We start from the raw sequence: 66234 nt of genomic DNA on the forward strand, positions 1-66234 counted from the left end.
GTGAGTGTGTGTGTGTGTGTGTGTGTGTGTTTGTATATGTGTGTGTTTGTGTGAGTAGGTGTGAGAAAGTGTATTTAAGTGCATCATACACATATTCATTAAGTAGCCTACACATGCTGAGATTATTTCTTAGTGTTTTGACAGTGCCTTTTATTTATCTAATTTTTGTTGAAGAACAAGTCACAAGAAATACAAAACTTTTAAAAATATAAATTCTTAAATCTTATTTCAATCTGTCATTTATCCATTTTAAAAACGAATGTTCATAAAGACAAAATGGCAAGAAAAATTCATAATGCTTATACAGTACAATCAATTCAATGGAAAGTTGCATATTAATTAGTATTTGTTGTGTGAAAGTTCAGTGTTTCTAAAAATAAGTTTATGTCTTCACTTGTTGATGTTTCAAGTGACTAAAGATTTCACATGTTTTAAGACCAAATTTAAGTCCATCTTGCTTTGAATCTTAAATGTAAAAAACAGCATTAAGATATTTCTTCAATTCTCAGGTGATGATAGTCCAACAGTTGACAAACAATAAATCCCCCAGTAACTTATCCTTCCTCACATGGCAAGAATGGTGAAAATACTCATAAAGCTCACAACTGAATAACCAGTAGAGTTATTGATGTGATCAGTACAATTAGTCCAATGACAAGTCCAACTATATTGCAAATCTTTGCTTGCCGAGACGCCTCCTTTGCCCTGTCAATGTCCCCAGCGCCGTTTGCTGAGCTGACCTAAAATGTACCAGGATAAAATAATGTTAACAGGCATGTCCATCTGCCAACACACAAACACAGTGACTCTTTTTGAGAAAAATATTGTTAGTGTAAACCAAAGATCTTTGGTGTAAACCTACCTGACTGGAGTAAACAATGGCACCTATTCCAATCGGTAAACAGCAAAAAATTGTGGTGATGATGGACCAGGCCAAGTAAGTTGGTTGAGGATTGGAGCCTGTGGATTGCATGGTTGTTGTTTTGTTTTTTTCCCTAAATCTGTGCAACCTGAATACAGAAGCCTTGGTGATGCTTATGCGATGAAGGAGATCATGTTGCATTTATACAGTCAGGAAATGGACCAAAAGGTGTGACGTCTTCTTATCTGGACCATTAACAGGATTACTTCACTTCTTGACAGTGGCCAAGGGGTTGGGGGGTATCTCTGGGATATGTCTCATGTCATATGGATTTATGGAGCAGTAAACTGGTACACTATTACGACAGAGCAAATCCGGAAACTATATCAGCACATACAGTGCCTATAGAAAATCATCATACCCCTTTGATATAGGAGTTATTTATTTGTATTTTAAAAAAAATGGTTTTATTTACATATTTAGCTGTACAACATCAAAATAATGAAAAAAAACAACAGTTCTAATGAATTAAAAATGAAAAACTAGAATAACAGGGTTGGAAAAGTCATCATACCCCTGATTTAGGCTAATACTTTGTAGAACATCCTTTTGCTTTAATTACAACCATCAGTCTGTTTGGATACGTCTAGCTTTGCACACCTAGATATTATATTTGCCCAATTTTCCTTGCAGAATTGTTCAAATGCTGTCAAATTCTGTGGGGAACGGCAATCGACTGCTCTCTATAAGTCAATACACAGATTTTAGGATTTAAGGCAGGGCTCTGACTTGGCCACTCAAGCCTTCCTATCCTTAAGCCACTGCTTTGTTTACTGTATGTTTAGGATCATTGTCGTGTTGGAAGGTGAATGACCTGCCCATCTTCAGCTGTCTAGCACAGGGATGCAGGTTTTCCTGAAGAATTTGGGTGCACTTGGCAGCATCCATTTTCCCTTCTATCCTGACTAATTGCTCAGTCCCTGCTGAAAAGAAACATCCCCACAACATAATGTTGCCCCCACCATGCTTCACAGGTATGGTGTGTTATGTTTTTGCCAAACATAGCCCTTACAAACCCATAGTTCAGTTCAAAAAGTTCATTCTTAGTCTCATCTGACCATAAAACCTTTTTCCATGGTGGCAGAATATTCCAGATGTGTTTTTGCACTGAACTCCAAGCGCCATGTTTGGCGAATATTAACAAATAGGCTATTAACAAAGTCAATTAATATGAATACGTTAGTAACACATCATAATTCTTGATTATTCTTGATCAGCTTCATTATTTACGAGCAATACACTGTCTCTTCAGACACAGTGATTACACAAAGTTATGTCTCCCTCTGTTTAAGGCACATTTTATCCCCACCCCTTGCATCAAGGCGAATAGAGAATTATTTACTCCTTGAAGACCGTTCATGGATTGGAGAAGCAATTTCTACTGTATAATGAGACCCCTGGAGCCTGAAACTGTCACAGATAATAAAATGGTTGCCTAATGTATTGCCCAACTTTCACTGGATGTTATATTCCTGGAATTCATGTGCACTTCCTGGTTCCCTAAATGTGTGTTGAGTGAGTAGTTTCAACCGCTGGCTAACAAGTAGGCTATATATGTCAAATTATAAATAACATAAATGCTACTCTTTCTTTGAATCGGTTGTGGAATCATCCCATAAATTCCATGCATAAATCTTTTATCGAACAGAATGTTATATATAAACATAAATAGCTATTATCACCCTACCAGTTCCATTAAATGCATTATATTTTTCATGGGCCAAGTAATATACAGTGTATATATATATATATATATATATTGGGGGGGACAAGGGTGAGACATGAAATGAGTGGGAGAGAGAGATGGGGTGGGATCGGGAAATGACCACAGGCCGGACTTGAACCTGGGTCCCTGGGGGCATTCGGACCAGTATGTGTTGAGCACTGTAGCCTGTTGCACCACAGCGTCCCCGCCCCGGGCCAAGTGATATTTTGACTGTGGTACAACTGAATTACATTATACAAGTATTCTCACTGACGTATAACATATGCTGATATGGTTTCTGCTTGCTCTGTCGTAATAGTGTACTACAATAGTTTACTGCTCCAAGTCCATATGACGTGAGACATTTCCTGGAGGCACCCCCAACCCCTTGGCCACTATCAAGAATTGAGAGAATGCCGGATGTCTGTGTTGTAATCCTACTCACGGTCAAGATAAGAAGAAGGCGTCACACCTTTTGGTCCTTTTCCTGACTGTATAAATACAACATGATCTCCTTCATCTCATAAGCATCACCAGGTTGCACAGATCCAGAAAAAAAAAAACAATCATGCAATCTACAGGCTCCAATCTTCAACCAACTTACTTGGTTGTTTTTTGCTGTTTTTTTAGGTGCCATTGTTTACTCCAGTCAGGTATGTTTACATTAACATCTTTTCTCAAATTTAGTGTTTGAGTGTTGGCAGATGGTCATGCCTGTTAATACATTATTGTTTTACCTTGAGAAAGGTGGACTTGTCTGTGGACTAATTCATCACATCAGCAACTTAGGTAATTCAAATGAGAGCTTTATGAGTATTTTCACTGAATGTCGCCATTCTTGCCCAGTGAGGAAAGATGAGTTACCGGGAGATTGTTTGTTGTCTACTGTATGGACTATCACCTGAGAATCAAATACATATATGAATGCAGGTACTTGCTGGTGTTTGCTTTTATAATTCAAATAAAGATGGACTAAAATTTGGTCTTAATACATGTGAAATCTTTGGTGCAATATACCTTTCAGTGCTTTCTGTCTACATCACTGGCAACCATCTTTAGAGTTAGATATACTGTAGCCAGATTTATGTGAATGGAGTTTTTTTGTGCTGATCATTTATCTGTACAGATCATGCAAAGCAATCAGCTTAGGTTCATTTAGCCTATAGAAGTTAAAGTATGAGGAGAGAATGTAAATCTGCAAAAGTAACAAAACCCTTCATTAAAATAATGCCCACCATGACCCTTCATAGGCTATGTTGGAGACTGAAGAAGCAATTAGGGTATGTTTCTGCAGTGGGGCACCTGGAGCCTAGTCTGTTGTCTAATGTAAACTGACATATAGATAATAAAATGGTTGCCTAATTCCCAGTTTTCACTGGGTGATACAGTATAGGTTGGGTAAACCCGGCCTGATCTGCCGGCGATTTGGATTTCTCCCGGCAGCTGCACCTGCACCTCAAACTCTTATGCTTCCTGTCCACATCTTCTGGGTCCAATCACAGGCTAGCCTATCCAAAAGGAACACCCGGATCTTTGGCTTGATTGGTTGAAGAACTATCCAAAAGCTTACAGAGCCATTTGAACTATGCCAATGATCACGCCTCTTGTGCAGTAAAAATAAAGCGCAGACTCCCCAGACTAATGTTCAATCTTAAAAGATTGAGCTTAATTAGTCATTCCAAGCACAATGTTATTAAGTTGAACTGACATATTTTGTCACAGTATCCAACAGAATCATGTTAGATTCCAGGGAAAGAAAGGTCAGAGCAGACTCTATTTCTTTAGAAGAGAAAGCTCAGGTAATAGGAAAATGTTAAAAATGTTTAGAGTGTTGATACAAGTGCAATCTTCTTTTCTGCCATTTGTTGGGGAAGTAGCATTACAGCTAGGGACACTAAGCTGTAAAGCGTCAGATCGTAAGAAAGGCTGACCTTGTGTTGGGGACAGCCCTAGAGCCCATGGAGTTGGTGGTGGAAAGAAGGATGTGGCACAAACTGTTAAATATACAGTATTGGACAACAAAACCTCACATGTACATAAGATAAGGAAAGATAAGATACAACTTTATTTGTCCGTAAAACGGTTATTTGGTTCACATAATCTGCCAGATGACAAGACACAGACACACAAGATATCAACATAGCTTCAGTAAACATTCATTTTAATAAATGATTATTTATTATTTGTATTATAATAAAACATCTTACTGGTCAAACAAAAAGTGTTTTCAGCTGGAGGCTGTAAGAAAGAAAGACAGACACAGAAAGACTTTTTTACCGACTGCAATATCACTTTATAATGACTCCCCCCATGAGCAGAGAGAAAGGAATAACATTTTTGAATCATTTAGACCTATGTAGGCCTATGTATGTTTGTATATGCTGAATGCTGTGTAAGTATGACTGCTGGAACACTGTAATTACCCCTTGGGAAAGAATAAAGTATCTATCTATCTATCTATCTATCTATCTACTGTATCTACAGTATCTATCTATCTATCTACAGTATCTGTCTATATAGATTACGAGAGTCATGGTGGTTACTTCTGTGGATATATTGGTTTGTTTGGGTTCTAGATCCAGTGAAATATTGCTGCGCTAGGTCATGGCTGTGGTGCTCTATAGCAGTGTGCTCAGAGCGGTAGATAAAACAGAGTGGCGACACTCCCATAGACCTCCATAGGAAAAAATGGCAGCGCTTTTTCCAGGCTATTTCCTAGTTATGGGGCATTTGGAACTGTTTACAGCCAATCTCTTGGTCAGTAATCAATGAGTTAATTGATTACACCTTCCAGCATCAGAAGTACATCCCACCCTCCTGCGATTCAGCCATTCAGCACAGGTTTTTTTGGAACTTCGCAACTTTCTCTTTCTATGGCTCTGAGTGTGCTGTATAGTTTACTGCTAAGTCCATATAATCCATGTGAGACATCTCAACCTGCGACACACCCCATCCCATTCCCATCAGCTGCCAATATCTGTTAACGATCAAGATAACAAAAAAAAAGTATAGGTCACACCTTTCGGTCTACTCCCTGACTATAAATACAGCATGATCTCCTTCATCTCACAAGCATCGGAAATCTACGCCACGGCTTCTCCATTCAGGTTGTGTTTAGAAGAGAAGAAAAGAAAAGCAACCATGCAATCCACAGGCTTCAATCCTCAACCATCTATCCCAGGCTGGTCTCGATCCACAGGCTCCAATCCTCAACCAATTTATCCCGGCAGAGGCTTCAATCTTCAACCAACTAACCCAGGTTGGTCACAATCCACAGGCTCCAATCCTCCACCAACTAACCCAGGCTGGTCTCCACGCCCAGGCTCCTATCCTCAACAAACTAACCCGGGCTGGTCTCCATACACAATTTCCAATCCTCAGACAACTTACCCGGGCGGGTCGCAATCCACAGGCTCCAAACCTCAGCCAAGTAACCCGGGCTGGTCGCCGTCCACAGGCTCCAATCCTCAGCCAAGTAACCAGGGCAGGTCTCCATACGCAGGCTCCAATCCTCAACCAACTCACCTAGGCAGGTCACAATCTTCACCCTCCAATCCTCAACCAACGTACATGGCCTGGTCCATCCTCACTACAATTTTTTGCTGTTTGCCAATTGGAATAGGTGCCATTGTTTACTCCAGTCAGGTATGTTTACAATAACAGTATTTTTTCTCAGAGACTCACTGTGTTTGTGTGTTGGCAGATGGACATGCCTGTTAATACATTATTATTTTATCCTGATACATTTTAGGTCAGCTCAGCAAATGGCGCTGGGGACTTTGACAGGGCAAAGGCGGTGTCTCGGCAAGTAAAGATTTGTAACATAGTTGGACTTGCCTGTGGACTAATTATACTGACCATGTCAATAACTCTGGTTGTACTTCAAATGAAGTTGTATTTCTAATTTCCTGAATGTCGCCATTCTTGTTCAGTAATAAAGGATGGGATTGTTTGTTGTCTGTGGACTCATCACCTGAGAATCGAAGTCATTTTTGAATGCAGGAACTGAAACAAGACATGCATTGAAGATTCAAAGCAAGATGGACTTAAATTTGGTTTTAGAAACATGTGAAATCTTTAGCCACATTAACCACATTATTCAGGTCTAAATTTAATCATGTGATGAAGTTGCTGGAGTAAAGGAAAGTTCCACTTAACCTGTCTGTTATACCTGCTTATGCCAGATCAGAGCAAGTCTTCCTTGGATTCTAAACTTGCATACACATTGGATTCTTTACATTTTGAAACATCAACAAGTGAGGACAGGGACGTGCGCAGGGATTTTGAGGGGCAGTTGCTCTGACCTGCACCCCCATTGTACGATTTCTTTTTTTTCTCGGAAGGGCAACGTGAGTCGAGATGGGCAAGTGGGCAGTTGCCCGGACAACCTGAGCAACCCCTTTGTGCACGTCCCTGAGTGAGGACATGTTTTTAGAAACACTGAATTTACACAACATATGTCAATAAATATGTACCTTTCCATTGATTGTATACAAATGACTAAACATTGTTTTAAGTAATATATTGTTAACGTTTTTTGAAGATAGGGATTTATGTTATGCTGTATATAATATTAATATCTTTGCTGTATATATATACAGTATATATTGCTGTATATATCTTAATACTAAGTAATAAGCTGTGTGTCACAATGAACATCCATATGGAAAATGAATGGGTGGTATGCAATAAATACATTTGATAGAGAAAACATGGCCAATGTATTTTGTGACTCTTTACAAAATTAAATATTTAAATGGCACCGGCACTGAACACAGAACAAATAGTCTGGATTATTGTGTAATGTGTACTACATGGTCTAAGATCAAATCTGTGTACAAATGTTTTTTTTAAAATGAGGCCCCTGATTATCTGCTGTCCAAAGACGGATGAATTGGGCCTATCATCCAAGGAGTCATGTACAAGATATGGCACAATATCAGAGGAAAAGTTATGGCGTATGTTCTGTCATCATGCCTATCATTCCTTAGGACTTGCATCTCACATCCACCCCAGACCCCCGACCCGACACACACACACACACACACACACACACACACACACAAAGGGAAAAAGTTATCTCACATCTCATCTACAATACCAACACATGACTGGTATTTTATATTTCATATTGATTGATTAATCAAAAACTCATGTTTATGGCATTCATATCACCATGGTGAAGGCTGTATTAAACATTAATTGTGCGGTACATTTAACACATTAAAACGAATCTGACCAATTGAACACTTTGCTATTGATCCATATTTGGTCAATAACATAGCTTGAAATTAATCCTCTCCCCTCGTTTCACAAATTTTGCAGACACACACACACACACACACACACACAGATACAAACAAACACTTCAGATAACTTTTTAAAAGGATTTAATATCAAGGATAAGAAGGTAACTGGAACAAAGAAACTGTGTGTGTGTGTGTGTGTGTGTGTGTGTGTGTGTGTGTGTGTGTGTGTGTTTGTGTGTGTTGCAAATCGCCACGAGCCATTTACCTGTTTAAGACATATTGGGCATTGAACATACTGTATGGAGCCAAACAACCACACTCTCTTCTCCAAATCACTGTGCCAATTACTAAAAAATAGCCCCTCCACAACATAACACAAATCATAGAAAGTCCCATTCCATACTGATGAAGAGTTTTAGCAATACGTAATAGCATTAGCTTCACTTAATTAACTACTATAGGTCAATTTTGTAAACTGTTGGAGTTTGTTGTTAGTTGAGTAAGGACTGATAACACAGGGTATGTAACTATGGTATTTACAGGAACTTTGTTTACTGTGTGGAAGAAACAAAACAAACAAACAAACAAACAAACAAACATAATAGTGACAGAGAACAGGGTTCATCTTTGGTCATCACCATCAAAAGCAAGGCATTTTCTTTGCACACCAGCAACAGACACGCGCTACCTTAGAACTATGAACACTATGAAAATGTGAAAACAATCAGAGGGAACAGAACACTCAAATTTGACGGTCATTTGTGCCACCTCTGTTGAGTCCACTGCAACAGTCATGAGGACTTAAAGCGTTCAGTAATCACCAAACAAACAGCTTCTTACAACACAATACACATAAATGAACACAAGGATCAAAAGACTTCAAGGATGAATCAGCAGGTTCGGTACAACAATGTCACATGACCATTTTTCAGCCGTTTCAAATGTTGATTGGCATCAATTCATTGGGGATAATAAACCCTAATGCCAAACCTCTTTGGGTTACACTGTGTTTTGCAAGCCAAGGTCAATGTTCCTTTATTCCACTGGCAGCGTGATTACAAGTAATGGCAAATACACACAGTTCCATTTCACAGAGACTGCTGCTGTGCCTGTAATGGATATTCAATAACTTTATGTAAATGCAAGTATAGAGTAAGGTAAATTAAAAATACTTTGTTTCCAGGATGAGTAAACCACTAATGATGTTCAGCATGTTATCCACACAGAAAGCAGCTTTTAATTCAACACTTGAACTCTATGGTATGATCATTGTCCAAGACAGACATGCAAGCCACCAGTCACATCATGCTTGCACACGCAAACACACTTCAAGCAAGTGACTCAGCATACAGCATAGTCCTGATTATTTGCCTTCCAAAGATAAAAACAGTGATGGATTGGGCATATCATCCAGGGGGTCATGTGTCAATTTCACATGTACAATATATGGCACAATATTGGATTTTGTACTACAGTATATGCAAAATATCAGACAAAAACATTCAGTCATCATTAAAATAGATATGTATATTATGAATATATTCCGCATTCAAATAAATTAAATATACAATGATTCACAAATATACAATGGAAAACAAATGGCCACTATGATAAATACCATAAATAAACATAAATAAACATACTGTACTGGCCACTATGATACATCATTGAAATCAAGTATGCAAAGGTTCTGGTTCAGTAAAAAAAAAAAAAAAAAAAAAAACATACAGATGACTCCTTTCAGTGAGAGGAAAGCAACAGAGACAAACGAGAGCGCTAGCATGGCCAACAGAAACATAGACACAAAAGCCCAAGGTCGTTTCCAAGTCAACGTAAAACACTCCCCGGCGACCTTCAACAACCTCCGGTCACGGTGAAAGTGGACGGTGACGTGCCTCCCGTCTACAGGATGATGTCGTAGACTCGGCCCACCCGACTCAACCACTCCCGGACGGCCTGCCGCACCTTGGGGTCGGTCACGTGGCAGGTGAGCTGACTGATGCAGGGGAACACGGCGGCCTGCAGGGCGATGAAGGTGGGGTCGGGCAGGAGCTGGATCTGGTTCAGGACCGTCAGGACCATGTTGGTCCACGCCTGTCCAATCAACAAGATAAAAAGAGACGGGTCATTCTCTCATTTCATTTCATGCCATTTCATTTGATCTGTATGGAATTAAGAAAAACTACTAACATAAACTACTTTTAAAATGAGCTGCAGAGCAGATAGAAACACACAGGAAATCAAGCTTATTCTGTATTCTGTAAAAATTACAGTGTATGCTCCATCTTCATGCCTATCGCGCCCTCCGGACTTCAATTTCAATTTCAATTAAATTTCACTTATAGAGCGCCAAACCATTACACATGTCTCAGGGCGCTTTACAGAGGGACAGCGGATGGAAATTAGCAGTCATGCTAACTCCGGCGTTTTTTGCATTTGTATTTATACTAATGTCCATGAAAAATGTGTTAAACATTCAGAGATTCAGAGAGGACCCATGAGTAACAGGGGCGAGGAAAAACTCCCTAAAATGATGGGCCATCTGTCTAGGGTCAGTTACAGTACAGTAAGGACATTTATCTCATCACTTCCATCTCACATTCACCACCACCCAGCCCCCCCTGACCCTGCCCACCTGGATCTGTGCTTCCGCGTCTCGGAGGGAGATGCTGTGCGAGCTGGCCATGGAGCCCGAGCGCGGCCTCTTCTCCTGCCTCAGCACCTCGGGCCCCGCGCTGAACGAGTGTCTCATGGGGCCCTGGTCCACCAGCTGCTGGGGCCTCTGGGGCCCGGGGGACTCGGGCTCCCGCAGCGAGCCCACCTCAGTCCTCCTCTCGCCGGGCTTGGCCTCCCGGGCGAAGGCCGGGTGCGAGTGGGAGACGGGGTGTCCCTGCTGCTGCTGCTGCTGCTGCTGCTTGCGGCGCTTGTACTCGATCATGAGCTTGGTGATGGTGCGGTCGGTGGCGATGGTGTAGAGCTTGTTGCCCGCGCTCTCCCACCACTCCTTCTTGCGGCCGGTGGAGTCGCTGCGCTCCCTCGGCCCTCGCTCGCCCCCCCGCAGGTGGGGCAGGCCACCGCCGCCGCCGCTGGAGACGCCCGCTGCCGAAGCCGCCGCCGCAGGTGGTGCCGCCGCCCCGGGAGGCGTCTGCAGCACGGGCTCTTCGCCCGGCGTCTCCACCGCGGGCTGGCAACGGAAGCCGTCCTCGGACGGCGTGCCCCGGCCCGAGGGCCCCCCGGTGGTGGAGGGGGTGGGCGTGGAGCTCTCGGAGGGGAAGAGGGGGAGGAAGAAGAGCGGGTCGCCTCCGCCGCGGTGGTGGCCCAGCACGGGCTCGTCGCCGCCGAGCGCCCCCAGGCTGCTCTCCAGGTCCAGGTGCATCTGGATGTAGTTGTTGCTCAGGTCCATGCACAGCTTGTGCAGGCGCTTGACCAGCCAGGCCCAGTCCACGCCGCTGGCCGGCTGGGAGCTCAGGGACGGGATGGTGGCGCGCCACTGACGCTTGTCTTTACCCCGCGGTGGGCTCACCTGTGGAGGCAATAGGATGGAAACCGGGATGCATTAAATTTCCATTTTATATGTCAAATTCAATGCAAGATATCAGAGAAGTAGGATTTGTCCGTCTTTCCTAGCAAGGATGAGTATGGTCATGCAATTATAGGTATTGTGATTATATACTCTGAAACTATGTACTGAAACTAAATCATCGTATAATTAATTACGTCTCTATGACTACAAATACATAAGATATGATATGTACTATAATATGATATGTATATACAGTATACTCATGCAATACATGAATATAATTTACTCATGTGTTAATTGTGAAGTTATGTCTTTGTTCATTCATGCAATATTGCTTTCTTTTTTTACCTGTGCAGTCTCTTCAAAGATGTCTTCGTCCTCTGAGGAGCAGGCCTGTGATGAGTCTGAGCTGCCCTCCTCTTCCTCTCCCAGAATCCTTTTCACCTGCTCCACTGTGATGTTCTCCTGATTTGTCAGTGTAGCACAAAGGAGTGCCTGGAGGTCGTAACAGAATGATTTTAGCACAAAATTACAAATCACAAAATCAATTACATATTTTATGCACAAAAAACGAGTACCGTATGTAGATCAGATGAATCTGAAAATCACTTGAACAAGAATTTAGGTGACATCTCAGGTGAACAAAAGCTATATTTTTTACTTCTGAATGCAACAGAATGGTACCCAGCGAGTAACTGTATCAGTAATAATATTCATTAACCATGCCAATGGACCCAAGCTGCACCAATCACATACAGTAGGTGTATCTGATATAGGCAGGCTAGAGGCGAGCTAAACAGCGCTGCTATGTCAAAGTCCGAAGCCAGTCAGTAAACATTGGCCATAGTGTTATACAGTTGTGTGATATTTTCAAAAGCATGCTTGGAACTGCCCCTCAAATTGGGTTATTTTCATTACTCATAGCCAAGCCATACATCTTTCTACTGTAGATTTGGGTCTGGATTTCCAGGCTAACAGAATGGAATGAACGGGATTAATTCAAATCAATAATCAATTGTAGTGCCCTTGACCTGGAAGTAGATGTTGAAACTCATGGCTGACTGGCGGTACAGGTTGGCCGCCCCGCTGACTCCCGACACCTTCATCAGCAGGTACTTGAGACCGGGCCGCGTGTCAAAGTCACGGGCCGTCTGGTACGAGTCCAGCAGCAAGTCGAAGATGATCGCCAGGTTCTGCATGGAGATGTAACGAAGGAACCCGGCGGAACGGGGTTCCGAGACGGGCGTGGTGCGCTCCTGGCTGTCCCCTCCGGTGCCTTTGACAAACTCCTCCAGCAGGATGTCGTATAGGTTCTGTAGGAGAACCTGATGGGACAGAAGACTCACCACGATGGTTCTGAAAGGGATCCTGTATGAGGAACGCAACAGAAGTGAAGATAAGAGTTGGGCCTCTCAATACACAATTTCATTTGACGTGATCTACAGAGGAATCATAGATTGCTTAGAGCAGAGAGGGTTAAAGCGGAGTAATGAAGGATCTTTGCTTAGAATATGCTTGGGTAAAAAAGGAACGCTCTAATTCAGCTGCTCGTTTTTGCCCAGCTTTTTGCAATGTCTCACAAACACGTCACCAGACCCAAGACTCAAGCCATGCTTAAGGCACCTTTCTAGTCATTCATTCATTTCTTCATTCATTCATTCCTTTGTTCATTCATTCATTCATTCATCCATTCATCCATCTACAGTAAAATACAGTTCTTATATGGTAATACAAATGTGAATGCCGTTTATAACCCCTGGCTTGTGCAATATGAAGCAACAAGCCTCCACATGCAATGGCAACACAGCAACATAAGTCTGGTTCTTCAGTTCCGGTTTAGTTGATTCTTACCCAATTTTTCTGTGGGAGGTCCAGCATGAGAGAAAGAGACACATAAGTGAGACAACAGTCTAACGTTTACAAAGGTGCAATGTTTACCAGGAATTGCAAGTGTAGGCTACTGCTATCACCCACTTGAATAGCTTTTAAAGCTAGCGTTAGCTAGCTAGCTCGATTCACAGACTAATTCAATTATTCATTCCATATCCTTAAGAATGATTCATTGGTATCATATACAGTAGGATTACATGCGATAATACTGTAAACAAAATTATGTCTAACCACTCTCATTGCTTGTTAAAGTGTAATTCCGGTGTCAATCGGCCGTGGAGACAGTATTTTTCTTTGATCAACTACTACAAAGCTTGCCCCAGTATACCTACAGCCTTACAGTTTATTTAGTGATGTAAGGTGACACACTTAACAGTCCTGTTTTGCTCCCATATCTTTGTCCTGTCCTTAGTTAGTAATCAAGGATCTTTGATTACACTTCTCACCTGTAATAAACTTTATACTCATGTCATAAGTCAATAAAGTTGACATGTTTATGAAAACATGTTTCTGAGAAAAGACAAGTAGCCTACAATGGGGATCTACCAACAAGCAGCTGCATCTCTTTTTGGCACTTGAGTGGTAAACTTAAACTAAAAATGCCAAGATTTTAATTATGGGACCATGCTTTTCAACCGTCTTTGGTTTAGTGCATGTGACTCACAAAGGAAATCAAATGTATGAATTAAACTATAAAGGTGATGATACATGGGGCAACTTTTTGAGCAATGTTGCTGGGAAACCACATAACCAGTTCCATTCATTGTGCTTGGATGATCTTGACGATTTACTTACTGATGATTAAAGTTCTCCAGAAGAGAAATTGTTGCCCAATATCAATGGGAACATGGCAGAACTAGTGTAGTGAGAAACATTGCCCAGCAACATTGCTTAAAAAACTGCCCCATGCATCATACGGCACATGAAGTGCACTGCTGCTAGGAGTTGTATTCAGACAGGGTGGCTGTTAATCCCACCTCTTCTGTGTGTGTCCGTTAGAGTGCTGGTCTGGAGGCAGCTCTATGATAAGGACACAAGACTGAGCATGCTCAAAGCCCTCCTTGTTGCTGGGGGTTTTGGGCGAACACTGAGTATCAAGCATGAAGACCTGAGGGGGAGAGAGAGAAAGAAGGGGAGAAGAAAAAGAGAGTGGCATTAAAGAGGACAAGAATTGAGGAAAAAGGTCCCACCCAGATGGTTGAGTGGGGAAGTCAAGTCAAATGTGTGCAAGGGGCACATAATACACAGTAGGTGCTGGACAACAAATGAGAATGAATTAAAAAGTACGCACACTAGAGCTCCAATGGAATGGAAAGTTTTTTGGGGTTTTTTTAATCACCAAAGGTGTAACGTTTCGGGCCAACTTGCCCTTCCTCAGACAAGTCGTCACGTTTATCTATCTAGCTCCTTACACAGAGTGCAACCCGGAGAGGGAAATGGATGCCCACCTGTTGGGCCATGGCGCGGATCCTCCAGTACTCTGCCTCGGCTGAGGGAGAATGGGAGGGGGCAGCTACCTTCACCTCACATGCGTCACCTGAAAAACTGTCCGACCCACTCCGGAAACATGCCAGAAGGTTCTACAGGACACACAAGGACAATATCAATTGAAGGGATAACATTTGTTAGTAAACAAAATAGTTTTATGTTGGTTTTCCGCCTTAGATAACCACTCATTACAAACAACACCTCTGCACAGATCATCCATTAGTTAACTTAACTTAAGGGTCTAACGGAAATGCATCCAAATAACATTTCATATATCATCCATATTACATAAGTGAGACTATTCTTAAATCAGTAGAGCATTATGAGTGTGTACATACATACTGTATAATTTCCAGTTTGCACACACACACATCTACCGGTACTTGGATCAGGCTTGAGGACTAACCTACAGTACTCCTACAAAAAAGTTTGAGTTCAAACCCAAACATGAATGTTCACATGTCATATAATGTGAAGACGCAATATGCTTCCTACATTAGCATGTTTGCATTCTCTCACTCGCTTTGTCTTTTCAAAATCCGTATTAAAAAATCAACATTTAGCAAAGTTATCACTCACAAGAAAACACCAATTGCCCACGCCAAGATTAAAAATTGCACACTCTTGTCTGGCAGTGTCAATAGCAGCAGCAGATGAATATAAATGATGACAAAGTTGTTGTTCTGAAAGTTAAGTTTAGTGTTTGAAGAGTAGCACTAGCAGACATAGCAGTGTTACCTTGACAGGCTCCAGAGTGGCAGAGAAGGCATCTTGTAATGCACAGCAGGCTAGACGCCACATCTCTTCAGTAAAGACGGGCCCAGCAGTCACCAAAACATACCTGCCGATCACCATGTAACATGTTACTAGACACATGACATAAACAACTCCAGCTCTGGATATAAAAAACAAACGTTAAGGCAGGACTGGATAGTAGGAGTTCAACAGTGGTCTAACAGGGAAACTACATCAGGCATGTGTATGTGCATATGTATAACGTACTGTGTGCCACTATCACGTCTAGTGTAGTTACTTCCATTGATTACAGTGGAAGATAATTGTGGCAGTAGACGCAACGTGAGCTGAGTGTTTCATCTACGCGCCCGGTGTAGCTTTCCTGTTAGAGACAGACTCCAGCCGACGTGTCAGCACAGCAGGAGTTTACCTGATGCAGGAGCAGCCCACTCTAGAGATGGCTTCTGCAGGCTCGGCCACACAGGCCACCAGCAGCTTAAACAGGTCCTTCAGCATCAGGTTGATCAGACTCTCATAGCCAATGTCTATGGAACAGCATGGAGCAAAGTTATGAGCAACCAATCAATGAATCCACCAATCGACAGATAAAGGTACAGTATGTTCCTACTCAGGCTTCTGTCCCATCCACCAATGCTACAAAACTACAGTGGTTCCAGAAGTCTGAAGTGTCCATATGTGATCATTTCCTCAGCATCCTAAAACATTATGTACATAATACTTCACAAATTAATGAGTAAAATATCCCTCTAGGTTAATAAGCAATCCATAGTGACAAGAGTGGCACAATTGTGGACCAAACAACACAGTTAGTAGTAGGTAACCCATGGAGTAGCTCCACTGGTAGCTACTCACAGGGCCATGAGTGGGCCGAGAGTGGGCCGAGAGTGGGCCAAGAGTGGGCCGAGCGTGGGCCTTTGAGCGTACCTGAGTGGATGAAGCTCTGGACATGTTCCACCACCAGCTCACAGGAGAGCCCGATGGCGTGCTTGAAGTTGGCCGCTGCTATGTCCCAGTAGGAGTGGTCGCCGTGGCTACGCTGCAGCCACAGCGACATCACCGGCAGGAGAAGCTGGATGACAGAGAATATGGCAAAGCCTGGCCCTGAGAGAGAGAGACAGAGAGACAGAGAGAGAGGGAAAGCAAAAAGAACAACACAAAAAGAATTAAAAAAGAAGAAACGAGGGAGGGAATGAAGGAAAGCACTGTGAAGATGAGACAAAGGATTACAGGAAAAACATTTCTGTTGTGTCTCTGTTCTCTGTGGCTTTTCACATTGGCATGAGCGGTCTCTGGTACCTGGTATCCTGGTGATGTCTCGGAGCAGCTGGAACAGCAGGTCCAGGGTAGGGGGTTGGTGCTGTCGTGGGCAGTTGGACACGGCAGCCGTCAGCTGCTCCAGCAGCAGGATCCACACCTGAATCAGGCCTGCAAAACACACACAACGTGCATCTGAGGATGAATTTACTGTACAGTATGTGTACATGCAAGATGCAACTATCCACCATCAATTCTTCTGGATTAACTTGCCTAAAATGTTTGGTCCCTTTTGATTAGTTAACAGTGCATACACATTCAATTGCCAGCCAATATGAGTATTTGGTTCAGTTTCGTACAGTATTTGGCTATTTTGATTTTGGACATTCACAGCAGCATCGAAGAAATTTCAGCATTCTCCATCTGACAGAAAATGTATTTTTTTTATTAGGCAGTCTCTAATGTTTCCCATGCACTCTCTTTCCTGACCATGACAATGCAACAGACAGTGTGGCACCTGTGTCGTCGTCAAACTCGGCCAGGACGCAGTCCATGCCATCCTCGCTGCTGACCGAGCGCTCCTGTGCCCGCATGGGCAGGCTGGCCAGCCGAGCCCCCAGGAACACGGGCTTGGAGGGCATCTTGAAGATTTTGGCAAGCAGCTGAGGACAGAGAGTCACACGCCAAGCAGATGACAAAGAAGTTTTGTTCACAGGGGTTTGTACAGCTTATGAGATTATATTATTATTATTATTATTATATAGTTGTATTGATTTTGTAATTTGGTTTTCCAAATGAAGGTTTTGTATGACACAGTGTAATAATGAGATTGTTCCACATTGCTACATAATAAGGGAAACGATAACATTATGTTGAAAGTCTTCACTGAGGTTCTTAGTGTACATTCAAATGTTTTTAATGCAATCCAGTACAATTCCGTTAGAGCTCAATGTTCAGTCATTCTTCCCTGAATATGCAATGGATGGTAATATGTACTAGACATGAAATGACATTATGATCATATTATGAGTAGACGGCTCTTGATCACAAGAATTTAATAACTTTTTAAATTCCATTTATGAGTACATGAATTAACTACTTGAACTTGAACTTGAACTATGACAACAGAGATGACCCTTTTGGTGTGGGTGTTCCAGTTATTACCATTGTGAATAATTAATGGATGGTGATAAACTGAAACCACACATTTATGACCATGCTATAAAACAGAGATAATCACTTGTATTATCTTCTGTATATATGGTTGGGGAAGTTTTTAGCCATTTGTATTGTGCTGCTGCAAACTGTACCTCCGAGCACTTCCTCAGGTAGTCCAGCGCTGGCAGACACAGGTCCGTGGAGCTGTAGCCCATCACATGCACACAGTCTCCAATCTCTTTGTAGTCCACCTCACCTACAGTATGGCCGAGAACACAGATATCTGATGTAGCTTGAGCAAGAGGACACACATTTGAGTGATGCAATGGCTTTTCACATGAACCCTGACTATGGTCTGGGGCCATCATCACCATTAGCAACTGCAATACAAATGGATGGACATTACAATATTCCACAGCTGGATCCACATACAGTAGCTCAATGTAGGAAATGGTATGTCACTGGCTATTTCAGATGTACACAGATGAGATAGATGAGATAGATAATTTATTGATCCCCAAGGGGAAATTTAAGACACATTATCAAACAGATACAAATATTGTATTCTTTAAAGCTGTCTTACCCAACCCCTTGACAAACTTCATAAGGCACATGATGTAGTCTGTTGCTGCATTGGCAAACACTTGAATGTTGTCTGTGTTGATGAAGGCCTCAAAGACGTCAAACACTGGGGCCTGGGATTTCCCTGCAGTGTCAAGGATAAAATAACCACAAATAAATTATCATAACCAGTCTACTTATGATCCAGTTCACTTACGATGTTTTTAAGAACAATATGAATCGTACTAAATGTGTACAAAAATATGTCATATCTTTACAATATGCTATACATATCTGCTTTCCATGAGGGTGTATTTCTAATACATGCTGAATGCTTTTCTTCCACACGCGCACACAAGGAGCAGTTGTTTGACATGACCCAACAGTGTACTGCTCAGGGCAGGCCTGACTCACCCATGGAGTACTCCCCAATCAGGTAGTTTTTGGTGTCGGTCTTGCTCCCGTGGACCGTCCTCAGGGCACTGAAGAGGGGCCTCCAGCCTGACTGGATCTGGGGGGAGCACATCTCCACCAGCTCCCCGATGGAGGTCACCACCTGTGGGCAGCAGAAGACAGGGCAGGGGTGTGGGTGTGGGTGTGGGTGTGGGCAATGGGTACTACTCAGGCATTTCTGTGCAGTATTACTGGCAGGTGAAGGTGAGGTTAAGTATTACCCAACCAAAGTGAATAGGATAAACAATCACGGTTTAAATCTACAGAAACATACGTTTGATTTCAACAAGGGCAAATGGATAACAGTGTTCCATATTAGACATACTAGCAAGAGGAGAGTCATGTATTCCCTGTCAGTCAAAGTCAAAGTCACATTCTTTGAATATCTTGATATCAGTGTATCAGTGAATCAAGAAACAAGCCAATTTATCCCCAATTGACCAGTGCCTTCTTGTTAATCCAAAAAGCATACTATACAATTCCTTTCCTTTTGTTTTACACTCATTAATTCAAACATTCTTTACACCAATTCAACAAATGTTCTTTACAGACTCCTACAGGCCAAGAGTTTCATTCACTTACTGTACACATGTATGTATTATTCATCTGCTGAACATGGATTATTACAGAGCTCTGCATCATATAGGTGTAGTGTAGCACTCCCCCCAACCATTAGAGTACAGTAATGTCCCGCATATAAACCGCATTGTGTATAAGCCGCAGGACAGTGTTTTATGCAAGTTAAAAGAAATAAAACCATATTAACACCATATTAACTGCCCCCCTGTATTAACCTCATAGCTGAAGACATTTTGCAAAATCAATGTATAAGCCGCGGCTAATCTTGTGCTTATGCTGATCTTGTGAGTCCCTGTGCGTTCTGAGTGTGACATCCTCACCTGGTCCTGCACGTCCTCGTCACACAGCTCCAGCTGCATGATGTGCTCGAAGGGCCGGAAGAGCGCCTCGTTGAAGTGGAAGTGCGGGAGCTCGGCCCAGCTGGTGAGCACCTCCATCAGCACGTCGTGGATGAAGGACACGGCCTTCTGGGAGACGTGGCGCTCTTTGTGACAGGCTGCCTAGAGGGGTGACATGGGGGCATAGCATGAAAAAGAGGGATGGAATTCAAGCATGTGTTTGTATTCGCACATGTGCAAAAAGTGCTGTATGACTGTGTACTATGTATTTATTACCTCCGCCAAGGAGGTTATGTTTTCATCGGGGGGGGGGTTAGTCTGTCTGTCTGTCTGTCTGTCTGTCTGTTTGTCTGTTGTTTGCGAAAACAATTACGCATGAAGTGGGCGCAAAAGCGTACATCTGCGCCTCCGAGTGCTTTTCTAGTTTGCACTTTGACCGCTTTTCTATGCAGTATTGATTGAAGCAGACTGATGATGTACAGTACTCCACCAAAGGTGTACCATGATCATTGGTCATATTAAGATAACAATTGGAACTGCTATCAAAACTATCGCACTGTCCACTGTAGGTGTGGCTCATTATCTCTTTGGGTGAGGCATGCTACATAAGCAAAAAGCATGTACACCTTTATTACCTCTATAAAAACTCAAAAAGAGAAAGAGACAAAGAGATTGTCGGCTTATTTCTGACCAAAACAAGTTCCCAAATAGTGCCAAAACTACCATTAGATAACACCTGAGGCACCTGAAAGTGACAAAATTCTCAAGGGTCAAAATAAAGACAGAATTCACACACAAGTGCAAAAGGTTCTGAATGAACATGTACACAGGATGGACTATACAGTATGCATTTATTTCATGATTTGACTGTAGTTTACCTCATGATACAACAATACACAAATGCACACACTGCTACTGTAGAGGAACATGATTTTTGAGACGAGTCATAATGCTTAAATCCCAGAAACTCTGAAATGAAACTCAGAGGTAGTGTACTGTGGTATCCTTCACTAACTTTCATTTACTAGTAATCTATGCTAGTAATCTAGGTTTGGCCAGAACTGCACTGAGCAATGGTCCCAATAAAAAAATAAAACAACAATTAAAATCTGAAGTGTGACGTACTGATATGTCATAGAGGGGTTAATGGTCTCGTGTACGTCCCCCTGATAATCATTTACTAACCACTTACCAGAAGCCTGAAAGACATAAAATGTCGAAACTTAGGGCATTCGCCCATAGAATTAGGCAATTGGGTTTCCTTAGCATGCACAACTGGCTGTATGATTCATCTGTATTTTACCATGGGCCCTACTTTATACTTTGATTTCTTTTTTTCCCTTTTACCACTATACTGTTCTTTAATTTGGGACATATAAGGACACATGTCCTTATTCCACTGCATGCCATGTGGGCTGAACTCTTAACTTACTGTAACGCACAATTTACAATCAGTGATTCCCCTGACAACTGTTGCACACAGTCTAGATAGTCCCTGCCAGTAATCACCACCAGTCATTCTGTCCTTTATGGTAGTAACCTTACGGTAAATTAGCTGTGAGACATAAGGTAAAATCTCTACTTCCTAGCTTTTCCTCATCATAAAGTTTAAGACCACAGGTGCTCCTAAATGAAAAAATGTAGGAGCACAGAAAAACATTTAGGAGCACTATGACATTTTCTTGAAAACCTTATTGCCTTAAAGGGACACTTCACCGATTAGCATTAAGCTTTGTATCTTTAGAAAACCAGTCATGTTTTTGAATGGCCGTGCAACATTCCCTCAGTTTGCCTTGAGACAGGAGAAATACAGTTTTCAATGTTGGACTTCCTGCTTTCAATGATCGTCATTTTACATCATTGAAAGCAGGAAGTCCTATATCTTTGTCGAGTAGATGAAACTACAAACACTTTCCTCATTTCTCCAAGAGGGGGCGCTAGCGGTGGGACTTCACTTGCAGAAACTAAAATATATAGCCGCCATCTTTTTTGGAAGTATAGGTTCCCGGTCTGTGGAGAAAGCTGATAAGTAACTATGATTTAATATTAAATACTAATTCATTGAATGCTGATATTGAAACTGATATGGCAAATGGGAATTCTGAAGATCTGGTATGTGAATTTGATGCACGAGATGACCTGTACGAGCTGTGATACAGCACAGAACATCAAGGCCTGCAGCAAGCCTGGACGTCGATTAGGATCATTGGCTGTCGATTAGCCTTTGCCTGGGCTAGCTCAAACTAGCATGGACTAGCTCTCACAAGGTCAGTTATCCTATGTTATTCACAAGTAAGTTATTGCACAAATAGTATTAGCGATACTAATACTTGTTAAAGGTCGGGTATTCTAGCATATGCGGTCAATTTGTGGGACATTTGACATGGAAATATGTTAATTAACGTTTTGGGTTTGGTTTTTCGCGATTTTTTCGCTAATTCCTTTTGAAGACCAGCAACATTGATATATGGCCACAAGATTGAGTACAACATAAAACAATGATGCCAAAATGTTACATTAATGAGTCCTTCTGTGTACTTGTCTACTTCCTGGTGGGTGCTGGTAAGGCAGTGAAAGGCAGGGAATTCTGGGAGTTGTTGGATTTTATCCACATAACCCAAAAATACATTTTCGGCTTTTTTCTCCCATCTCAGGGGAAAATGAGGGAATGATGCACAACCATTCGAAAATATGACTGGGTTTCTAACAATAGAAAGCTTAAAAGGATAGTTCGGGTTTTAATACACGAAGTTATATGGGTTCCCTGTCAGCAACGTTGTGCATCAGCACTGACTTACCCCCCGACAGCGTCCTGTGAGCCGAGATCCAGCCGGTTTTTGATCGTTTTTGATGCTGAAGAAAGTAGTCCGGCAAGTTGCTGGGGTCACGAAAGTAAAGTGTTCCACAAAAACGTTGTCCAGCTGTCAGTAGCGCGCAGTGATAGGAATCGAGAAGAATAGTGCCAAGTGATAACGAGGTTTGAATTTTTCCTGGACAACGTTTTTGTGGTGCAAATATATCACTCTTTTGAACGCATATGGTTTTGAGAGGAAAAACACTTTACTTTCGTGACCCCAGCAACTGGCCAACTTCAGCATCAAAAACGATCAAAAACCGGCTGGATCTCGGCTCACAGGACGCTGTCGGGGGGTAAGTCAGTGCTGATGCACAACGTTGCTGACAGGGAACCCATATAACTTCGTGTCTTAAAACCCGAACTATCCCTTTAATGTAAATGGGTGAAATGCTCCTTTAAGCAGGATACAGATCATTCACAGCAGTGGCAATCCTAGTCTCTGCTCAAACCCTCCACACACACAGAAAATGGCTTGTCTTGTTTCTATTTCATATTTTGAATTCAGAATTTGTATACTATTTGATAAACCTAAATAAACAGTTAAAACAACCGTGTGTTCACTGAGTGTAGTGTCCTACCTCCACCAGATGGGGCGCTACCACGCTCCATGCTCTCATCATGTGCAGCAGGGGGCGACTCTTGTTCCGCACGATCCGCAGCATGGCCTCCCCCAGTCGGTACAGGTGCAGAGCGCTGCGACGGTCCTGTGTGGACTTCGCTTCACCTGAAAGAGGGGAGGAGAGGAGGAGAGGAGAGCAGATGAAGAGACAGAAAAGACAGAAAAGGGGAGAGAAGAGAGAAAGAGAAAAGAGAGAAGAGCAAAAAAAGAGAGATGACGTTACAACAGGAGGTCAGAGTATAATGGGATGATTAAGGACAAAGAAGTTATAAACCGAACGGCAACCTTGAAAATCCCTTGACAATCTAAAAGGGGGTCTAAATTTCATTTCAACCATGAACAAAACAGTGAACAAAGCTCTAATCAGGCCTGAAAACAAGAGAAGAAAGGGGAAGAGGCAGAAGAGGCAATATTGAGAAAGGGTCAGCTGGATGGTTCAAAATAGAGAAGATAATTTAAAAAGAAACACTGAGTCAAGTCACTCCAGCACATCCCTAAAACTCTGACCAGTATGGGGGTTTCATATGTGTGTGTGTGTGTGTGTGTGTGTGTGTGTGTGTGTGTGCGCGTGTGTGTGTGAGGAGGGGGGGGGGGGATTACCTGGCATGGCGAGGGAGTAGTCCCCAGTCTCAGTGACGGAGTCAAACAGCTGGGACTGGGAGGCCTTTCTCAGCTGGTGCAGGAACCCCACCAGGCCCACCAGATTCAGCTTACTGGCCGCATCCTCAAACAACCTACATGCACATACAATACATCACAAGAGCTGATCTGAGCAGTGCGGAAAGAGATCATTGATGAATGCAATGCACAACAGAACAGTATTGAAATTACTGCACATGCTCCTTGGCATGTGGCATGTGACCTTCATATCACGAGTAAAGGATATTGGATCAGTTCCTGGAAGACTGCACAAACATCGGAAGACTGCATTATATAATTGCTGGCACAATATTAAATGGGTTTAAAAGTACCATATGTTTGCTGACAAGCAATGTTGTATGCTGCCTATGCTTTATATAACAAACGTTTATACAAGGCACATACTGTACAGTAGTGTGTCAAACTGAGAAAATGGCTGTAATACTATAAAACTAAATCTAATATGCCTACTGTTTTTACTGTTACAGTATATCAGCTGACCAGGCAACAGATTGCTTTAGAACTTGGGAAACAAACTTCACAACTTGCATTACCACTCATTAGTCACTCATTCTTGTCAGATGCCATGTTTCTTATTTCCTGTGTTTAATTTGATCAGAATGTTACTTAAAAACTATTTCCTCGTTCCCGTAGCGGTTTCATTCAAATGTAGCAATTACACTTACTTCCTCCCATCTGCCCGGCTAACCACACCTCTCCACTTTTGCTCTATACCAACTGCCATGAAATGTTTTCATTCTTAAACTCTGAATTAATAATAAACACTGAATTAATCTGATACCACTGTATGAGTAACTCATACAATTAATTCAAAACCCATTAACCAAATGAGTACAGTAACAGAGTGACCTTACTCAACCTCCCCTCACTTCTAACCAGCTATTACCATTGACACACATAGATGAACTGCGTCTATAAAAGTGTTCTGTCTGCCCATACGTACCCAGGATTAAATTGATGCTTGCATTCCACATACCATCCACTTAGTGTACAATCTATTTACTTGGGTTAAGTGCACATCTATGCAGGAATTATCCTACGACTGAGACTATGCTCACAACTGCCATCTATTGGCCATTTGTTGGTAGTACTGAAAAACATTATTAGGTGACAAAAACTGACTATGAAGGAGTAAAAATCACAGTAAAAATGGACTGAGACATACAAAAGGGAAATTAATTAAAAAATGGATGGAAAATGCAGGATATAAATAAATGAATAAATAACATGCAATTGAGAATAATATGGTAGAACACAATGACAAACACCATGGCCTCCAGTGCTCCAGCACACACTGGCCACAGAGCCTCAGCATATAGCCCCCCCTCACCTGTCGGCCTGCGTGGAGAGCGTGCACACAGCTTTGGCTGCGCTGGGGCCCGTGAGCAGGCTCCCCCCTCTCAGCTCCAGACCTTTCCCGCGGCCGCCCTCCTTCAGCAGCTCGGGGATGGACAGAGGCTGGATGACCGGCTGACTCAGCCCCAGTCCCGGCTCCCTCTCGGGGCTGGGCTCGCCGTCCGGCTCCAGGCCCAGGTCCACGGCCTGCTGGGCCTGCGTGATGGCCAGGTGGGGCTGGGCGCTGCTGCCGTCGCTGAAGTGGGTGTGCTCCAGCGAGCTGATGTACTCCACCACCCTGTCCAGCAGCGCAAGCAGCAGGGGAAACGAGAAGTCTGTCGTTACCATAAAAACATTTTTATCTGGAATGTCTGCCACTCTTACACATCCACATACATTGTACGGACTTTGGAAAAGAGAGCTTGTTTACTGGTATGATAGCTAGCAGAAGAGGCACCTCAGTGTCCCAAACATTCTCACCTGTGAGGAACAGCTTAGTTGGTACAAGGTATCTTTTTGAACTCTTTCAATAATATGGAAAACATCTATGTGGGAGGCTGTATAAAATACATTTTCCTGTGACTATAAACATACACAGTGGTCTGTTCTATTATAAGACCTCATCCATAGAACATCCATAGTCTGCCTAACAAGAAAATGATGCCATATCTTCACAATATTTTCATGGTATCTTCTCTTTTGCATATCAGTATAACCTAACCCCCACAGTGCTACCAACCTTTCCTAGAATGACCACACAGGCTCTGTGGCACTGTTGCCATGGTGATGTCAGGTGCTCGGCCTACCTGAAGACGTGGGGCCAGCAGTCCTGGTTGTGGCTGCCCATCTCCAGGCCCACGTTGAGGATGGCGTCCATGCAGAGGACGTGGGCCGTGTGCAGACGCACACCCTGCGGACGAGACATCTGCTCCAGCTTCTGCTCCATACGCTGCTTCACTGCAGTGGGAGTGAGGGAAGACATGGACATGTGTGCATGAACGCATGGAGTGTGTCACGAGTCACAACCCTGTCAGACCTGTCCATGGTATTATTTCTATTCTATTGTGTCCTTCCAGCAGGGGGCGGTAGACGTGCCAGTGCGCGCAGGTGTGCGAGATTTGGGCCTGATGTGGGCCAGTGCATAAAAAGGCCACTTCCCAAGATGCGGGCGGACTCCCTCTCCTCTCGACCATTCTATACTTTCTATAATTACTTAATAAATATGATTTATTGTTACTTTTGCGTGGAATATTTATGTTATACATGCTTGAGCCAGCATGTGTGACAAGTGTGTGTATGTGAAGACATGGAGTGTGTGTATGGAGGCATGGAGTGTGTGTACGAAGATATGAATATGTGTGTATGAAGGCATGGAATGTGTGTATGGGGAGGTTTGACCAAGAAGTTAACAATGTAAGTTAAAGAGTGTGAGTAATCAGGTGTGAGCTGTGCCTTTGGATGTGGACGAGTTTGTGTGTGAATGTGTGTGTATATGTATGTGTATAAGAGTGTGTGTAACTGTGTACTGCATGTGTGTGTGTGTGTGTGTGTGTGTGTGTGTGTGTGTGTACCTTGAGTAATAGCGTCCCCCATCTCTGTTGCCTCTCTCTCCTCCTTCTCTTCCTGGACACAGGAGGCTGCAGCCATCTGAGCAAGAGCTGATGCACAGTTGGCAGCAACACCTACACATACACACACACACACACACACACACACACACACACACACACACACACACACACACACACACACAGACACACACAGACACACACACACACACACACACACACAGACACACACAGACACACACAGACACACACACACACACACACACAGACACACACACACACACAGACACACACACACACACACACACACACAGACAAACACAGACACACACACTTATTCAGTGGTTTGATCACTCATATGTAGTTGCCCTCACACTCCAGTACTGCTTGTTTTACATTTCACACGTTAGAAATAACACCTGAAAATGGTGCTACTGGTTGCAAGGAATACTGCTGCCATGCCATTAGCTGACAGCCTGCCAAGGTGCACAACCTTGACATATCAGATCATTCTCCCATGCCGACAGGAAGTGCATCCAACTTTAAGTCTAATATTTTATTCAGCCTTGACAAAAACAAATAGCAGTATCATGAGATGCATGAGACTTAAAAGGTAACATAAGGTCACAGTGGCACACAGCCTTGGCGCGTTGTCGTGGCGGCGTGTTACCTAGCGCGCAGCTCAGGGCGGCAGCCTTGCGTAGGCCATCCAGGCTGAGGCAGATGGCATCCCGCTCACGCTGGCTCTGCTCCTTCACGCCCTCGGCCCCGGCGCCCAGGATGAAGGCCAGGCCCTTGGAGCTGCCAGCCATGCGGCCTGTCAGGGGCGCCGACAACGTGTCGATCAGGTTCTTCCAGCAGCCCGTCAGGATGTAGCGTGCAAACACCATACCTGGAGATAGATAAGATAACCAGTGGATAAAGCTTTACCAATTGCCAAAGAATGTCTGTGTCTGTGCGTATCTGTGTGTGTGTGTGTGTGTGTGTGTGTGTGTGTGTGTGTGTGTGTGTGTGTGTGTGTGTGTGTGTGTGTTTATATCAGTAATACTGGCATACATGATACATGGCACAGTATATACATGATATATTGGGAGGCTCTATACAGGGATGGGCTACTTTTAAAACAAACTATCTAATACCCTAATTTTAAGTGCATCAGAATATAAAATACCGTACCCACGCCATGTATCAAAATAAAATCTTTTTTAAATACTTTTTAAAGGGGGTATGAAATCAGTTTGCAAACCTTCCATATCTGTCTATCTAATCTATTCCTTCATCAGTACACTGACTCTGTTGATTAAGTGGACAGTTTGAGAGAAACAGCTTCTTTTCTGCCTATGAGACATGCCATAAACCTACAGTCAGTCAGCAGGTCAACTATTCTGGCCTGACTGTTTCATCTCATAGGCTATCTTATGCTAACTACTGGATCAGAGATGCACTCAAAAAGTCACAACTGAACTTGTCAAGTGGAACAAAGTGAAGACAAGTCTCTGACATTCTCAATGCACACCCATTAGGGTGCATCAAAAAATACCATTTTTGAATTTTTATATGGCTGGGTGCTAATAGTGTTCCAATATAGGTAGAAACAACACATGCAAAATATTTCTCCAGGACATGATGATTTAGGGGTGCCACCACACATCTGTTTTTGGTGGATAAAGTGGCTGTGGTGCTCAATGGTCACCATGGCGATCTGAGGTAAAAAAAAAATGCTATAGCTCATTATTATAGCTTATTATTACATTCCTACTATCATATCTTTAGTTGTGTCTTGTATACTTATTTATCAAAAGTAATGTAAGTCATATTTATAGGTATTTGGTGCTCATTACATCTAGCTACCGTGAACTAGCAACAGTTTGCTAACCACACCACCTCCCATATTGCTTGATTGCACTGTAATGCTGTTGGCTGTTTGGTTGGGCTTTGACTAACCAGGTACCGTGGAAGTGCTAAATGGTGCAATAGGGAAGGCCAGGGCAGGGCAACCACACAACCGGTTCCATGTGTGACTGCATTATTCAAGTTCTCAAGAAACTTGAGGTTGGTGGTTTGGTTTTTAATTAACTACTAGGTAATTTGTATGGTAGGAGCAGGCTTCACTCAGTCTCTAAAACCCTGTCGGCTTTCTATCTTTTAAAAAAACACCCAGGTCAAGTGTTTTCTGTAAATAAAAACCTCCTCGTTTGAACACGCCCTAGGTTTGTGTGCTCCTGAGGAAGGCGCTAACCCGAAATGCGTCTGTGCAATAAAAACGCGTTTAAATGCAAAGTGCGACCTTTTTTCCTTTTCTTCTTTAATTAACTAGGTACCATGTAAGCTCTGAATGGAGATACTGTATATTAACATCAAGGAGCACAAGTATGACCAGTTCATTGTGTTGCTTTAGGTGATACATGAGACAACTTTTTTGTTGCAGGGCAACCACATAACTGCTTCCTAGATGATTAAAGTTCGGAAGAAACGTAAGGTTGGTATGAGAGGGAGTGTATTGTGTGTGTGAGCAACCTACACGTTACTCATTTCACACGGGATCATCTTCCTGAATCTCAATATTCTTAGCAACTCAGACAAGTCAGCACCCATCAGAAGTTACACTACTGTATATTGCCAAAAGTATTGCGTCACCTGCCTTGACTGGCATTCTTCATCGATAGGTTTTTAATATGACGTTGGTCCACCCTTTGCAGCTATAACAGCTTCAACTCTTCTGTTAATGCCCATCCCCGAGCTGGGCTTGGCCCCTTAGTTCCAGTGAACTTGGCATTAACCAAGAAATTTTGGACAATTCCATGCTCCCGACTTTGAGGGAACAGCTCGGGGATGCCACTTTCCTGTTGTGCACCACCCAAAATATTTGGCAGTATTTTTTTTAACTACAAAAATACACATAAAATATTTTGAAACAAAATCCAAAGCCATTTTCTTCCACCCAATATAATACAAACAACAAATACATGTATCATCAATAATCCCTGGGTATATAGATCTGTGTGCACATCTGTATGTGTGTGTGTGTGTGTGTGTGTGTGTGTGTGTGTGTGTGTGTCTACGGAGGACTTCTCTAACCAACCTGCCATCAGGGTGTCACTGCCACTCTTGTCACAGAGAAAGGGTGACTGTGTGGACGCCTTGCGAATCAGCTGCCCCCCTATGGCACTGCTGCCAAGACCATCAATGTCTACAGAGAGAGAGAGAGAGAGAGAGAGAGAGAGAGGGAGAGAGAGAGAGAGAGAGAGATAAGGAGGGAGAGGGAGAGAGAGAGAAAGAGAAGGAAGGAGAGGGAGGGCATGGGAAAGAGAAAAAGTATGGGAGAGAGGGATAGAGATAAAAACATAGAAATTAAGAGTCAGAGGGAGATCCAGACAGTAAACAATGGATCGATTTGTGGGGTGATCCAAATCGTCTAGACAGGGAGGATAAACCTTTCAAACATCTCCACTGTTTCCACTGGCTTTAGCAGTACTTGTTCTCTACTCATGTCAAAGTCTCTCACCGTCATGCACTTCTCTTAAACCAGTGGTTGAAAAGGTCATCCTAGCAGGCTAAGAAAAACACACTTTGATGTCATGCCAGAGAAACATCATCTCAAGAAGTATGCAAGCTCCTTCAACACATCTGCTACACAGCAGGTGGAGCACAGCCTACAGATGAACACATTCAAGTCCATGTTTTCCATTTTTAACCCATTGGCAATTTAAAATGATCAAGAGCATGCTTCAACAAGACATTTGCGTAAAACGACCAGAAGGAAGTCTTTGTTCCTTTAGAAGTTATGCATACCAGCTTAGATACCATTAATTTCCATTTCCTTAGGACATACTGGTACATACATGCTCATGGTCCAAGATGTATGGGATACACACCAACACGAGAGAGCTCTTGAACAGTCATATAACACCACTTGTACTGTATGTATGGAGTAACATGCAATTAGCATTGTTCATTTATATCATATCATTTGTATCTACATGCTCTGATAGATAGATAGATAGATAGATCGATAGATAGATAGATAGATAGATAGATAGATAGATAGATAGATACTTTATTGATCCCCAAGGGGAAATTCAAGAAAAAGGGGAAATTCTCTGGTTGTAGCTCATGAACAGATCCCTACTGTATGAGATTCCTACAGTATGTAAAGGCCAGTGTTGAGTTACCTGTTAGCATGGTGATGAGGGGCAGTGAGTGCTCCTCAGGGGAGCCCCAGTACCCTGCCTCCCCCAGCAGGCTGCGCTCCAACACCTGGTGGTAGAGCTCCTCGATCCAGGCCTGGGAGAGAACCACCAGCACACCGCTGCTCTGGATCTGACGCACAAACTCTTTCTGTGGGGGGAAGACAGATCTGGGATCAAGGCATGGATGCTAGATGACAGCAGTGAGTGTAGATAACACACTGCTGTGTTCGTCTCTGCATAGTACTGATGCTATAGTAGCATATGTTACAGTAAAGAGAGCACTATACTGTAAAAGAGCCATATTTTGAAGATGTGTTTTTGCTTCTCTATAGAGATGATGTCTTTAAAGTAAGGCTAAAGTACATCTAGCAGACTATACAATACTGCAATACTGCCTATATCTTTATCCTTAACCTGTGAAAATGTTCACTTGACAAACAAGTATGTGTGGACCTGCAGTGCTGACCTGGGAAAGAGAGGCTCTCACCAGAGTGATCAGAGCAGGCATGGGCTTCCTGCGGTAGTAGTCGCAGCAGCACAGCTTGAGGTTGAGCAGCAGCGCGTAGTAGGACACCAGGTACAGGCCGTCTGCGTTCATCAGGGCCTGGCAGCTCAGGTTGTCACTGACCTCAAAGCCTGGAGAGTGGATACCCCCTGAGTAAGGAGGTGAATGATGGTAACAAGCTGCTCCAGTTCATTTAGGCATAACCTCCTTTAATGTTTCTCCACCAGAAGTTAGCCTTCTGTAACTCATTGTTTTAGTGACATTCATATATTTATATTCACAGGGAAAACTACTTTTCTCTTTGATTAGGTTCCTTAGGTCAACCCTTGTGCTGACCTAAATCTCTAAGGACTCACAACTAGGATTGTGTGAGTACATGAATAAGCAACCTTAAAAGCTCTGCAAACACACTGTAAAGAGAGACGATTTAGACAAAAGGCAAGTCATAATAATAATTTCTAACCATAGGATGATTTAAGTATAATATAAAGCATGTATTTGTGAATGTGAGTGAGTCCAGTATGGGATACTGTCCAGTATTCTGACTCAGTATGATAAGAAAAGACCCATCTGGACTGTACTGTCTGCATCCATGCCAAATGCCGCCCCTACCCACCCTCAGAGCAATTAGTCTGCGCTGAAAGGCAACGTCGACACATAATGGCAGGCTCCTCAGTGGCTGCCATGGCAACCACATTCACTCCTCATATCAAATGCTAATACGCTGTTTGCAAGTCCTTCTAGACAGCAGGCTCCTTAGCCTCAGCAAACACTAGCCGTCTGTCACTCATTTCATTGCAACTGAGAGAAGAGTCTCGTGTGAACAGGGTTCAGATCTGGCCCAGATGTGGCCTAGTGAATGGTGCTACCTGCACAGGTAAACTTGTACTACTACGACTATTGTACTACTAATACTTCTTGTACTCAAAGGTGGAAAAGTCTTTGTATTGGCTCTCTACCTGTTTCACTAATTAGCTCATCTACCTGGCTGAGGAATAGTGTAGTTGGAGCAAATATGTGGCAGGACTTTTACTTTGTGAAGCTGGACTACAGTATGATTATTTAAGTGATATCTATGTAGCCCTAAATTGCATGTGATTGCAAATACCTTTCTGGATTATGAAATAAAAAACAAGTTTTACACAAAAAACGCTTTACATAAAAACGAAGAATCACAATTTGGGACAAGGAGTGTACGGCTTCTGCATTGGAGCGGTCCCAGGTGCAGCGCTGCAAGTTACCTGCTTGGAGTCCGGAGCAGAAGCTGGAGGTGAAGTTCTGGAGGCAGGTGTCCACCTCGGCCGAGCTCTGCATGGAGAGGAGGCGCGGCAGCAGGCCGGCGAGCGACTGCACCAGGATGCGCGCGCTCTGCTGGTCGGCCTCCTGGTTCTTGAGCAGCTTGAGCGAGAGCGCGGCGGTCCGCAGCGAGCGGTGGCCCGGGCAGTCGCGCGGCGTCTGCTCCTCGTCGGCCAGCGAGCCGTTGTCCGAGCCCATGTCCGACACGTCCGAGCGGCCCGAGTCCTTCTCGGCGGCCATGGAGTACTGGTCGCACGAGTCGAACTCGGTGCGCGACAGGTCCTGTTCGTCCACGCTGAAGTTGCTCTCGCTGTAGCGTGAACCACCACCGCCGCCGCCGCCGCCGCCTCCACCACCACCTCCATGGGAGCGCGTGCGGGACTCCACTGACAGGAAGTTAGTGATGTCCGGGTAGGCCATTGCGTGGCTCCGCTGGACAACGTCCGGAGGCTCTGTGGTGGCCGTGCTGGCGGGGCCTGGCTCGCGTCTGGCCGCCGCCGGTGCCTCTGCGCCGGTCGCCGTCCCGCCGCACGGGGCCGCCGGCGACGTCAGCCGCGGCTCCTCCCCGCACTCCTCCTCCTCCTCCGGCGAGGTGTGCCCCATGTCCCCCTCCAGCGTGGTCTGGCCCGTCTCCGTGGTGACGCTGATGCTGATGTCGGGGCTGCGCTCGGGGGCGCGCGGCTCCCAGGCCGCCTGCTCGGCCGACAGGATGCGCCGCTGCCAGCGGAAGTCGGCCTCGTTGACCTCCATGGACTCGCGCGTGGACTCCGGGCCGTCCTTCAGTTCGTCCAGCCGCCGCAGCAGCAGGCGGGCCTGCTCCGTGTGGAGCCCTCGGCCCTGGCTCAGCTCGTCTAGCGCCCCCAACAGGGCACAGGCGCACGACACGGAGGAGTAGCACGCCTCGATGCCGCCCTTCATGCAGGCCTCCGTCATGCCATCCATCACCCTGACAACACCCATGCAGCAGCACACAACAGACACAGAGAATTCTAGAACAGAACTTATTGATAAACACTGACAAAAGGCACTGCGTGTGCAACAGTTGTGCAGAACAGATTATCAAGAGCATATAGAGACATAAAGTAGATTTAAAACATTGAACAAGTAATATGCTTGAATTTCTTGAATTTCCCCTTGGGGATCAATAAAGATTTAAGACTTTGAACAAGTAATATGCTTGAATTTCTTGAATTTCCCCTTGGGGATCAATAAAGTATCTATCTATCTATCTATCTATATACCTTGGGGGCAGGACTAGGAGATGCTGGGATCAACAGCAGGGCTGCTGAACACAAATCAAGCATGGCTCCAAGTTTGTTTCTGAAACGTTTGAGAACCGTGCATCCGTTTTTTAAGTGCTTTTCAGCTGAGAGAGAAATGTGTGTCTGGCAGGGTGCTTACAGTTTGAGGAGGTCGAGATAGGACTTCCTCTTGGAAAAGGACCTCTTCCTGGTCTCCGGTTCAATGACACAGGGACCAGCCAAGTCAAACAGACGCTGAGGACTACCCAGGATCTGCAGTGCAAGAAAACAAAATAATGATCACGTCCAGGTTTTCTCAGTGGTGTTATGCCTCAAAATGTAAATAACTTTACGATAAACACTTCCTGACTCTGGCCATCATTCTATGTACTGTACTGGTGTCAAGCTGGCAAACTCTTTTGATAAATCATTCTGTTTGATAATAACTTTAGATGGCACATTAGTACAGACAGAGCTTTGCCAATGCCTTGGTGTTTGAATTCCATATGTGGCCTCAATTGCTAGAAGCTTTCAATAAAGTGCATACCACTTGGCATAAGCATCAATGGAAAAGCATTATGAGCAGAAATATATTTTTACTATAGTGTTGTTGTGTGTATGATTCTCTAGAACTTGCTGTGTTGCCATGTGTAGGATTCTCTAGAACTTGCTGTAGTGTTGCCGTGTGTAGGATTCTCTAGAACTTGCTGTAGTGTTGCCGTGTGTAGGACTCTCTAGAACTTGCTGTAGTGTGTTGCTGTGTGTATGATTCTCTAGAACTTGTTGCCGTGGCGCTATAATAGTGTTGGCGTATTTTGTCTCTCTGGCCCCCTCCTGCCCCCCTCACCTCCTTCATGATCTTGATGGCCTCGACGCGGTGCTGTGGCGGGGGGTAGAGCAGGATGCGGTGGTAGAGCGACTGCAGCACGGGCTTCATGGACTCCACGCAGCCCACCAGCCGCACCAGCTCGGCCGCCACGTAGCAGATGGTCCGCACCACCGGGCCGATCATGGCCGGCGCGCTGGACGAGCAGCCCGAGCCGCGGCCCTGGTCCGTCACCCCGCCGCCGCCACCGCCGCCCCCGGACGCCGACGTCTCCGACTCGTACGGGCCCCCTCCCCCGTGGGCGGACGTGATGGTTTTGTCGTTGACGGGGTTCCCCATGATCACCACCAGCGATGGACAGAGCTGTTTCCTGTGCGGGCGAGGGGAAGCCCAGGGGTTGGGGCTCTACTGATCAGCAGGGTTTCAGTCTGACTGCACCACTCTGGTCCCATCCCTCACTCACACATTTCCCCTCTGGCACTTAAGTTTCTAGATATATGCATTTAGGCCATATGTGGAGAACACATACATACGCACAACACACTGTGTGTGCATCGTGGGCGGTTTGTGTGGTTCTGTTAACAGTCTTCTGGTTCTGTCTGTCTAGCAACTATTCACTTTCTGAGAAGGGTCGATTTTATGTGTCTATGATATGTCTCCATTCCCTCTCTTGCTCTTCCTGATAACTGAGGAGATGAACTATGTTGGAATGATCTCATTCTCCGTGCAGGGTGATAAAACATGATGACCCTCCTGGGTAAGACCATCAGCTGGGGTAGCTGCATTAAAGGAGTACTCTAAAAAAGATCAGACCACACAGCTATCTCTCTCTCTCTCTCTCTCCTCTACCTCTACATCTCCCAATCTCTTTCTCTCTCTCGCCTTTTCTCTCTCTCTAACAGACTTTGCACAGTCAACATTCTCAAGGTAGCCAGAGATGCGCATAGAATCTGTGACTTCATGGGACTTTTGGGGAAAACACTGCTTACAGGAAAAATGTTGTACATAATGATTTATCAAAAAAACATTTTATACACAACAGCTCTACCGTTTGTGTGTATTCTAGGCACTGCTGTATGTTATTGAAGTAATAAAAGTAAAGATAAAAACCAAAACAAAGTGTGTGTTTTACCAGACAAGGTCCATGAAGCCGCGGTTCAGGTGCATTGTGGGAGGACAGCTACTGAGCATGGACAGAATGCACTCCAAATAGAGTAACTGCAGCAGCTGGTTCTCACTGCAAATAAAGCAAAATCAATCAGTCAGTGTAAAAACAACTACTGCCCATGGCATAACACAATGATGAAGTGCAGGCAGACGGAAGAAAAGACCTCAAACATACACACCCACACGCACGCGCACACAACAACACCAGTACTTAGAAGTGTTTTTGTAGAAATGACTGAGCAAGATCAACAAAAAATGTTAACCTTTCAGACACTTTCTGAAATTGTCATCTATCATGTTATGTTCATCAGCGGATGTTCATAGAATAAGGCAACTGAGATGTGTGTGCAGACCCAAGCTGAGAGACTACAGCAGGACTGTGTTACGTAAACACCAGAGGTCAATGGTATTAGCACTGCTTACTTGCCAACTCCTTCCAGCTTTTCACAGAAAACAGTAAGGACTGTCACAACATCCTTGTACAGTGCTTCAGTGGTAGGGGAGAGATCTGGATCACATAAAAACACATGCAAAAGCAGACACATTGTTAAATACAGTATTTCTCATGTTTTACATGCAACGTTTCCCCTACTCAGTATTGGCGAATGGCGTTGTTCCTACTACTGACTACCAAGTACACAGCCCCTCATGAATAATTGATTGCTAGGATGGTCTGCTCCTCCGTTGCCATATGTGTAAGCTTTCCCTGGAGTACAACAATCTCTGTTTCATGCATTTAGCTGAGAGTTTTTAATAGAGGGTTGGCGGATCTACAGATCTGGACTGCGTAAGTGCTCCTGCTTTATTTCAACTCTCAGTTTGATGGTGATGGTCTCCGTCTCCTGGCCTTCATGAGATCAGATTTGTGGACTAGTTCACGCTCACGCTCTCCTGAACGTGGCCATTATCAGCAGCAGAGGAGTTATTTCTGCTGCCTGTGTTGAAGTGAGAGGTGGGCTGCCGAAGGCTATTTGTATATAAATCATATCAACCTGTCAGAGGTGCGATAAAAGATACGAATGCTATTTACCTCAGTGTTTCCCAAGTCATATTTCACAAAGACCTTCTACAAGTGCCATGATTATCACTTACTGCTACTGCAGGCTGTGCTGTTTCCCCAACATATCCCAGTGAGCAATTAGCACACGTTAACAAGAACACATAGGTCTGCCAAGCTCAAGTTCACCTTGTTTTCTGCTCATTAAGCAAGTGAAATCTGAGTCAGGAACTAGTCTTGCTATAGCTAGGTACGCAGTGTCTAGCCAAACAAGCAAAATAGTCCTTTCTTCATAAGGTAGTTGTGACTGTGGTAAGATTATCAGAGTTGTAATCAGCAATGTATGCATTTTATCATTATAATATTGTCAGTACTGGTAAGGAATCTAGTCATTACACTGCACCATCCCCACTCTTCCTCTTCTTTGCCTCTAAAGCAGGCTGTCAACACTGACTTGGGCCCTCCATCTAGATGCCCCCTAGTGTGAAAAATCACTGTGAGAGAAAGAACACAGGTGCCCAGATAGCATCTGACGAGGGAACTGATACAGCGATGGATCTGCAGCCTCAGCACCAGACCTGAACAGGATCGATTCCAGAGTAGCTGGGTAGCAGAGTGCAAATGCTAACAGGATATACTGTAGATACAAAGGAGTAACAGTGGTACAGAAGGCTATATGCAGTTGATACAAAACAAAATGACTGCACATGACCAACACTACTACAAGTGATCTAATGCTTATAACTGTGCAGACATATAACTGCAACTACATATGATCTTGACTACCTTTCCGCTGTGACAGCTGCGCTGGTAGGTCTTCCCCATCCACTCCCTGTAGGAATAGAGGTACATACAGTATGCATTTATTTACGTCAAATACTCTGTTCCACATCATCTTTCAGGCGTACAATGTGTGTTTGTGTGCGTGTGTGTGCGTGTGTGTGCGTGTGTGAGGGAGAAAGAGAGTGAGTTCTCACCACGCCTTCTTGGCTGTGGCGCAGCTGCAGTGTCAGATCTCCCAGTATCTGGCTGAGAGTGGCTCTGATAGCTGTGTTGATGCTTCTCTGGTGGCAGCTGGACATGTAGGTCTCTATGCACACCTGTGGAGCGCCATGACACAACACAACACAACACAACAGGGACTCACTTGAGATGGGTTACAGTACTGCCTCTCCTATAGCTCTCTGGGTGACAACAACATACTGTATTAATACTGTAAATCATTCATTTCTATGTGACGAGAACATTTGAAATAGGAAAGTACAGTATATACAGTATAATCTATGTGCCATGCCAGCTGTGAGTCTTTTGGGATACCACATCCAATATGTACAGTATATTTCAATTTCAGCAGAACAGGATTGCACCTGCATCACAGCTACAACAACACTACGTAAACTGAGTTTTATCTGACATGAGTCTTCTATAATAAAGTCCATCTTACTCAGTTCTCAGGGCGTAGTGATAGAAATATCAGTGGGTAGGTTTACATGGACTCTTTTATTGCGATTAGAATCCGATTAGCTGACACATATAAACACCTTGATCGGAATAAAATTGCCAATCCAAATAGAATTTTAATCGGAATGAAAGGGATGGTGTACTCCATTCCTATTCCGATTGAACAGCCATACATACGTCAATATTTAAAGAAAAAAAAGCAACAATGGCTATTCCCATCATAGAATCTAGAGCGTGTGTAAGCACCTGATCGCAATAGAATGTAATGTAAACAGATGACCGGACATTTTCAAATGGAATAGTTGAAGATCTTTGATTAGATTCCAAAGAGGACCAATAAGGATGAGATGTGGCCTAACATTTTCACTGCATATCACATAACCGGCACAAAAGTGTCTGATAAATAACAAAATACATTTCTCCCAAGAACATATGCCTCATATGCCAGCAGGAAATGATTTCTGGCAGGTATGAATCAGAGATGTGGACCCCAGGGATGGTGGTTTTATCTCCCACACTGTGTGATACAGTAGGTGACTGAGGGGTCTGCCAGAGGATCACTGCCCAGCCTAAAGTCAAGCCTGGTGCTGCATCTCGGGAATCGGTTCATGTCTTTCGAAAAATAGAGTTCTTATAATATATTCACCTACATTTCCTCTAAACCATGCAGTACCTATTAGCATCTGAAAATAACATGACATTTCTAATTGTGTTGGCTAATGTTGAGGAGAGCAGAGGGAAAGTTATGGCATTCAGTGGAGAAAAAGAACAAACTTTCATTACAAGCACACTAAGCCTTGAGCTCTCCTTGTCCTAGGCTTTGTGGCGTCTCCTAATATTGTCCATCTCATAACTGCCCGGCAATAAATCAGACATACCCTGTGGATAGAGTAGTCTGACTGAGCCAGCACCAAAGCTACCTTAATCTACGGCTACACTGAACCCAACTGCTGATCTCTGAATTTGGTCAGAATCATAGATATAAATGCTCAAATTTGTGTCAATTTCACTAAACAAAACAAGTGATTTGTTTTTCTTTTCGTGATTGATCTGCATACAGTCATGATACTCTGTAGGCTATATAGTGTTGCTGCTTCTATAGTCGAGCTGAAGAGAGTGCGACAAGTCCCTGCAATCACACGCTGTTTGGGCAAGCCATCCTGGTCCCAGTCTATGCCACGTCGTTTCGACTCCTCTCCCTGCTTAGGTCATGGAAAAAGCTGTCTCAGTTGTGGCATCAGTGGCCGTTTCCATGGACACCGAGGCAAAGAATCATAAGTGCAGGTGAAAACACCTTGTTATAAATGATGTTTTCCCTCGTCCCTTCCTTCAGGCCGACGCTGGGATTAGTCAGCGATTGTTTTGACGCAAGCACGCTCTTCTGACTCAGGTATGAGTCATATACTGAGGACCAAGTTGGTAAGGCCAAACCAGTTACAAGCATCAAATGAGACCAAAATGAATGACATGTGAATCATTAGACCTTGTTGAGAGCTTGTTTGGGTAGAAATTAATTTCAAATCCATTGTTATATTTCACATATACTATATGCACTTATTCAGCTCTCTTATAATGGTTAATTCAATGTAACTCTGTTTTACAAGCAGTGCTCATTGAGCAGGATCATGTCATCCTTTGCTGAGTAACATATTCTGGTCTAGTGACGTGAATAACCAATGCCAATTATGCTAAAATAATGAACCTAGAATAACTAATGGCAAAATGTTAAAAGAATGACCTTAGACCATTATCATAAGTTTCTGCTCATCACATTCATTCTCTCTCTCTCTCTCTCTCTCTCTCTCTCTCTCTCTCTCTCTCTCTCTCTCTCTCTCTCTCTCTCTCTCTCTCTCTCTCTCTCTCTCTCTCTCTCTCTCTCTCTGTGTGTGTGTGTGTGTGCGCGTGTGTGTGCATGCGCATGTGAGAGAATGTTAGTGAGAGACAAAGGAGAGATAGAAATGATGGCCTAGCATCTGTCTTTCTTCAGCTGGGGACAGAGATAGGCTATCCAGGGATGACCGGACGATTTACACCTCCTAATGTGTTTTTATGAGCAGGTAATGGATAGCCTGTAACACCTCCCAGTATAATATCGGAGCAGAACACACCACTCCTGTGCATACAGCACAGGGCTGCAAGGGAGCCTTACGCAGGCATAAACGATAGCATCGATCACCGCTGAAGGGCATTCTAGGCACCACCGCTTATACACTGAAAATGCAAAGAAGCTAACAGCGAATAATGAAAGGTGCTCACGACAATTGATGAAGGGCCAGGGTCTCCTGGAGGACTTCGCCGCAGTACATAAACAGATACACAAAAATGTAGAGAGAGAGAGAGAGAGAGAGAGAGAGAAAGAGCTGTGTCTTGCTGTGGGGACCAAGCTTTTGTTTGAGCAAGAATTTGCATACAACCATGATATGGCTGTTTAACATCAACAGGGAGACCAGGGGAGCAGATCGAGCCCTCCTTTTTCTCTCTCAGCCTCTCTCTGTTCATACTGCCGATGAGTCAGCCATGTGTGGCTGTAGCCTGTCCTTACCTCAGCGATCTTCAGGATGGAGTCGCCTTTGATCTCAAACGTGGACGAGTACGTAATGCAGAGCAGGACCTGCGGGAGAGAGGAAACACTGACCTTAAGATGAGAGGGAATGCATAACATGGCTTCTACACAGGCAGCAACAACACAACCAGCCTCTAACCAGCAGCACAGCCTGGCCTACTCACAACATTCTCCCCCTACACACTTATAGCCAAGGTGGTTACCGCGGAGATAATGATGCTCACTAATAATACCACTGTATGGTATTATAAAAGAGAATTTGATTTGGAATGGAAAGGGACTTGAAGAAGCCACTCTTTCCATTGAACTGGAGCGCATCTTCTCTGTAGAGTCTCGTGGGAGAGAAAAAGTGTTTTATTTCTCCAGAGTCTCATTCGCTTACCAGGCTAAACACAACAAAATGGCTGTTAGCATTTGAACTGCTTTAATAAAAATGATTGTGCTACGTTGAGTGTCCGACTTTACACACTTTAAAGCCTCTCTGTCTCTCTCTTTCTCTCTCTAGAACAGAACAGAACTGAACTGAATGTCCTCCAACAACACAGGAGGAACATAAGAAAAGGCCTTTCAGCTGCTCAGAGTAGCTACCATCCTGTGAAAAGAGAATAAATCTGACTTCTGACATAAGTGTACTCCTGAGCCAGAAGGACAATTGGACACTTGCTTGAAAACGCACAAGAGCCAGACACATTCATCAATTCATGTCTTATATACATTCTTAAAACCAACAAGATCGTTCAGAGTAAAAAGCCAACCCTTTCCATCTTTTTGGTATTATACCTGTGTGTGTGTGTGTGTGTGTGTGTGTGTGTATTCTGTGTCACACTGAGCTTTCACAGCTAATCTGTGAGCAACAGCACCTGGCAGCTGGCCCAGCATCGGTTCTGCATTCAGCAGGCCTGTTCCTGTTCTTCACACAACCAGAGCAACATGGAACATCCCAGCTGGTGCACTAAACACTGACAAACCTCAGGTCAGTCCCACTGATGGATCCTGAGGACTGTGACGGCACATGACTCTGATCTGTGCCAGAACGGGTCCAGAGTCACAGGCTATTTTATGAAGACTGACTGTGGGAGAGTACATTTAAAAGTGTCATTTTCCAGTTTACCACAATATGACAGTCCTAACTGTCTTGCTTTCCCAATAGCAAATCGTCATTTATCAGGAAGTGGCTATTGAGGGAGCATCTTTTTCCTGTGCATAAAATGATGTTAATGACACAAAGAAGTACCAGCAAAGCTGGCAAAGCTGGATGCTGTCAAAAGCACAAGTAGGGAGGAATATCATTTCTGTCTAAATTATTGATTTGGTAAAAAAAGAAAATGATCATGGAATTCAGGGGGTGTGCATAAAGAACATGGCGTCGCTGCGGTGTGAAGAAAAGCTCTATCATTCTGAGATCCACGGGGACGAGTCTGCTCTTAGAGGACTCAGTAATGCTGTTTGTGCCCACCAGTCAGACGCCACTGTTGCTGCTGTTGTGATCTAGACACAGTGGCCTATTGTTGTGCGGTGATGTCTTTTGTGGCCTTTGTGGTCTCCACCTACTGTTCAGTATAAAGATGGCTGAAAAAAACAATGCAGCGATATTTGCCTGTGGTACCAGGGCTAACTACGGGAAAACTCAGAAAAAGCTTGACAGGTACAGTATGTACAGGTCAGGAATACCGACCTTAAGGCAGAATCCTGGTATACACATCACGTGTGATACTATCTTGACAACTGTACCACCTGTGTTGCTATCTAATAAAATGTCAGCACAACTTCAAATATTTACTTTCAGTTGTCAGTCTATACTGACACACAATCTGTGCCTTGATGATGCACTCTTTGTGTTACATGCTGCTTGGTTGCACTTGCTGTGTGAGGATATTCTGTGAAAACATCATTACACTCAAATGGTATTAAGCCATGGCTAGAGCACAGTGGCTGTGGGAAGCGTGGTGAAGGGTAGCATCCGTGTGTAGTATTGTGTGCTGTTGTGCTGTGTTGCCGTGACACCTGTCACTTCCCCACCCGTCTGACACTGACCTTCATGACCTCCACCTGCAGGTCCTCATGAAGGGTGGGCGTCACCTTGACGGCATCCAGCACCTGATTCAGCAGCTGCTTCTCGGGAATCTCCGTCCCTCCGTCGATAAAGCGGTCCTCACAAAGCATCTGTGGGAGGAGATGGAGAGATGAAGATGGAAATCAGTGAAGGAATAAAGAACTCGGAGAGAGGGATAATTAACTGAAGGAAACAGGGATGAAACAGAGAGGCGAGGGAATCCAGGGCCATGCAGTAACCTGGTACCTAATGAATATGACTTACAGTATAAAGTGGAGGCATTTCTTTCTCGATGATCTGTGCAGAACAGAACAGTACAACGCAGTCAAATATCTTGGAGCTCTCAAGAAACCAAACAGTGTCTTTAAGGATCACTTTTTAGTTCAGCGCTTCTTCTTGGTAAAGCCCCACTCTATAGGTAAACCTCTTTTGTAGCTGTGCAGTGTTGTTTGGTAAACCCCCACACTATGGGTAAACATCTGTATACTGTAGGTGTGCAGTGTTGTTTGGTAAAGTCCCACTCTATGGGTAAACATCTGTATACTGTAAGGATGCAGTGCTGCAGTAGCCTAGAAATCTAGACGCCCCTAGCGGCAGCAAATGTAATTTGGCTGGCGGGGCAGTCTAGGCACGATCCATAGAGCCAGGGAGCTGAGAACCCGAAGCACCAGCGGGCCAATCACAGCGTGTATAGAGTCGGTGGGTGGGCTTAACATAATGGTGACTGACATGCGACCAGAAGTTGCGACGGTAACGCATCCTGTTATTTGAAAACAAGAAGATGATTCGTTTAGCGTTATCCTATTGCGTGGAGAGGGAAGGTTACGCATCCTGCTACTTGAAAACAAGAAGATGATTCGTTTAGCGTTATCCTATTGCGGGGAGGGAATTTGAAAGACAACTGTTTATCCACCCCTTCGATTGAGCCCTGTCTACGGTGAGTGTCCAGACCGGCTCGTCAGCCGGCTGTCTGGCTCGTCAGGCTAGTGCTGCAGTGTAAAATAGGAGCAGTGGAGGTGGCTGGGTGTTAGGAGGCCTTCACCTGTATTCCAGTGAGGGCCGTCTGTGCCAGCTTGGTGTTTTTGGACTCCAGTGCCAGCCGGAGAGGTAACAGGCATCTTGCTCTACACCAAACAAACAAACAAACAAACAAACATATAGGCATATATAAGAACACCCATACATCCACAAAAGAGGAACACGTGGAAACAGAGACCTGGGACAGGCCTTGATGAAAGATCAATGTACAAGTTTCCTAGCAGGAGAAATTACAATAAAGAGGTAAAAATATAGGGGTAACTCTATGGGTAAAATAACTCATACATGTACTGTGGGAGAGTACATTTAAAAGTGTCCTTTTCAAGCTATGTGTCCAGTTTACCACAATATGACAGTCTTAACTGTCTTGCTTTCCCAATAGCAAATAGTCATTTATCGGGAAGTAGCTATTGGCTATATGTGGAAACACAGACCTGGGACAGGTCTTGATGAAAGATCAATGTACAAGTTTCCTAGCAGGAGAAATTACAATAAAGGGGTAAACATATACTGTAGCGGTAACTCTATGGGTAAAATAACTCGATTCATGAGATGCATTACAGTAGCACTGCAGTGCAGACATCACTAGTTTAATCATTTACACCAGAAACTTTAACTTCAGCTTTCTTTAACTGGCTGTTAATGCTTTTTTTCCTGACAACCTCTGCAGGGAATTTTTGATTAGGATGCTTTTGCCGCTGATGAGCACAGCAATGCAGAGGCTTTGAAATGTGATGAGCATAGGCAGCGAACAATGGGGGAAAAAAAGGGAAAAAATCATGCCAAAACTGCTTATGTGAGGCCTCACCCGACCCCAGTTATTAGACAGAGTCAGCTGTGCCACATGGAACTCCTGGTTGTAGACAAGAAGATCATCATCATACCTCACTGAATGATGTTTTCCTTTTTCCTGTTTCCTGATATCCACTCTCACAATGGCATGTTTTGGTTGCTTACTTCAATTATTTTGATTTGTCTCTGATAGCCTTGTGAGCAGTCTTATTGTTGTTGGATCATATCCAGTATACACCATAACATACATTTCAACATTCATTCCTTTGCTCAAAATGGCTAACAACTATGAACACAGATCAGTTGTACTTGCTGCAGTCTCACAATGGTCCGCACGAACAGCATGACACACATGACATTGAGATAGTCATAACAGATAATGACTTGCCTAAATGATTCAAAGAGGAACACAAGGGGCAGGATATGGAAGTTAGCGCTTGATTACAAGGCCAGGATAAGTCGGAAGGTGTCAAGCACTCTCGGTCTGCTTTAATCAGTGATAATGTATTCCCTACATGACAGCGAGGGGGTGGGGTAGTTTCCTTCCCCTACTGCGCGGCTTCTCAAGGAGAAGAAACTGTGAGCCATGTTTTACAGTATGTTATCACAGACAAAACGGATATCAATTTCAATGCACCAAGATAAGAGCGCTCTGATGGTCAGTGAGTGCATCCTATTTGAAAAGAAATCTTCATTTTGTTCAAAACAAAGTTGACCTCATAGCTGTTTGTCATAATGTTGCTATAGTACATAGCACAACAGTAACAGAGCAGTTGACTGCAAATACAGACAACAGATAACTACAGATGACTGGGACATTGCATATTAGTGGCCAACTCTAAAGACAAGGCTGGCAAATGATGCCCAATCACTGTCAATGGCACAACTCAGTGGGCTAGAGAATCCTTTATCTAGAAAAATAACTCTGGGTCTAAGCTTCTCACAAACTGCTTCCCAGGACAGGAGTGCAACTAGAGCTGGCTAATCACGCTTGACAGACATAAACACAAGAACATCTTGGCTGAAAATAAGGTCACCCAAAAGTTAATTACTTTGATTCTGTCTTGGTAAGGAATGGTAAGGAAGGGGTTGATAAAGAAAAAGGAATAACAAAACGTATCTTCCAAAGAAATGAATGTGTAAAGGATATGCAACAAAAAGAATGTGTGCTGCTCAGCTTGTTTTATATTCAATGCAATGCAATGAAATGTGCACTGATCTAGGATCAGTTGCAGTTGAACTCTAAGCACAGAGGATACTGTGTGAACTGATTCGATGAGCAAAGACGCGTAAGCTTGGCTGGGTCACGCACGCTCACGTCCTAGTCTAATACGGGACGCAACAACTACTGGGCACAGGGAGTCCCTGTGTGCCTGAGGCTCTCTGTAGTAGTGTTGCAGTGAGCATCCAAGGGGATCTCAGCCTCCTCTACTGTATGCCATACTTACATAATATCATCTTCACAGAGCAATGATTTTTGTCCCTGGGGTTACTTGCTCAAGGTGAGGTGCATAAATGGATGTAATTTTCCTTTGCTCGATGCTGTGATACTGCACAGGTTGCATGTGCGTGTGCGTGTGTGTGTGTGTGCGTGGGATAGAGGGAGGTCTGAGCCAACGACTGCTACAGTGAGGTCAATGCAAACAAGGAAGCAGCATACAGTAAATAGAATTCTCCTCAAAGAGGAGTTTGTGAAAGGCAGAAAACAGACTACTGTACATATAATATACTAATATACCCCTACTTTAACACCATGTGGTTCATTTACACAAATCAAATCACTGATGGAAAATGGGTTACTGTGGGCTTAAGAAAAATTATGCGATGTAGCCAACTTGGCACCATGAATATTTCATGGGGAAGAGAGATCCAGTCATTGGTGTGGCCACACTGGCCAGCCTGCACTATGCATAACAAATTAAATACATACATTGAGGCCAGGCAAAGCAGGCCATTTGTCATAGTAACAATCAGATGCTGTTTCACCACAAAACCGATTCAGCTTCTTACCGGAGCTGAGATGGCAAGATCTTGCCAGTTTGGCCTTCAAGTGTTTCTGTTAAGAAGAGAAAAGAGAAAAGACAAGAATCAAATGTTGAGTAACAAACAAAAAAGTTAAAGTTTTTTTACTCAATTTTGACCATTTGGACTAAGTTTGACCTACAGTATTTGTAGTAGCCTTTGGTCATGTGTTTTACTGACCTGCAGAATCTGTAGCTTACCCTTTAGTACCAAGATGGTGGCAGGGCTAACAATAATCTGACCGTCACTATGCTGTGCACTAATCTATTAACTAGTTGAATCAACTAGTTGAGAGCACTCAAAATGGTGGTAAGGCAAACATGTAGTGCATTGTTTGCCATACCACCATTTAACATATTTAACACACTAGTGTCTCCCTTTGGCCACCTGAGAGGATGCGGTCTAGATCTGGTCCACAGCAGTCCAGTCCAGTCCCCCGGCCTGTCTTAGGCCTCAGTCAAAGAGAACACCTGCACTTCACCTGATGCTAGCCACCAGCAGCACCACGTAGAGTTTGCAGTCTCATTTGCATACAGGTGAAGGCCAGCTGGAGGAAAGTGAGAGTGTGTGTAAATACAGTGTGTGTGTGTGTGTGTGTGTGTGTGTGTGTGTGTGTGTGTGTGTGTGTGTGTGTGTGTGTGTCTGCCCCCACATTAACCAGGTGTGATCCCTCACAAAGGCGTGGTAGAGCCAGACTCGTAAAGGGGCTGTCAGACTACAGACGAGAAGGCTACAGACCATAGGATGACGGAGCAGGGTGACTCATTAAATGGTGGTGCTGTGTTGGCTAAGGGTGGATGGCCGCCAGGATAACAAACCTATATGGAAATAAGCACCACTGACAACGGGGTGATACTAACTATAACGAAACAAAATGGCCGTTGAAACATCATCCAAGAACAGACGGTTCAATAAAGTAATTTCAGTTACAAGAGACTCTAAGCACAAGGGCACCTGCCGGTTTAAAAAGTGTGTTGCTTGGGGTGGTCCATAAAAACATCAAAATAAGGAAGGGTGCACACAGATATTACCCCAGACAGGGATACACAATCCATCAAGACACCACAAATGTGGTCCAGACACAGAACCCGCTGGATGTTTTATTTACCCAAAGAGACAGTAACATATTATTATTGTGCACCATCATTGGTATTGTGTATGTGTTAATGTCCTCACACAAGAAGCAATATAACTAATTCAATAATTAATAGTAAACCTTTGCAGCTTGACTGAAGTGCAGACCTCTCTATATACTGTACACAGAGAGGCTTTCAGAGAGGCTGAAAAAGTGATGAAAATATGGCTGAGTTAAAGAACAATGGTGGTGTCATTTCATACATTACCTTGGAGCAAGGACTGAGGATTGAGACCATCAATATTGAATTGTAAAAAGCAGTAACATACAGTAGAATGTTGGTAAAAAGCAGACTAGGAGTGTTTGATTACTTTTCAAATTGCACTAACGAATGGCATGCAGTGTTTTATACTAGTATGGGAATTGGAGCACATGTAGCTTTTCATCGGCCAACTTCTACAGCTATCTCTGAAGTGTGATTTGAATATTCCAACTGGTTGCAGTTGCGGTGTGTTGACATAAGGATAAAAAGAAGGCTACAAAGGATCTCAGGGCACTGTAAAACGCCAACTGATTATATCAAACTCGAACCATTATTTGGGATTAAATTCGTGTTTGCAGTGGTATTGGAGAATCGGTTAGTGATTTAATCAGAGTGCCATTGCTTGCCTAGCTCTCCACATAGGCTACTACCAGACGCCACCTCAGTGACAGGTGGACGCGCGACTGCTGCCAACTCACCGCAAGCAAGAGTGCAGGCATCCCGGATAGCTTTGTGTTTGTGTCCCGAGGCTTCCTTTTGCAGCTTCCGTAGTATTTCCTCCATGACCCCACGGCAGAAGATGACTAGTTGATCTTGAAAGCCCAGTCCAGTCACTGTCAGACGCGCAGCATCTTGCCTGGTTTAGGTGAAGAGATGAATCACTTCCAAGCCAGTGATGTAAGACCACACGTCAATTCCGTGGTCCAGTCCAGAGCAGGAAGGAAGGAAGCTATTGTTTTATTGTTTACCATTGGCAAGCAAAAACATTGCTCTCAAATGCTAAAATGACAAGGCTATTTCACGTTGCAATAACAATTTGGTGTCCACCATTTTTGCCTTCGCAGTACAACCGTGATGATACACCCGTGAGCACTCTGTGCGTACTAGCTATTTCACTTAATTCCAACTGGGAATCTGGTCTGTAGATGGCAAACTCCGGTGGTGGATTTCATGCATTAGGCTACACGGAATAGTAGGCCTTTTAGCAGCAGCGGCCTGACTGTTAGTGGCCAGGTTACGCGCTGATATAAAATAATATAAATGTGTACGTGGCAGAATTCCTCATCTGACAGTGGCGTTTTGATCGTTTATGTCCGTTTTCCCATATATGGCCTGGGTTTATGGTTTGACGTGACTCGAAGGAAATGTCCGATTCCTAAACTCCATTCCATGTATTTCATACAGCCGCTATGGAATCCGAAGAGTCTTTTCTGTTGCTACCTTATCTTTAAGCCACCGCCTATCATACTGTATGGTACGCACACGGACCGACAGAGGGAGCATGCCTCAGTCGAACTGATATTGTGGACCATAATAGCTCATGATTCAGGATAAAGACGTTATTCAGTTCGTATTCAGACGTTTAGGGCAGACAGAGTAAAATGTCCACAATTATGACTACAGTTTCAAAAGCCCCCTGAGAAACAGCCTAAGTGGTAGGGTAGCCTACGGCAGAGCATTTGATTGTAGTAGTTGATTTCCTTATTGCAGACACTAGATGGCGGTAGAATACAATTTCAGGCCTGGGTGAGCGTCACGATTCCAAAAAATCCTAATGATCAGTGTTTTTTTTGTTGTTGTTGGGGAAGGGGAGGGGGGTGTTAAAACAGTATGCTGTTGTTGTTGTTGTTGTTGTTGTTGTTGTTGTTGTTGTTGTTGTTGTTGTTGCAGATAGTCAAAAGACACATTTTCATTTCATGTAGGCCCTAAATTTAATCTAGGCTACAATAAAAATGTTCGTATCTAATAATGGAATTTTGCTGCATTGCCATTGCTGTAAAGTAGCTTAGTGTATCTCTCGTTGTAGAGTATTTTTGTCAGATATCCACCTTTCAACAAATAAAGTGCACTTCAATTTGTGTTAAGGGGGGTATTAAGCCTCTTACATCGTGCTACGCATTGACATATCCATGGTATGGAAGGAGTTACACAGAAGTCATCTGAACCCAGCACTGGGTTAACTGTGGGTTGGGCTAAATTGAGATGCCCTTCGCTGTTGCGTATACCCATCCGTCAGGCCCACCCCTACAGGTTTGTGAGCAGGTTTTCAATGCGCGGATCAAGTTACGCATTTGGGTGGAGTCGCTTACTTTATATACAGCATAGTTTGCGTACGGTCGAGAGAGAGTAAAGTCAAAGGACAGGAGCTCCCGAATCCCGAAACTGTAGAGGCGTTATTCATCTGCTGAAATCTAATCATGTTTCGTTGCGGGATTGCGTATCCACGATGCAGGTGGATCTTGCCTCTTCTTTTGCTTTTTGCCATCATTTTTGACATTATTGCAATCGCAGCCTCGTCCGGATGGGTCGAAGACGAGGACGCAAAGTCTCATTACGCAAATATGTGGACACATTGGCGAGGCAGGAATAGCGATTGGACCAGCAAAACGTTGATGGATTACTGTAAGTATCAGTGAGGCCATCGTTGGTATTGAAAACAACGTTAGTATAATCAAATAATATCAAGGTGACTGGAAGGACAAAATGTGCTTTAATGTCTCTCTTTCGATTTGTTTTGTTGCTTGAAATTTGATCTTGCGCAACTGCACCCTACCTGTTGGCAGTAAGCGGAAGGTAAAACTAAAAAAGTTCGAATTTAGGCATCATCAAAACGTTGGATATCATTGGGCTCCTATGTCTTGAAATGAACTCTGACCAGTAAACCTAGAAGTTCGTTTACTGCTTAGCTGTGTCCAAAATCGTAACTCTAACAACGTTTGCGCCGCCTTCAAATTAGAAAATCATATAAAAATGTGAACAGCGGATTTGGTTGCATACAGACATTGTGATCTAATGTTTGCAGTTTAGCCTGGGCTTACTGGGACGTGAAATGTCAGTTTCACCTTACGGTGAAATACATTCAACCGGCTGTAAGCTATCCTTGAAATTGAAGATTATAGAGTAGGCCTAATTTAAGTATATTTGAGTAGAAGTGTAGGCCTATGTAGTAGAGACGTCTGTAGTAGGCTATGGATCTCGGGATGTTTTGTTAGACATTTAGGAAGGTGTACCCCTCTACTAAAACAGTTATTTGTTTCAAATTGAGATTGTCAATCATACATTTATGTTTTAGTAAAAAAAAAAAAACGTGAGATAAGAGCCAACATTTTGACGTAATTGTTGTGATATTGGTTAACAAAGCATGCTTTGGGAAAAGTATAGTCTATCTGGAATTGCTGGGATGTCAAATTGAACATATTGCAGTCTTCAGGGCTCAGCTAAAATCACACATTCCACAGTCTTGAAAAAGAAGTTTATCACCATGCTCTGTTTTAAGTCACTGCACACACCACCATCGTAAATTACTGGCTTACAGTAACCAAACATGCTGCTCCGGAGTATGAAAATGCAGTTGGGGGAATTGTATATGAAGTCCAAGTGATATCTGGCTTTGTGTCCACTGATCATGACATCAAAATGACACATGCTTGCAACCTACTGTAAAGCATGTGTGAGAGGATTCCAGACCAGCCTTTGATTCATCAGGACTGAGAGTGCTCAAGCCATGAAATATAGACAGTGATTCACATTGGGCTACTGAATATGGTGATTAAGTGACTGGTCTTTAAGTGGCAACATATCTCATCACTGGTAGCCTGTTTTTCCTCTGACTTAATCTAGACTAGCCAATCATTGACTTACCAATGGCAAATACAACCACTGTAAAAGAATAAGGCTCTTTGAAAACAAACGTTTGACAAGACATGTCACAGAGGAGCCCCTGAAGGGCCATGTGCATGTTACTTTTTCTACACTTTTGGTGTGCACCAGAATGTTTTGCATGCACACCAGAAAACTTCTGGTGAGCACAATAAACTATCTGATGTGCGCACTTTTTGCCCTGTCCTCTTATGGGGTTTTCTGGTAAGCACGAGATGTTTTAGCTAATCAGTCCTCCGACCATGATTCAATTGGACATTCTCTTATGATACAGCCATTTTGACTGTGATAAAAATGTGAGTTTCAGGTGCACACCTGAAATCTCTGTGATGAGTCAGACAGACAAGGTGTGTGCTGCCATGTGCTGCCACACCCAAGTGAAAGGATAGACTGCTACAGGATGACTACACCAAGCAACTGTCTGTACATGTGTGACTTAGAGGGCACTGATAAGCCTAGTGAAAGGTAGTGAGTTGTTTTGTAGCATATAGGTAGGTAACTGACATGGAACTCGTCTGACCAGTTTCACTTTAGAACATATAACCAGTGGTAACAGGATTGTTCTTCTCAGGGTAATCCCTTGGGCATATCCGAGAGACAGAGGTGAAATTGTTTCCCTGAGTCAGAAGTCAGCCCCTGTCTTTTCAAATTTAGTGTCTACTAGGTCATTGTTTATGTTCATAAAAATATCTGTTATGGCTTGCCACAGATGGCATGGCATGGTCGTCATAACATATCCATAGCTATGTAACAAGGAAACAAGCCAAATAACTCAAACCAAGCCCTATTATTATTCGAGACAATCAGCATGTTGCTTCAGGAGCATGGATAGGACTTGGCTAAATGGCTGTTGAGCTCAGATAGCAACAAACCTTTGATCGCAGACTATCACAAAACCGGAAGAAAGCACAACTGTCCCCTTTGTCTGCATAATCTTGTGCAGTTGCATACAATACTTCAATACAATAACTGCTAGGACAGTGCAGGAAAATGTACATACATGATCTATGAGCTGATATACTACTCATATATTATATAATAATAATAATTATACACTTGCTTCAGTTGATAGACATGATTGTTTGTCTGCCCTGTAGCATCCTGTGAGCCTTTTTTCTTTTTAATTGTTGTTATAATCTATAGGTGTGTCAAATACTGTCTGGCGCCCATCATCCGTTCTTATTAAGTTGTGCTTAGAACATGTACTAGCAGGACAATGCTCTGTGAGAGACATTCCTCATTGGTAGTGTGCCAGTGTTGTTATCTTGGATTCTGAAGGCTAGTTACATATTGATTAGAGGTGGTTAATTCATAACTCGAGATGAGTATTTGTGTTTGCAAATTTACGTTGGTTGTTTCTATTCACAGCCAGTGTTATTTTTCACATTATTTGTAACTATAGCTTAGTATTTACCTGGATAAACTAATTTGTTGATCTGCTTTGACTTAAGCTGCTACCTTTTAGTGTTGGAATATTCTGTAATATTCACTGTCAGTTGTTGATAATAGATTCAAGAACTCTGCGTGGCACAGAGCTCCAGACACAATGAGATTTCAAGTGTTCATGAAGGACTTTACAGTCCTGCATAGTGTTGTGTCCTGTTGACTGGACACATACCAGGGAACTGAGTGTGAAATCTAAGTAAAGGAAAGTATAAGTAAAAGTAAAATGGAAAACTATACATATGAACAGTTATAACATAAATTGTGATTTCAGTGATCTTCATACATAAGTGTTCATAAACAAACAAAGAACAAGAGTGTGAAATGTTATGTAATGTACTGCTCCAATGTGCAAAAGAACCGCACTCACTCGTTCATTCATACTATTCTTTATTGTAGCACCGTTTCGGCGTCAAGCCGTCCTCAGCCGTCCACACTAAGGACGGCTTGACGCCGAAACGCGTTTGTTTTTTTGAGTGAGTGCGGTTCTTTTGCACATTGGAATAGGATATTTTTAACTCGCACCCAAAGAAGCAAGGAGATATCTTGGAGTTTGAGCGCGCCTCTCTCTGCAAACATGTAATGTACTGCGTCATCTCTACAGCTTGGGCCCAGGCAGTGGCAGCCCTGATGATCATCGGTCTCATCCTCCTCATCATCGCCTTCATCATCTCCTGCATCGCCCTCTGCTGCACGCTCAACCTGAGCCTTGCGCCTGTCATCGGTGGCCTCGTCCTCCTCACAGGTAAGGCAGCGCACCTGTGTCACCCTCCCACGCAGCCTTCATTTTAATTTCATTCTGAAATGAGGTCAAGATGATCTCAAATAAAACAATAGACACTGTAAGGCAGTGGGCCCAAACCAAAATGCCATAAACATTGCCATGCCAAGCTTGCGGCACGCAAATTAATTACACATTCTCCTCTACCAGACATGGTTCATAAAGATAATATTGATAATTAGGTCACAAGGAAAACAGAGTTGTTTGAACAGAGGCCCTTTACCGCTCTATTCATAATTAAAAAAAGGCGTCTGTGCTGAGGTGATGCCCCATTGATATCAATGCCAAGGAGGGGGTTGTATTAACTATGTGTTTGGACTGCCACCCATATAAACAGTGAACCTGCCACGCATTAAGCAATGAATCCTTCATTGTTTTAAGTGCTACCAGTATCAGACAAGCCAGAAAAGAATCCTTTTTCGAAAGAATGCTGCGGTTGTGCTGCGGTTAACATTTCTAAAAACACACTCTTCCAACTCATTTGTGGGAGTGTGTTGAAGAGTTGCTTGCGTGCAGTTTTGGTGTGTAGTGTCTACAATGAATTACTATGTGTACAGGCACTGATGTCAGAGGCATGTAATATATGATACAAGTAGGTCAGGCTTCGCATGCTGTGTACAGGGCATAGTTGTCAGATATTTAAAGTCCTCTAGTGTTTGGATGGAGCTGACTGCAATTTGTGGCCATCATGGGTTTCCCACAGAAAATGTAGGCCTACTTTGTCATTTCACAAGCTATATACAGCCAGTTGGATGTGGCTTATGTAAAACAGTATACTGTAACTTCCAGGCCGCCTAACGTAGTTTTTAAGAGTAGCGAGTGACAAAATCGTGAATATTAGCATTTACCATTAACTAAGAACAAAAGTGGGCATAGAGTAGAGAATATGTGATTATAAAAGCAATTTAAAACACAGTGACTTGTGTGAGGACACGGAAACAGATGGTTTGGCTGATACCACTGCATGGGAGATTCCACCACTCTTCTCCATTCAATTGAGTGGTGTCAAGAGTCAATTTAGCAAAACCACTAAATACTACAATACTAGTTTCCCCTACTAATTAACTTAGAATGTCATGTGCTTTTTCATTACAGGAAGTAGATAGCTAGACAGACAGACAGATAGATAAGATACTTTTAAGTTCACATGGCGAATGTTGAAAATAAACATATTGCATAGCAACAGCATGCCTGCCGTGGCCTGTTTCGTGTTTCGGTGCCTTGGGTGCTGTTCGCAGCTAGAGCTGTGGCAAGCAAAGAAAAGAGTGCAACGACACTCCTCTCTACTGTGCTATGCCGTTGCCATGGGAGCGAGCAGATTGTACTGAGCTTGGCTGAGTCACCGTGGTAATAGTGAGATCAGAAGGGTGTTGTGCGTGTGAATAGTTGTCAGCAGGGCTGCGCAAACCTGTACACCCAACCCAACCCCACCTCCCCCGACCTCTCCCTACCCTCACACTCCCACCACCCCTCCCCTTTGTCAGACATCGAGTTTCCTGTCTCCTAGAAAGGACAACACAGCCTTCTGAATGGTCTTTCCTAGCTGTGGGCAGTACAGACGAGTTACTCATTTCCAGTGTAATCTCTTCACTTTTCACTGTTCAGACGGCTATGATTCAAACTGAATCATCCTCTAACTATCCTCTAACAGGTTGTCATGTACCTGTATCAAAAAGTCATAATATTTTCTTTGGAGGAAAGCTAATGGTTTAGCCCAGTAATGTCTCATCTTGGTGTGAACAGTTTGCATTTTAATGTAGATATCAATAGGAAGAGCCAAACAGAAGCCAAAGCCTGACAAGACCAAACCAGTCCCAATCCCAAACTCTGTTTTGTTTCAGGTAAAAGCAGTATATGAAAAGAGTAAACGGAACGCCTCAGGCAACTGGGTGTTTCCACAGCTATGTGTTAGAGGACCTGACACACCCTGTGAGCAGGGTGGGGCTGTTATTCACACTCATGTGAAACATTCATTCCCACATCTCAACTTTGGGTGCCAGTTTTGACAATGAGGAAAAAAACAGACAGTGTTGGCAGTACTCAGATACATTATGTTCTGTTTATTAGGTTTTCATATAATTTTTGCTCACCAAAAGCGCTACCGAATTATCTTAGATTTTATGTAAATTATTCATTACAATTCAGATTTCATGACCTATCTTCCTTCTAATCTCCATAAAACCACCCTGGTGAGACCTTGGTAAAATCATAACCTTATTTGGTCAAGCTCAGCTGTGTGTTTCGATTTCTAGATTTGACCATTTCTCTCTTTCTCTCTCTCTCTCTTTGTCCCGCACAGTTATCCTGCAGATCATCGCCCTCATCATCTACCCCGTCAAGTTTAACGAGGACCTCATCTTCGAGGGCCACTACAACTACACCTGGGCGTACGGCTTTGGCTGGGGCGCCACCATCCTGGCCATCGGCTGCGGCATCCTCTTCTGCTGCCTGCCCCGCTACGAGGACGAGCTGACCGGTCTGTCCAAGACCAAGTACATCTACTCGTCCGCCTAAACATCAGCCCACACTGACCAGACCACATGCCTCACCCGCGCTATCTCTCTCCGTCTTCCTCTTTTTCGGTCATCAGCCTGTGAGAGATGAGATAAAGATAAGAGGTTGTGGTGGAGACTTTTTTTGAAGACACTGACATGAAAACTTGGACTAATTGGTTCTAAGTGGAGGGTCTCCTCATTAGAACTTAGACTTAGAACTCTCGGCCTTGTTCTGCTTCCTCTCTTTCCTGTTTCTGTAGTTCTTTATTCATTGCGTTTCCATGGTGAGACAGTTTAACATTTGCGCAGGACCAGAGCAAAAAGAATGGGATGGTTGTAATCGTGATGTTTCATTAGTCTGGGTTTCTGCATGTTTGATGTCACTTGTGTGTGTAGAGAAAGTTGGACACTCGGAACCACCAGTGTAATTGTTCAGCACTCATTGCTTTGTGTTAATTGACTGTCCCAATTCACTCATTTCACTTACACTTGCCATGTCATACGTATCAACCCAAATAGCTCCTAAGTGCACTTAAAAACCTTTCCACCAAATGAAGCGCATATAGGATTTATACATTATAAAGCTGGCTCAGGTCGTGGGCTAAACGTTCCCTTCGGAAAGGAAAATGTATACTTGGTCTGCTACATCTTTGGTTTGTAGTATTATGATCGTGTGAGTAGGATTTTTTAATGTGCACTAACATGAATAGAAACATGTACTGTAGGTCTTATGTACACCTTATGGGTTTATTCTTTTTCCATCAAATGCTTTAAGATGGCTTTTAGAAGCTTTTTACTAATTCCAGGGGCCATTTCAATCTTGGTATGTCATTGAAAATATTAAGCTGCAAGAAAAGAAAACAACTAATCCTGCAGATGAATGTATATATCTCTCCAAAAACTATATTTTTTCCAGATTATAATCATTATTGAAATCAAAGGGAGGATTTGGAATTCTGTATGCAACTATGCAAAACTCGTCACTATTGATCTCTCTCTCTCTCTCTCTCTCGCTCTCACTCTCTCTCACTCTTTCTAAGTGTGTTTGTGTGCGTGTGTGCGTGTGTGCGTGCGTGTTTGTGTGTGTGTGTGTGTGTGTGTGTGTGTCGTATGTTGCTGTTGTTACATTCTGACTATACATTTTTTGCACAAAAAGGTTTTCAAAGAATTACTGTCCATCTGAGTGATGGGATCACCAAGTAAAAGTATAAACACAGATGACTTTATTGTAGTGCATGTATTAGTAACTGTGTCATATGTTTGATTTTATCCTTGAATCTTATTTTCCTGACATTCATCATTTGTGGCAGTTCTTGTGATATTGCTACAAAGCTGTGCCCTTTCTTCAAATGTCACATTTTAATAAAACAAAAAAACATTTTTACATTAGTCCAGATCACAGCTGTGTGTGGTGTGAGTCTGGCCTTGACCTGACTGTATGAGTCTGTGCAGGATTTGGGCCAGAGTCACTCTGGAGTCCCGGCCATCTGTGTTTTACTAACGGTCTTACTACATACTAATATTTGTGCCTTAAGGACCATGTCATAGACATATATTGTAATATTTCCTATCTGCTGTTGAATATCAAATTCCATTCTAAAGATATGTACTGGCATAGCTGTAATTTAATTGATATTATGAGACTGTTTGCAAGAATTTTGTGTATTTTTTACGCAATAAAAAGTGTTTCAGACATTCACACTGGTGTATGATGCCATTTGTTGGTAATTTATGCTTCCAATAAAGTACAAAATGACCAGTGTTAACTCGGTCAAGGACTATTCCTTTGTCTGAAGAAACAGAAAGCAGTGTTGTACAGTATAATAACAAAGTAATAATACTTCACTACCATACTTAAGTATATTTTGGGAGACTTTGTACTTTACTTGAGTTTTTTTTAATTCAGATTACTTTCACTTTTACTTCACTATATTTCAAAACTTAATTGCATACTTTTACTCCAATACATTTTCAATGCGCCATATAGTTACTTGTTACAAAAAAAAGAAAAGAAAAGAAAAAAAACACCCTACCGGTGACTTCAACGACTTCAACGACAGCAGCTACGTTGGCTACAAATGGAGGGGGCCCTGATGATGAGCACCCCTGGCCATATTTAAACACAATGTTCTCTTACGTTGATGTGAAAGATTCATCCTATCGAATGAAGTGCCTCTTACTGTATGCCTCCCAAAAAATGTTTAAATTCTATCTTACAAAAACTCCCCCTCCAATTTAAAGAAGCACATTGAGGAACTGTCAGTCTTCTGACTACTTGTCTTATTCCAGGTTTAAAAATGCTGGATAAACTTTAAAATCTAAAAAATTCAGACTGTCTTTGATTATTATTAACATTTACTTGTACTTTTACTTTCATTACTTGAGTACATTTAATTGAACATTACTTGTGATACTTAAGTGCAAGAAATTTCAGATACTTTAAGACTTCAACTCAAGTAACATTTCAGTCGGTGACTTGAACTTTTACCAAAGTAATTTTTGGTAGGGTACCACTACCCATACTTGTACTTGAGTTTGATTTTCCAGTACTCTATATACAACACTGACAGAAAGTGGCTTGGCCTCAAATGTTGCCGCATGCCTAGCAGACTGAGAGAGCTGGCCTCGTGCCCTAATATGCCTGTACAGTATGCTTAAAAGTGCAGTTCAGTTCCTTGTTATGGTTGTTATGTAATGTGACACATACACCACAGCAATTCCAGATGTCCAGTATTGTGTTCAGTATGCCTTTCTCTATGCTTCCCGTCTATTGTTTTCAAACTCCTACAACTTTATTCTGAAGAATTAGTCTTGTTTAAGGAACAACTAGATTTCACCACCTACAGTATTTCTGATGTGATTGGAAGTGTCTGCTTTGTCCTCTCTCTAGAGAGTGGTATCTGAAGCTATTCTGGTGTATTAGGCTGAATTCCCCCTTTTTATCGAATTCAAAATTACCCTAGGCCTTTGGAAAAAAAATAAACATTTCATTAAAGCAGTACAGTTGTGTAGCAGAAGCTTTGGGGTCTTGTCCTCTTAAGCATCTCCCTTAGGCTATATGGTGACGATCAGCATTTACTTAAGAGCTGAAAACGAATCATCAGTTGTTGAATGAATGCCTCAAAATGCATCATGCATCTTACCATGCTCTTCCCTCCTCTCTCTTTCTCTTATCTTCCCTCCTCTTCTCTTTCTTCTACCACTTTCTCCTGACTTGATTATAATGTCTGCATTCTTATCCTTTAATAATGTTAACCGATGCAATTCCTATCCGAGATCTCCTCTACACTGTAGTTTGAATGTTATTCTTTCTGTAAGCTTTGGATAAAAGTGTCTGCTAAGTGAATCAATGTAAGGTAAATGTTTGTAATGTTAGTCAGTGATATCAACACTATAATTAGGCTACTTACTATGTTGCAACAGCAACCATAAAGTCAGCACAGTCTAGCAAGTTAGCAAGCATGTCTCCACATCTCAGATATTCATGACAGCAGCGTTAGAGAGGGTGGGGCTTTGAACCGAGTTCACGGAACAATAACATTCCGTGTTTAGACAAAACCCGGAAGGCACAACCAACAGGAAAGAAGCCAAAACATCCCCAACGCCACAGTTTTTTAGGCATGCCTAGTTATTCAGGGTAATCACTTTGCATACAGTAGGTCTGTTTTACTGTTAGGAATTTACATCCTCTGAAGCTTTGCCTAATTCTCGGTCAGAATATCTGACGGTTTCGAAACACCTGCAGGCGTGATGCTGTCTGTTCTTATTAAGATGAAAGCTCACACCCAACAAGCCACACCGAGGAGGACGCTCATACTTTACTGTCAGTGTCATTATTATTGGAAAGTCTCCAATTAACCAGGTGTCCGGGTCTGTGGGACCTGTTTTCAATGTTTGTTCAAACAAAAATGATGTACTTATTATTTCTTCAAAGTCAGACTCATTGGCCTAGGCTTATTTTCTGTAAAGAACAAGAAATAATTATTTACTATTATTATTTTCAATGATTGAACATGGTACCACCACCCCTCTCAGTGAGTGTGATCTCACAGGGTTAAATGTCAAATATGAACCATAAATGATGCCTATTGTTGATAATTGAGCTATAGTGATAAGATTTTTTTACATAAATGATTATGGATGTGTTGATTTAAAAGCCTAATAATGTGGTGGGTCCACCAGACCAGGGAACATTGGCTGAGTAACAAAAGGGTTAAGATTTAGTCTACAATTAGTTATGGTACGGTAACATGGTATCAGGTGATCAGGGGTGTACTGGATAATATACTGTGTGATTCTTGAAATGTTAATAGTTGCAATGGGAGAATAAACTGTTTGAAGAGGTGGATAAACTCTAATAAGAGGTGGATAAACTCTGTCAGACGTGGATAAATTATGCTCTCATACTCCACTAGCCCTGCAGGTGATGAAAAAACAACCTCTCGCCTGCTTTCCTCATACATGGACTTTTATTTTTGTCATTATACAAATGACAGAATTTCTGACATTGTGAAAATCATATTCATATTTGTAGAGTAAAAATACTTTTCAATCACACCACTAGGTGACACTATACTGTATATCAAGAAATTGTATCTACCCATGCCACACTTGTTAATTTCAGCTCTCTCTCTCTCTCTCTCTCTCTCTCTCTCTCTCTCTCTCTCTCTCTCTCTCTCTCTCTCTAGACTGTTGCTACACGTTGACAGCATGTGAACTAGAATAGGTGGAAGTGGTGAAAGGAACTTAGCTCTGGGGGGGTAGGGAGAGGGTCCAGAGTCTTTCCGCAAGACTATGTGTCAAAAAAGAAAGACCTACGCACAGCAGCACACAAAACACACGGACAACTCCCTGCCTTGGTTAAGCTGTCAGTTCATTGGCTCATATGCTGTTTACCTGTCATTCTGTTTTTATGAAAAGACAATGATTTTACTTTGCACTTACATTTACATTGTCTGACAATCACTCACACTCTTCACAGTGAAACAGAGGATTAAAAACAATGCCAGGAAGACACAAAATACACGTCTTCCACCAGTTAAATCATATTCTAACCAAGACGCTGTATGTCAGGGAACATCCGACACAAGAAATACAGCATAAAACAACCACATCAAGTCCTTTTTATACCCTGTCTTTACATTTACAAAGGTAAAATAATTCAGTTTCTCTGTATAGTGATCCTTTCCATAGTAGCATAGATGTGTAATGTTTTTTGTTGCCCCAAAGACTATGCTATGTATTTTTTCGGATATAAATGCATATTCTGGTCCTACTTGAAACTGCACCAATTGATATTATTTTGGTCCTCAATTGAAAATGTACACTCATTATCATGCAGGTTTGTAGGTTGTTTTTAGACTGGATTTTCCCTTTAAGATGTATTTGCCCTTCATAAGAAGTGGTACACAAATAAATTACTAAAACAAAATGCCCAGTAAATAGAACCATGTATTCAAATGTTCTTCTGCATTTCGCAAGAGTAAGTTTTCACTTTCCTCTTACTACGTATACCACCCACTTCTACTGCCCCCATCAGAGTCAGTAATGAAACACTTTCGAGAAATGTCTGAAAGTGAGAGGTTAGTGGAACCCACATTGTGTATACGCCTGATTACGGAGAAAAGTGACAAATGTCCTGATCGTTGCGTGGCTTTGTGGTTTTAACTGGGAGAGGGTGTGGTCTTTGCCCTCAGGCCCAGGGCATGTAAGGGAGTGGAGAGGCTTGACTGTGAATCAGACGTGAGGTGAGTGTTTCAGATATCACCTCGTATCACACAGGTGAAATTCGAAAAAATTGAATTTTGTGAAAAAAGTGTGACACTTTGAGCCTACAATATTGAACCTTTCACAAATTCTATTTTTCTGAGATTTTTAATTTTGGGTTTAGGCTGTAACTTAAGCCATAATTATCAAAATGATAACACATAAAGGCTTGAAATATTTCACTTTGAATGCAATGAGTCTATATAATATATTAGTTTCACCTTTTAAGTTGAATTACTGAGATAAATGAACTTTTGCACGATAGACTATTCTATTTGTTTTTGTTTGTTTCACCTGTACATTTACTCATCAATCATGTATCTGTACTTTACTTGAGTATTTCAATTTTGTTAAACTTTTTACTTTTACTCAGTACATTTCTAGGTCAAATATTTTACTTATTACTCCACTAGGCTACATTTTGTGACAGCTGAGTAGGCCTACAGCTGAAGTTCCTTTTGGAAAAAAAGACTGTCCAAATACATGTGTGTACTTATTTTCTATTAAGCAAGCTAGGCTTTAAGTGATTGTATTGTCTAGCGTATTTAATTGATATATCCACTATTTGCTGTACTTTATTGACCCCTTTTCACAATATTGATGTTACCATAACTAGCCTCTTGGCGCCATCGAGGAAATGATGACAGATATAGACTATGATAGACAATCTGACACTATCAAACACAAAAGGGACCTTCTTGATTTGGTCTGAAAATGCAAAGCATTCAACAAAGTAAAAATCGTTCACTTTGAAGTAGATAAGATATCACATTAGATTTTTAGTTGATTTTGTACTTGGATGAAAGAGAAAAGCTCAATGAATGCCTATGGCCGTGCCGAATAATTTCAACAATAGTAAATGCAACTGTATGATTCATTCTGCTTGATAAACATTTTTTGGACTTTTACTTTTGATACTTAAGTACATTTGAAGGCAAGTACTTTTGTACTTCTACTGAAGTGGAAATGTAAAAGGAAGACTTCTACTTTTACTGGAGTAACATTTCACCATGTGTAGTGTATCTCTACCTTCACTCAAGTACAGGATTTGTGTACTTTGTCCACCACTGCCTGTATATGGATATGGACAAGCTGGAGAAGCTGGAAAATGGCCAACTATTCACTGTTTTGTGCGCTCTGTCACAAATTTCATATTGTTTCAGAGGATATCAAGAAATTAAGACATAACAAATTCAATACCCCTTACGTTTCCTCTGCCTTGTTGTAAGCCTGATATCTGAATGTGATGCAGATTCAGTGCATGCCCTATGCTATTCAGGAGTCAGCTGCCGCTCGGCAATGGGGTCATTTCCATGACAACCCTTACAAAAAATGCTAAGTAAACTTAGTGCAGTTGAAGTATAATTCTTAAGTTTACTTTATGTAGTAAGTTTACTATAGGCTAGTATAAATGTACTTGTGGCATAGGCCTACATGTAAAAATACTCTATTATAATACTTATTTGGACTAAATTGGCCAAGTTTATAATAGTAAACTCGTCAATTGACTTTATTTTGTACTGCAACTGTACTAAGAACTATACTGTCAATTAAACTACTGAAAATACGAATTATATACTTCAAGCACACTTTTTATTCATGATCGTACACTTAAGTATTTTTAAGGTGCAAAAGTAATGAACCCTTAGGTGCGCTACAACTGAACCTATAGGTGTACTGTTAATTCACTAATGGTAAATGGACTGCATTTATATCCCTCCAATCATGTCTCACTTTCATCCAGTGACACACTCACCAACGTATGGCACCAACTCATCAGTAGCACTTTCGGGGTTAAGTGTTTTGCCAGGAGGAGTTGGACTCGAACCTGCAACCTTCCAGATCATTTAGAATATCTCTGATCAGTACACAAAAAGTAAACTATACACAATTATTTTTAGTTTAAAATAAATATAGGCCTATCAACAGCACACAAAACAAGTTTGTGGGTTTGATTCCTGGCTGTCATCATTGTGCCCTTGAGCTAGCTGTGTACCTTACGCTGAATTTCTCCAGGGAGACTGGCCTTTAATTGACATACGTAAGTTGCTTTGGATAAATGAGTCAGAGAAATGAGTAAGTGGTATAACATCATCTCAGCTTTCGCTCAAAAATGTTTTGCTTTGTCTATGTAGTTTGGCTGTCCTAAAATTTGATAATTTTTGTTTAATTCCTACTTTTTCATCTTTGATTGTATTTATATATTTACACTCTAAAAATGCCATGTCTGGGAAGAATTTGAAATTGAATTTAGCTTGCTCAAACTTGGTTGGATGGAAGACAAATATGCTCTCAGCACACTGAACTGAACTGTTAACAGTTTGTATGACCATTGATTTTCTCTAAGGCACTAATATGGAAAACAAAAAGGTGCAAAGAGAGTGATACTCCACAGGGTCAGTTTCTCTCTGCAAATACAACCCTTCATTAAAGTTGTGTCAATATTGAGGTCCCCACAACTGATTCACAAGAAGATATTTACAATAAAATGAGGTGTGGCCACATTTTTTTTTAAAAAAACCTTTTCATGGATTAAACTGTGGGAAGCTAGTGCACATGAATATCTGTTACTGTAAAATAGCTAATGTATGGTCGTATTCTCCCATGTGCTTATGTTATGCTGGAGTAGAGAGTACGGCCCCTAGTGGCTTCCCCCTTACCTCTTACCATACAAAGTGCTGATATTCTATCATGTTACATTCATAGATACACACACATAGCTGATGGGATTGCTTTACCTTTGGGAAAAGAATGGCCCTGTGCAGTGGCATCTTTTCCCCTGGAACTTCTAATCGAAGAGAGAGAGCGGTCAATGCAGGTCCATTTGAAGGGTCAAAAACAGGTTTGTCAGCATAACCACAAGATGGCAGTAGATCACTGTGCAAAAAGAATCCACACTTCATAAGGCAGTAACTTAGAAGGCAAACTGTCAGAGCAGGGTCTAAACGAACTACACTGGAATAAAAATGGATGTTTCAGAATTCATATATAATATTGTACAGAAGTTGAGGCCTCTGTTCTCATGGAGTTGCGCACAAGGAAAAACTCCCCTTGAATAGACAGAAATCTTGAGGATAATTGAAATCAAATAAGGGGAGCTATCTCTTCCAGAGGCTGACCTGGGATATGTGACCTGACCTGAATAGTGGGCTGAGTGAGATAATAGGGGGACTGCTGTGTTGCCTTTCTTCTGAGAATTTGGTCACAATGCAGCTGAGACAGATGTGTGTGTGCTGTGCACAGCGCAAAACTACGGGGTCATTGCCATAATAAAAAAAATTGTGCGCACAATCTAATAAGACCACAATTAAGTAAAATGAGCGCATATTCCCTCAATATACAAAAACATCTTGCAATGACACCTCCCGGGCTCTGTAACTAGGAGATGGCAGGAGATTACTTTAAAAAAAAAAAAAAAAAAAAAAATGGTCTCAAGCTACAAGGCCATGACCCAGACTGCAGCTGACTGGGAAACACACAATGGGGACTGGGACTCGGCTCTCATCTGGCCCAGACCCGGCCCAGAGTCTGCTGGGAAGATTCCAGATGAGTCAATAATCACTCATGACCAAAGATTCTAGAACAGAGCTCTGTTCTAGAATCTTTGCTCATGACTGTAATCACTGGCTGTCCTGATGTAACTGCTGCTCTTGTCTAGACATGAGGTCATGTGAAGATGACCATAC

General features: G+C 42.8%; 2 protein-coding genes across 4 annotated transcripts; one reads left to right on the forward strand and one right to left on the reverse strand.

The window, feature by feature from the left end:
- Positions 1 to 8062: 8062 nt before the first annotated feature.
- Positions 8063 to 49294, reverse strand: arfgef3 (ARFGEF family member 3). 3 transcript variants are annotated; one of them, XM_062519723.1, is made up of 36 exons: positions 48883 to 49294; positions 47055 to 47100; positions 44257 to 44338; positions 43196 to 43324; positions 41141 to 41209; positions 38115 to 38237; positions 37924 to 37969; positions 36564 to 36648; positions 36106 to 36210; positions 34995 to 35343; positions 34308 to 34420; positions 32852 to 33852; positions 31572 to 31741; positions 31088 to 31253; positions 29998 to 30105; positions 27586 to 27807; positions 26919 to 27029; positions 26154 to 26304; positions 25343 to 25645; positions 23953 to 24086; positions 23312 to 23457; positions 19859 to 20038; positions 18921 to 19062; positions 18529 to 18651; positions 18098 to 18201; positions 17305 to 17449; positions 16830 to 16958; positions 16458 to 16634; positions 15943 to 16057; positions 15516 to 15618; positions 14738 to 14869; positions 14267 to 14397; positions 12431 to 12767; positions 11748 to 11894; positions 10512 to 11399; positions 8063 to 9970 (listed from the first exon to the last, which is right to left on the reverse strand). In XM_062519723.1, the coding sequence occupies exons 1-36, from the start codon at positions 48965 to 48967 to the stop codon at positions 9779 to 9781; spliced, it is 6789 nt and encodes a 2262-aa protein (XP_062375707.1). In that variant the 5' UTR covers positions 48968 to 49294; the 3' UTR covers positions 8063 to 9778. The 3 variants fall into 3 exon arrangements, with proteins under 3 accessions (XP_062375707.1, XP_062375708.1, XP_062375706.1); XM_062519724.1 differs by having other exon boundaries at positions 31593 to 31759; XM_062519722.1 differs by having other exon boundaries at positions 31572 to 31759.
- A 1161-nt stretch (positions 49295 to 50455) lies between these two features.
- perp (p53 apoptosis effector related to pmp22) lies at positions 50456 to 58481 on the forward strand. The gene is made up of 3 exons (XM_062519284.1): positions 50456 to 50806; positions 54111 to 54251; positions 56587 to 58481. Exons 1-3 carry the CDS (start codon positions 50602 to 50604, stop codon positions 56799 to 56801), a joined length of 561 nt encoding a protein of 186 aa, XP_062375268.1. The 5' UTR covers positions 50456 to 50601; the 3' UTR covers positions 56802 to 58481.
- Positions 58482 to 66234: the final 7753 nt, after the last annotated feature.

Source organism: Sardina pilchardus, chromosome 18 (genome assembly GCF_963854185.1).
Source record: "Sardina pilchardus chromosome 18, fSarPil1.1, whole genome shotgun sequence".
NCBI classification, from domain to species: Eukaryota; Metazoa; Chordata; class Actinopteri; order Clupeiformes; family Clupeidae; genus Sardina; species Sardina pilchardus.

Coding starts and splice junctions, on each gene's coding strand:
- arfgef3 (XM_062519722.1), bottom strand. CDS start 48,967: ATGGAGGAAATACTACGGAAGCTGCAAAAGGAAGCCTCGGGACACAAA. Junction 25,646..26,153: donor TGCTGGCCCCACGTCTTCAG/GTAGGCCGAGCA, acceptor GCTGCTGGACAG/GGTGGTGGAGTACATCAGCT. Junction 15,619..15,942: donor GTGGGCTGCTCCTGCATCAG/GTAAACTCCTGC, acceptor GGTGATCGGCAG/GTATGTTTTGGTGACTGCTG.
- perp (XM_062519284.1), top strand. CDS start 50,602: ATGTTTCGTTGCGGGATTGCGTATCCACGATGCAGGTGGATCTTGCCT. Junction 50,807..54,110: donor CAAAACGTTGATGGATTACT/GTAAGTATCAGT, acceptor TCATCTCTACAG/CTTGGGCCCAGGCAGTGGCA. Junction 54,252..56,586: donor TGGCCTCGTCCTCCTCACAG/GTAAGGCAGCGC, acceptor TGTCCCGCACAG/TTATCCTGCAGATCATCGCC.